At 35.1% G+C, this 72089-nt stretch overlaps 1 long non-coding RNA gene and 1 pseudogene across 2 annotated transcripts in view; both read left to right on the top strand.

The window, feature by feature from the left end:
- The first annotated feature begins 29786 nt into the window (after window positions 1-29786).
- Window positions 29787-34997, top strand: LOC149564303 (uncharacterized; annotated as a pseudogene). The gene is made up of 3 exons (XR_016364181.1): window positions 29787-30905; window positions 32158-33768; window positions 34499-34997. The product of XR_016364181.1 is annotated as an uncharacterized LOC149564303 (transcript).
- Window positions 34998-67670: 32673 nt separating this feature from the next.
- The window catches only part of LOC149564302 (uncharacterized), a 4945-nt gene continuing 526 nt past the window's right edge, over window positions 67671-72089 (top strand). Inside the window, exons 1-2 of the long non-coding RNA XR_016363597.1 lie at window positions 67671-67684; window positions 70009-70109. This is a non-coding gene — a long non-coding RNA (uncharacterized LOC149564302). The remainder of the gene's footprint in view (window positions 67685-70008; window positions 70110-72089) is intronic.

Raw genomic sequence — 72089 nt, 5'->3', positions numbered from 1 at the left:
GATAGAAAATGGAGTAAGATAATGTGGAGCCCATGTGTCCACCCACTCACTTGACTCACAGTGATCCCAATCACACTGAAAACAACTAGGACAAAAGCAAGCTAGTTGTCGTGTCCAAATAGTCCATGTATTAGAATCAGAGCTCCGTAATGAATGCATTTTTTATGAGTCTCTCACTGTAGCACAATTTGATCTATCAGCTATGGACCCTTCCTCAACCAACCAAAAGAACCTGCGTACCACTAAATCAAGAGTCCTCCCTTGTGATAATGCTAAACTACACCAATCAACAATGCTACGAGCATCAAGAAGCTCTGCTGCTAAAATCTTCAGTTGCTCCTTAACTAGAGCTCTCTTCACACATGTCCCTGCTCCATCATGTTCCCCTTTTCCATGGCCAGACTAAAAAAAACTCCAAATATGAGCTACCCCTCTCTCTACGTGCACCCTACACAACCAATAAAACATACAAGCATTCTTGAATTGACCTATACAATTATCTGACCAAATGATATGTCTATCCATAGCAATTGCATGCTCATGTAAGAAATCAAAATAATTCTCAAAACAATGTTGCACAAACTCGTGAGAGAGATCTATCATCACTCATATAAAAATGACACTCTCTAATAATATTTCAATTATCAAGGGCATGTCTATATGTTATGTGAACGAAAATAGCAATCTAAATGGAGTTGTAATACTGAGATTGTGCCTCATCTTGAGGTTGCAATGTGTAGTTCTCAGCAAAATCAACAATTGATATAATAGTGCCAATGGGAAAAGTCTCCGTACACATTCTAATTTGTTGATCCAACCACTGAGACCTGTGACTATGTCTTGCATACTTGTAAAAAAGATTTACCTTGAAATTTGAAATAAAACTAGCCACATTGATATCTTTTCCAACCAATTCACATTTAGAGCTCTCACCCCCACTCTTCAATGTGTATTTCACCATTTCATATACCTTTTTTTTCACTATTGTCTTTCCAAGATCTTGTTAACACGCCTCATGAAAACATGTGTCAAACTTGGATAAGCCACCACATTTTGAACACTTCTCATTTAAGCAAGCATTTCTATAAAAGAAACAACCATCAACTCTACGACATAAAAGTTGATCTAGCAAGTCTCTTGATGATTTTGGAAGCCCACTAGCACCATAATCCTCCAACATTTTTTTTCTATGCAAAGTAGAACGGATGGAGTGTAATAGTTCATGGTGCATAGAAAACTCAACATGATATTTGAAACAACATGTATTTCAAATTTTGAGTGGCAAATAATAAAATGGCTTCAAAGATTCAAAAGCCCTTTGTGATATATGAAGACTTGGATGACTCTCTCTAAATTGTTTGAACAACATAGTTTGACTTACTTCCAAATAGTATTTAGGATGTGGCATGCGGTCTCTGATGCTAATTCTCAACTTTAATACATCTTTAGCATTGGGTGATACTCGTGAGCTAGAGTGCCAAAATTGTGTAATTTCTTCCTTCACATCATCAGATAGCTTCTTATCAAAACGTGGAAGTCTGCTACCAAATGCCCATGTTTCATTTTGAAGAGGATCATCAATTTTCTCTCGTCGACTAAGTGCTCTTCTCAAGGTAGTACAATTTAGATTCAAATCAATACAAGTTTGTCTCATATATCTACCCTTTCTCAAATGATGATTTGCCAAAGAGGTTGTAATAACCCTTCCAACAGCTTTGTTATCCTTCTCCTTACTATTTTTTCCAATGCTATTGAGAGCACTGAAAAGATTCTTCACAATAATGGCATTTCTTTCCAACTTTTTATTAACACGAATCTTCAATTTAGAAAGCATAGGTCTCATCTTTTGCATCTTTAATAAGTGCATGAAAAGCTGACATTGCTCTACCACTGTCTTGTTGCTGAAAAACATCTTGTATAGTCTTGAAGCCCATAACCGAATGGTTCTTTCTGATTTTTTCCCTTCCAAACTGGAAATAATCGTTTCATCAATTTCAATTATCCATTTTGGTGTTTTAGAACCTTCATGTCGATTATAATTAGGAGATATGTAAGGTTCTTGTGCATTAGGTTCATGTGCATTGTAATGTTTGACATGGTCAATTATGCAATTTTCATTATGACCTGGTAGCAGTTCGTCCTCAAAATTTTCATTCTTTAAATTTTCAATTCTGGCATTACCATTTTCAATAGGTATATTTTCATTCCCCAACTGTACATATTCATTATCTAACTCTATGATTTCACCTTCGACTAATTCATCGTCAACTTGACTGATATTTAACATACCTTGTATTTTTCTTCGGTGTTCCATTTTGTCCCTTTCCTTATATGCCGCAATGTCTTCATTGGATACTTTCCTTTTGCATTTAGCCTTTCGACGACTGTTGCTCCCCATTCAAATGACAATATCAGACGCCTAGGGTTATATTTTCAAACTTTTTTCGATTGGTTGGGCCCCAAAACATGACTTTTTGTAAAACCCGTGAAAAAATAAATCAAAAAGTGATGTTGTCGGGTCTGCAGGGACAGGCAATATGTTGGAAAATGATGCTAGTAATATCGGATATCCAATTTGAAATCAGATATCCGATATGCTCACAAAAATATTTTGAAGGGAAACTCGAATATGTGAGTTATAGTTTGTGACTTTTCAATTATTTGAGTTAAATTATTATGTAAAGATATATTATAATATATTATATATATAATAATAACGTAACGTAAAGATATAACATATAATCTATTAATATATAATAATATATTATGTTTATTATAATCTATAAATATAATATTTATTATTATTATTTTTCCTATATTTTTATTAAATATAATAACATTATATGTGTGTGTGTGTGTGTGTGTGTGTGTGATATTAATATATATTATTATTATTATGACCTATGTTATTAATATATCATAATATATTATGTTATTAGTATTATTATATATATATATATATATATATATATATATATATATATATATATATATATATATATATATATATATATATATATATATATGTCGAAGGGGGTCATGGGGTGACCTATGACCCACTTCAACCCATTACATGACGACATATGTCCCTAGAGGTCCTAGGACCCTTAGGGACATATTAGAATCATTCGTATAGGTCGAAGGGGGTCATAGGACCCCCTTCGACCCATTACATGATGACATATGTCTCGAGAGGTCCAAGGACCACTAGGGACATATTAGAATGTTTCTTATGGGTCGAAAGGGATCATAAGGTGACCTATGACCTTCTTCAACCCATTACATGACGACATATGTCCCTAGGGGTCCTAGGACCCCTAGGGACATATTATAATGCTTCCTATGGGTCGAAGGGGGTCATAGGGTGACCTATGACCCCCTTCGACCCATTACATGATGACATATGTCCCTAGGGGTCCTAGGACCCCTAGGGACATATTAGAATGCTTTGTATGGGTCGAAGGGGGTCATAGGTTGACATATGACCCCCTTCGACCCATTACATGAGGACATATGTCCCTAGGGGTCCTAGGACCCCTAGGGACATATTAGAATGCTTCCTATGGGTCGAAGGGGGTCATAGGGTGACCTATAACCCCCTTCGACCCATTACATGACGACATATGTCCCCAGGGGTCCTAGGACCCCTAGGGACATATTAGAATGCTTCCTATGGGTCGAAGGGGACCTATGACCCCCTTCGACCCATTACATGATGACATATGTCCCTAGGGGTCTTAGGACCCCTAAGGACATATTAAAATGCTTCCTATGGGTTGAAGGCAACCCATTACATGACAACATATGTGGTCCTAGGACCCCTAGGGACATATTAGAATCCTTCCTATGGGTCGAAAGGGGTCATGGGGTGACCTATGACCCCCTTCGACCCATTACATGATGACATATGTCCCTAGGGGTCCTAGGACCCCTAGGGACATATTAGAATCCTTCCTATGGGTCAAAGGGGATCATAGGTTAACCTATGACCCACTTCGACCCATTACATGACAACATATTAGAATCCTTCCTATGGGTCAAAGGGGGTCATAGGTCCCTTCGACCCATTACATGATGACATATGGGACATATTAGAATGCTTCATATGGGTCGAAGGGGGTCATAGGTCATAGGTTGACCTATGACCCCTTTCAACCCATTGCATGATGACATATGTCCCTAGGGGTCCTAGGACCCCTAGGGACATATTAGAATGCTACTTATGGGTCGAAGGGGGTCATAGAGCATAGGGTGACCTATGACCCCCTTCGACCCATTACATGATGACATATGTTACAATCCTTCGTATTGGTCGAAGGGGGTAATAGGTTGACCTATAACCCACTTCGACCCATTAAATGATGACATATGTCCCTAGGGGTCCTAGGACACCTAGGGACATGATAGAATCCTTCATATGGGTCGAAGGGGGTCATGGGGTGATCTATGACCCCCTTCAACACATTACATGACGACTAATGTCCCTAGGGGTCCTAGGACCCCTAGCGACATGTTAGAATCCTTCATATGGGTCGAAGGGGGTTATGGAGTGACCGATGACCCCCTTCGACCTATTACATGATGACATATGTCCTTGGGACCCCTAAGGACATATTAGAATCTTTCGTATGGGTCGAAGGGGGTCATAAATTGACCTATGACCCACTTTGACCCATTAAATGTTGACATATGTCTCTAGGGGTCCTAAGACCCCTAGGGATATGTTAGAATCCTTCATATGGGTCGAAGGGGGTCATTGGATGACCTATGACCCCCTTTGACCCATTACATGACGACATATGTCCCTAGGACCCCTAGGGACATATTAGAATGCTTCTTATGGGTCAAAGGGGGTTATAAGGTGACCTATGACCCCTTTCGACCCATTACATGATGACATATGTCCCTAGGGGTCCTAAGACCCCTAAAGACATATCAGAATCCTTCGTATGAGTCGAAGGGGGTCATAGGTTGACTTATGACCCCCTTCGACCCACTACATGATGACATATGTCCCTAAGGGTCCTAAGACCCCTAGGGACATATTAGAATCCTTCATATGGGTCGAAGGGACAATATTATATTTAATAATTATATTATATTGTATATTTTAATATAATAATAATATATTATTAGATTATATAACAATAATAATCATATATGTTACTAGATTATAGATTTAATAATAATAATAACAATATATATTATTATATAGAATAATTTTGTTATATAATACTATTATATATATTTAATAATAATAATATATATCATATATATCACTATATTATATTTAGAACTATATTATATTTAATAATAATAATAATATATATTACTATAATATTAATGTTCACACATTCACGAAATATTTTTTTAAAAAAAATTGTCTAAAGTTATTGTCTTAAGTTTATTTCCCTTTAATTTTGTCTCCCTCCAAATTTAAAATTAAAAAAAACTTCCCTTTTAAAATTTCCCTCCAAAAATGGGTGGGAACTTACCGGACCATATCGAATATCCGATTGGCCTAGTATTTACCAAGCCTACCCGATCAACCCAAAAAACGTGTTTAAGGAGGTTTTCAGTGACACTCAGACTTCGGGTAGCCATCTAACAATGTTATTTTGATCGAAATTGAATGAAACAAAAAGGGTTTTTTAATATCACTCTCGAGATTCCATCGATATAATTGCTATCAAATTCTAAGTTCGATAAGTATTTATTAGTTAATTTTCAATGAAGATTATTGTAAAGTACTGATTGACATACTGATTGAAAAATAGCTATAACTTTCAAACGGTATAACATTTTTTAAATCTAAAAGTTGTGTCACATTCTATGTTTCGCCTAGTATAAGAAAGTAAAATAATAATTAAATTTGGTAAAAAAATTTATTAGTTAAGGTGGTTAGACACTGGAGGTTTTTTTTTCTAAAAAAGTTTTGGTAGAAAATTCATATTTAATTATTTATTTGGAATAAAAATATCGAAAAATATGCTTCACATCCAGGCATGAGTCTACTTTTTATATCTATAATTATATTAAAAAAATATTATCATTTGATTTTGATTACAGTGGTCAGACATACACCTACTTTTTATTTTCACCTTGAAATTTTTGTAGTACTGCATTAAAATCCAAACTTTTGACTAATCAATTATTTTTTTCTCCTGATAAGGCCTAGTAGTTTAGAAACTACATTCAATTTCCTACAAATTATTTTCTTACAACTTTTTGATATAAAGTGCATACCGACTTTAAAATTATGTGTCAAGTTGACATAACCCTGATTTGTTGATTTTTCACTACCACTTAAGGCCATAGTTTGGTACACCATGATTCTGCACATACCCTATATAATGATATCAAATCTTAAATCTCCAAACATACAATGTCATAAAATCACAATGCTACCATAGTCAATATGTACCATAAACTATTCAGATTAATATATCACCAAATAAACCATGCCAAACTTGCACCAAATCTGAACCAATGTGTAGAGCTTTCCGTTGACTACTCGAAGTCCAAAATTTAACTTCGTATGCCCAAGTTATGCCCTAATATTTGCTCAAAATAAATAACATCTAAATTTCAAGCTCTTAAAACCTAACAAAATGTCAAAATCACAAAACCAAACCTACACCAAGTTGTACTGCTCTGAATTAGCTTTCAAAAGCCTATAAAAATTTTGAAATCTGATATCCTGAGAGAAAGTTATGGTCATTTTACTAAGACAATCTTTTTACCATTTTTACTGCACTTTTTTTTTGCGACGAAAATTTTGATGAGATTAAATTTGACGGTCATCATGGGCTGAAACTAAAAAACTCTTTCATTTCCTCTAAACATGGCCAAACTAGGGCATATTATATATCAAAATTTATGGAAACATTGACTCGGATCCAATGGTGAGATTTGTCTTTACCCAGGAGGTCATTTCTGCAAGCTCCCCCTAAAACCCTCATTTAAATGAAACATTCAAAAAACCCTTTTGTCCAACAATTTCACATGCCCAAAATCTACCAACATCTCGTCGCAAAAGAAAACCCAAAACTCTCAGATCTGCAATAAACAACTCATATATCTTGCCCTTTCTCTTATCCTCTCATGCATTCCCATGGATTCAATCTAGGGTTACAACAATAAAACCATAGCTCTGATACCACTTGTAAAAAAATTTGCAACAAAGGATATAACTGTTTCCACGTAAGCCATAATATATCTAAAATAAATAAGCAATTAAAATCCACATGCAAGAGAATAGGCAGCATACCCACAAAAATTGTGACATGAGATACACCTTGGGAAACCCTCATTGAGGGAAAAATCCAGCCTCCAAAAGCATCCATCACCATGTATTATTCAGAAAAAAACCATTGCAATACAACCATAGAAGTCTTCAAAGCCATAGCCACAAGCAAGCAATCCATGTGAATAAGCATGAATCCACACATCCCATGTCATGCTTCCAACCTTCACAAATGTTCCCTTGGCTAACCTATCAAGCCTTGTCCTGCTCGACTCTTTCTCTTTTTCCCTTCTATTTTCTCACACCAACAACTACCCTTGTGGCTACTTATATAGTAGCAAGTCCCACAAAATCACTAAGTGGTATTACATAACCATGTGCTACCTAACCCATTGAGCCCACATTTAATATGAAAATTTTAATTCTTTTCTCCAATATTAAATAATTACATAAAATATTATCACAATGTTACAATACAACTCATCAAGTATATCTCGTGGGAATACTTACATGTTGCACATCCTTCTAGATGCTCCTAGATAAAATATTACATAATAAAATAAAATAATACAATATAACAATATTATGTAATGTGTGTAACACCCATTATCTCCACAAATATTTCTCTCTCACTATCTCTTACTAATTCTTAACCTCTCCAATTCCTCTAATAACTCCTAACCCTCTCTCTATCTCTCTCTCATCTCTCAATTAAATTCTAATATTTCTCTCTCACTATCTCTTACTAATTCTTAACCTCTCCAATTCTCCTAATAACTCTTAACCCCCTCTTTATCTCTCTCTTTGAGAGAGAGAGAGAGAGAGAGAGGGGGGGGGGTATTAGTCTGTGAGAGACTAGGTGTTAGTAAGAGATAGAGCCAAGGAGTGTGTGTGTGTGTGTGTGTGTGTGTGTGTGTGAGAGAGAGAGAGAGAGAGAGTTGGTGAGGGGAGGAGGGGGGGTTAGGGGTTAATGTGAGAGGGGGGGGGGGAGTGTTAGGGGAGAGAGAGAGAGAGAGAGAGAGGTTATTGTAACTTTGGTAGGATTCAATAAAAAAAAGATATGGATTCTACCAAGTGTGCCGTAAATATGTAGAATAATTTTAAGTGTACAAGACAACATCGAACAATATAATCTATTCAACCCAAAACACACACAAGCCTTAGATAAGACATAAGAAGTTCACAAACATTAATGAAAATAAATAAAGTTCTCACCAACACCAGCCCTAGTTGACCAAGACATATTGGTTGTGCTTGATGGTGATAGGTTAAGTAGTATGTGTGAGTGTCTTCATCAATAGAATAAGGTTGCATTTAATGCGGTCTTGTTAAAAAGTGTTTGGATGAGACTAATTTATAGATTTGTCATTATAGGATTGGATGACTACAATTAGAAGTAAAAATCAAATGCTCAAATAGGTTGAAGGCCTTGGAACAATAAGAGAAGGACAAGTGTCCTCAAACGATAAGTGGAGGTGGAGGGTAGATGGGTTGAGAGATGATTAATAGTGAAGGTTACAACTAATGACATGAAAAATGAGTATTTTGGAGTACCCTTAAGGGAGGGGCAAGTCCTTTGACCCATGTGACATGGTACAAAAGTGAATGTCAAGACCATGCCTCATGTACAAATGCCTAGTACTAAGCCAATGTCACATGTACAAAGGATTTATGCCTTGTGTATAGAAGCCATACCTTTGGACACATGTAGTTGTTGTCTAATTATTTATGAGGGGACTCAATCAAAGTTTGTGTAAGTTATGGATTAGTGTGTCAATTACTTTTAATAGAGTGGTTTTGGCATCGATTGTGTGTATTTTTTACATCAAAATTTTGGATCACACTTTGTGATTCATCATCAAGATGTGAGAGAATGTAGAAATTATAAAAATACAAGATAAAAAATAATTAAATATAGTTATTTTTAAAAAAAATTATCAAAAAAAAATAGAACAATTAGATTCATAAATATTATTAGATTTATTTGTGTAAAATAAACATTTAAAATGCATGATTAAATGATCTTATTGATTAAACAACAAAATAAAAATAAAATAAAATAAATTACATAAATATAAATTCATTCAATCAATTATAGAAAATAATAGGAAAAATGGTCCGATCAAGAATTAAATGACATCATTAGAGACCAAATATCAATTATAGTAATAAAACTATAATCAATCATAAAAACAATTTAATACAAGACATTAAAAACTTGTAAAAAATGCTAAGAATTTTTTATATATCAAGAACTCCTGATACGCTTGATTTGTTTTATCAAATCTATGCACTTGGAAAGTATTATATCTGTAACATTGAAAGTTGTGTACCGAATTTCTTATTTTACTATTTGCACGGCATTTTACGTTTTTGTATACATTATAAAACACACTGACCAAAACACAATAATTTTTGGGGGCGGCAATTAAACATTGACAGTTTGGCAGAGTTATGATTCATTGCTTGAAAGGGGATCAATTTTTTCGTGCAATAGAAAGTGTTTTCAATTGTCAACGATGCACAAATATTGATGAATAGAAGGTGGTGTACGCTATGGGGCTCTGGATTTACCCGCAGGGAATGACGAGGGCAACTTTGGTAAAAGAAGAGGGGAAAATTACCCAATCAAGCATCCTCCTCTAAAACATGTCCCCACAAACTATTGATTTGTCCTCTTAAATTTAGTGTACCTAGTAAAATGATGGAGGACTTTCAAGGGCCTTGAAACGAAACTATCTAAGTCAGCTTTTGCAATTGTCTAAACAAAAACATTGACCCAGACTTTACTATAATACCAAAAATGTATATGTAATGTTACTTTTTCCTTGAAATTTGTTCGATAATAATGGTTTAGGGCTTGTTTGGTGAGCGGAATAGGAATACGCATTCCAAAAATTGTGAATTCTTTGTTTGGATGCACCAAAACGGGATTGGAATACGAAGCAAAAATGGAATACGTATTCCATTTTTGGCCCAAAAATGGGGTTTTGCAATTCCACCAAAATAGGTGGTATTGGAATACGTATTCCTATTCCATTTTTTTTAATTTTAGAAAACATAAATTTTCGAGTCTGCGAATTCCCATCAAATATTCGCTGAACCAAACGAAGAACAGGAATACGTTCTATTCCAAAATACGTATTCCAGAATACGTATTCCTATTCCACTCACCAAACGGGCCCTTAGGGAGTTGGGATTAGTATTAGGAATTTGGGTTATTTAAGATGCTAGTGGATCATGCATTAGTTTTTCATAATACGAAATACATTTGTTAGTCCCTGCTTGCGGCACGATAAATAAACATATTAGTTTGACCAATCACAGTTATGAATTTTTTGAGATCTTAACTTTTTTATAAAGTTTCATTTTTTCCTGTATTTATTAAATTAAGAAAAAAATAATTTATCCGCATTGTTATTGGTTCTCTTCAATAATAGTGTTACCCAAACATTTTACAGGGAGGTTTAATTATATTAATTAATCGGAAAGAGAGAGATTAGTCCTCAAGTAAAACCAAACTTTCTCTCTCTCCCCGTACTTTTCTCTCTCCACGTACTCAAACTTGTAGAGAGAAGTTTGGGTTTTGAGTTTGAGTTTTATTCCCCTCATTCACATTTTCTCTCTCCACGTACTTTTCTCTCTCCACGTACTCAAACTTTTAGAGAGAAGTACGGGTTTGAGTTTGGGTTTGAGTTTCACTCTCTCTCTCTTCAAGATTTTCTCTCTCCCCCTACTTTTCTCTCTCCACATACTAAAAATTTTAGAGAGAAGTACGGGTTTGGATTTGAGTTTTCTCCCTCAATTTTTCTCTCTCCACGTACTAAAGTACTCTCTCTTGCCATACTCAAACTTTTTAACCTAATCCTAACCCGAACCTCCTAACCCAAACTTCAACTTGAAAACAATTGCTGGCTGAATTTTTGTGCAAATAAAGCATATTATCCTCAATATCTTGGTCAGTTGCATGAAATAATTTATTCTCCTTCACTGGCAGCATGGAATGAAAATGTGGTTCTCATACATGGTCACAACATTGCTCAAATAGAACCAATAACGAATGAGAAAAAGGATAAAGAATATCATGTGTGCATTTGAAAATAGGAGGAGGTGCCCAGCGATTTGAAATACCACCTCAAGAATACTTGCTACTCAGCCATCCCATGCAAGTTAAGGCATGTGATCTATTTGGCAAAGTCATCACTCATTTCTTCAACCCACGAAATTTGATGAAAGTTAGCATAGCATGTGAACTATTTGATGGAATACCCCAACTGAACTGCAGCTCAATACCATCCAGCTCACATTTATGAAGAATGAGTATCCCATTGCAAGGAAAAAGATATGAACGAATGTTTCAGAGCTCCCAAACTACCGCACGTTGAAAGAAGCAATAGAAAATAATGCAAGACAGGTGTGTTGTTTCATTGAAGGTTGGTCTTAAGCAACCTGTGGCATTTAAAATGTTGGTTGACCACAGAGAAGGTGAATTACTTGCTTGGTATATTGTATCTCCACCTCTCCAACCATGGTACTTCATCGAATCATAAACAAAGCGCATGCATTGTTTAACAAAAACCATAGGCAGGATTCTCCAAGGCACATGACACTGTCAATGGTGGTGTCAAATGTTATTTTCAAAAAGCTCTATTAAATATGTATGTTGGCATCCATGCAAGCTAACTGTGTTATCAACTTGTCAAAGCAAGCTAACAGTGTTATCAACCTTTCAACCATATCAATGGTGGTATTTGGAGTTGAAAACCTCACAATGGATTCGAATATCAAATCTAGAATCGTATATGGAAATATCAAGGTATTTGATGGAGTGCACTTCATTATTGATTAGGAATTCTATGGTTGATTAAGCACTCACTTTCCATATCAACTACAAAATAGAGCATGCATAGTTAATGTTTTACAAAATGTTCATCGAGATCAAATACAAAGTATGGAAACTCAAACAATATTAATCAAGTGTTAGGTAGAATATCAACAGCATCTATGACATTACGGTTGTGATGAACATCAATGTGCACATGCTCATTGCCAATCGAAACATAGAAGAGAGAAGATTGGAGAATCAATGCTCTTAAGGGGAAAATGTGAAGTAATCTACAACTTGCAAAAGTTCAATGGAAATATTGAAGTGCATGAAAACTGTTTGACGAAATGCCAAGTCCAAAGTGCACTTACATTGTTTGACAAAATACCTCTGTTGCATAGGAGACATGTGCAATATCTAGAAAAAGTGAACCAAATGGTACTGGTAAGGGATTGAAAAATGTCTCGTGAATACTCTAGGTGAATTTTGGATTCTTTGAGTGAAGTAGAAATTTTAATAGAGTTTCACAGAACACCGAGTTTGATACAAAGTAAAGTGATTATTGACTCCGCATTCCAGCCAGGACAATACTTGATAGGTGATACTATGAGGTATAAGTTTCAAGGTAAAGAGCCTCCTGAGATACTAAAAAACACACTTCTTGAAATATCTAGCACAAAGATGGGGCATACAGAAGTTGTAGACTTCTGGAAAATGATGAGCAGAGAAGATAAATCACCCCTGGCACATCGAATGCTGGAAAGTGGCCTAGTCCATGCAGGAGGACATTCTCTCGTAGTTCAATGTGTGGAATTGGTTTTAGAATGTATCAAGGCATATGATCAGAATTCCAAAGATATCAAGACTGCAGGAGGTAATGTTGTTGCGAGGCTAGATCTAGTATCTATATCCATCACGTTCAGATTGCCAGTAAGAGAGGAATTCACAGAAATTTCTAAAGAAGGTGCCCAAGGTTATTTCCATCAAAATAAGAAAACATGTCTCAATGCCATTGCTAGAAGTTGGCTTGATCAACCCAGATGAGGACAGTCATAGTTGCCAAGAATGTTGTGCAAGAATATCTTTAATGAAGACATTTCTGATATGATAATTCTTCTTAATAGAGTGGTGGGAAATCAGATAGTTGAAGATTTTCAAGATTGGATGCTTTTGTATATTAATACCATCACCACTGGAAAACAATTTATAGACTGGGGAGAAATGATTAGCGATGCCCTCCATCATCAATTAACAGGCTTCAATGCAACTCAAGAGTTTTACATGTCTTTGTACCTAATGTATGCAATTGCTAGTATGAAATCATGGCCTGGTCTAAATCCTTATGGGGAGTATAGCTTAACCACACAAATTTACAATTATAACCCCCAATTGCAATTAAAACAGAGCAATGCACACTTCTGCAGGGCGAATGATGCTTTTTCTATGCTCACTGCCAGGGAGCTACAAGGAGATATAGGACTTCGAATTTCTCCTGAAGCAGCCAGCCTCATTAGTATTTATGGTAACTTCTTCATACAATACCCCCAATTCACTTACATTCGTATCGGAGGTTTTCAAGATTGTCCTCTCATGTTGCCTCACTTCGTAGATGACAGGTTGGTACTTTCAAAAGTTTGTAGGCAAATTGGTCAGGTAAACAAAAAGTGTAGGAACAAAAGATCAATCCCTTTCCCAATTGTCATTGGACATTACAGTTTTCTATCTTCTTCGGATGCTCAAAACATTGAGAGATCCATGGTGAACATAACTTTACACTCTTTCTACGGTTGCTTTCCATTTGATTGCAGCGGGTATGTTAAAAATAACTTGGCACTTGGACCCGGCTATTTTCATTTCCCTACAATGGAAGATTATTGGGAAAATTGTGAGAATGATTTCGAAGTAAGAAAAAGGGATTGGATGAGATTTACAGTACAACAAATTATTGATTACAAAATGGGATGGGAAGTGACAGGCATAACAGAAGATGGCTCAGGCTTGATTGATCCTTACTTCTTTGAGCGGATACAATTATTAGAATTGCCATATATTAATTGGTCTTTGCCAGAATTGAAAGACCTCAAGGAAAGGACTTTCTTTGTGATTCAACGAACTGAAACTTGGTTAAAGAATAAAGTCAAAGAAGTCACAACTACTAAATCAATAGGAAGAAGCAGTGTAACTAATAATATTTCTCAAGAAGGAACATCAATTTCAGCCATTCTGTCTTCTATCCCTACATCCTTAGGCTCTTTACATAGCATGCAAGGGGGAGATGATGGTGAAGATCCAGATAAACGAGTTGATCTAGTTTCAACATGTGAACTCAATGCGGTCACTAGGAAGAAGAGATCAAAACCCTAGGAGAAGACTTTAAAGCCAATTCAACAAATGATAGATGAAGCTCCTAAGATGAATACTTTACCATCATAGATGAGATGATTCAATCCATAGCATCTCCTGCACGCTCATTGTCTCTTGGAAGCATAAAAGCAATCCAAGAGGAGCCAATTGTAGAAAATGCGCATAACTTGAACTTATGATCTATAGTCTTATAGGTTCCTTTAGTAATCAACCCATCTGCTAGTATTTCGACATCTTGGTTACAACAAAGTTTAGAGAGAAAGAAGAAAAGGATGATTCAATTGGAAGCACCCAATCTAGATGTTGTAGCTGACTTAATGCATAGAGGTACAAAGATAAAGAAGACTAAAATGGATTCCAGACTAGCAGTGAACCCTACTTTAGGTAATTTATCTATTGGAATTGCACAACCAGTCACAGAGAAGGACATAAATGAGGCAAATAAATATGATTTTAGCATCATTAAAGTGGATCTAGGCCGGACTACCCGTGAAGGGAAAGAACACAATTTTCAAGTTTCAGCTACTATCCTAATAGAACAATCAAGGAGAGATAAGCAAGTTAAGAATCAACTCAAGTGTCAAGTCCGAGCCCTTTCTTCATGCATCCGATTGATGGTTGGTGACTCCTTTCCATATCCTAGTTCATCCATAGAAAGTACAAAAGATTTAAAGAAGATGTTTGATGAAGAAACCATTCAAACCATAGGAGAATGCCAAACTTATGGCAAGATGGTGAAAGCGTGGATAAAAAGCATGAAAGAACAGGCATCATGCTTATTTCAAGATGTTTAAGTTACATTTACCAAAGTGGATCATATACAACAAAGCATTCAAAAAGAACTGACAACTCTCAAGGAACAACAAACATTTTGGAGAGAAATTGATGCCAATTTAGTAGAGATTAAAGGCATGGACAACAATATAGTTAAATCACTAAAGTTAATCAGCACTGGAGAAGAAGAAAAAATTGATATATGGCTGGAAAACATCAGATGGAAGAATGATAGTATGAGTGAACAATTGAGTGAAGGAGAACAATTCTTGAGCTCATGCAAGTTACTGAAAAAGAAGGTCTTGGGGGATATACTGATGATCATAGAAGGTATTCCTATTAGTGAACACACTCAAAATTTGGACATATCTTCCATTTGGGAATGCATAGAGACAAAAATCAGCACCGAACTTGGGGGTAAACAAAGTTCAAATGCTAGTGTTATGACGAGATTGAGCAGTCCCTCAGTAGCATTGAACTCTTGTACTCAAAACTTGCTAGGTTGTGTCATAGAATTGGATGAAATTAGAAAGAGACATGAGCTATGTAAGTTGAAGATGCAGAGTTTAATCATCATTAAAAATAAAAGTTTGGTTCAAGTCATCAAATCATTTAGAGCGTACAAGGAAAACTTAACTCAGTTGCTGAGAACACCTACAGAGCAAAGGACGAGTTCAGGGAATATCAGTGGTCACAGTTAAAAGTTAGAAGTATATTTGTCTAAAGTTGCCTTAGAATTTTATTTATGTATTTTGTAAAAAGGTCAACTTTAGAGTTAACTCTGGTTTTGGTTTTTCTAACTGTAGTTAAGCTTTAAAGGTTAGAGTTGGTTATGAATCATCTTCAAGTAGTCCAAACTCTAACTTCTTGAGTAGTTATGAACTCAAAAAAGTTGGTTAATCTAGATTGGGTATAAATTCTTGAAAATCAATATAATAAGGAGCTTTTTTTTGGATTTGGAGAGAGGGAACACTTATGCTCTGAAAATAAAGCAATTTTTGGAAAGTGTGTACAATTGTTGTTTTTGTAATCAGTTATTTCTTACTTTCTTAGTGCAAAGAAATAAAGGAAGCACATTTGGCGTTCTCTTTGGAAGGAATCTGAATTGTTGAGGTGTTGATTCATTTATGAGTAGTTTCATGGTATGGTGTGAGTATTCGTGAATAATTGAATTAGCATTGTGTTGGTGAAAGTTCTCAAGCGTAGTCCTTGATTGCTCTCATTAATAATTTACATCATTTTTATGAAAACGTTGAAGGCACGTGGTGCATTCGCTATCAATGGTTTTCCTTTCTATTTTCTAAGTTCTACTTATCTCTATTGAAAAATCACATATTTTATCTTACGAGGGAGCTGCCCCTCTAAACGCAGAGGAAGGCTGGATATCAAGGGCCTATCCAACTGTTGGAGACATCGATTTGCCACATACTCCATTGGGCCAAATCGTATATTTTCAAGTGACAAATCTATTTATGAACAAATAGTAAGGAGGAAAAATCAAAATTTCAAAATAAAATATCAAAATTTTAAAAAATCCAATCATCAGTGGCCACTTTTGACAACTTGCATGTAGACAAAAATTTAAAGTCACTTTTCTTGGCCGCAGAGCTATTTTTCTACTGCTTTTTCATAGCATGTGACTGAATTTTATATTTGATTTTTTTTTGGTTATTTCACTAGATATTATTTTGTAATTTTTTATCCATGTTTGATTTAATTTATAAGAAAATTATTTTAAATATATTTATTCTATGTAACTATTGTTTTTAAATTTTAAAACTTATAAGGTTCAATCATTTTCTACATCTAAATATATATTTTTGTAACATATTTTAATAGATGTTATTACTTTTCTTTTTAAAATATATATATATTTTTATCTTAATTTAATTTTTAAGTTAAATATGAAATACTTATTGTAGACGATTTAAAATAAGTTAAACTTTTTTATACAAAATATGGTTATGAAATAATATATTTATTATGAAATATATTTTTGTTATATCTAAAATTAAAAATGTTATATTATTGATTTTTTTTTAGTTTTTAAGAAATAGGTCATGTTAGCTTTTTTCTACTTATTTTATTTTGTATTATAAGAATTAAAAATCCTTAACTTGTGGCAAGTTGAAATTTGTGTTATTGTATGTAACACTTTAAGAACTATATTTTTTAGATTAAAATTATGAAACATTTTAGAAAATTAAAAAATGCGTATTCAATAGAAATTTTTAAATATAAGATTATCAATGATAATTACTTAATAAAATTTTAAAAAAATCAAAAAATCTAGTTAAACAACTAACGTGCCAAGTTGTGCAATCATAATTTTTAAGTTGCCCTCAATAATAAGGAAAGAAATGCAATTCACAATATTCATCATTTTCTCATACAAACTTGTGGTTGAAACATTGTTCAGATATGTCTTGCTATTATTATTCTATGACATAATTCGTCCCCTCTTCCTTTAAGACACATTTTCATTTTATCAAATCTTACTCCTAAAAACACTATACAATAGGCATGAACTTTGACATTGGCATCTCTTTTTTCCATAATTTGAAATATTCATGTTAAAATTTATACAATCAAAAGTTTAAATAATGTTTAATTAATATTTGAGATAATTGAGTTTGGGATACAAAATATATTATATAATTAAAAAGTGATGGACGTACGATTACATTATATTATGAAGTATATAGTATATAATTATAAATGTATCATGTATAAAGATTGGTTTTCTATTGGTTCTATTTGTCTCATTATAAAAGGTGGATTCTAAGTTGTGAGTCTTGGTCTTTAATTGATGTTTCTAGTGTGGTTGCTCATAAAGAGCTCGTATTTGTCCTAGTTTTTTGAGTGAATAAACTTGTAAGTTTCATATTGGTGCTCGAATGAGCACAACGTTTAAAAGTGATCTATAATAGTAATAACAGATAATTAAGATTGAACAATCTAAAAATCTTACTGAAGGAGACTAAATTCAATAAAGCTACAAACATTTCCATAAATTTGTTATAGAAATTCTAACATCAAAAACTAATTAAGAAATTTGTGGGGTTTTGAGATTCTTGTGTTTTAGTGTTGTTTTTCTTGTGTTTTTGAAATATAAACCAACCAAAACTAGGGGGTCGGCCCTTACAAACAAAATCCTGGCAACCAACACACTACTAGCAAAAACAAGTTGGAGGCAACATTGCAACAGAGAACTACACTAACAACCAAGAAACAACCAACTAGCAGAGAATTAACCAAACCAAATTAACAACTATAGTACTAACCATACTATGATTGTTCAAAGTATAAACTATTGGCATAAGCAAACCAACCCATCCCAGAAACAACACACTACCATTTACATCCATCAAAGTAACATCTATTCTAGTGTCGAAACCTATATTACTTATCATACTATTAAAGTGCAGAATATGAAACTATTGACATAAATAAAACTATTGACATAAACAAGCCAACCCAAGTCTGAGTAACAACTGTAAACTAGCAAACCAGATAGCAACTGAAAACAAAAAAAACAACTAGGGTCATAATACCCTTAAAGGCTACCATATTATTTTTCATCCTTTTCCTTTCCTTTCCCAACTAGAAGCACCCTAGCCCAGTCCTCAGCTAGAAACTTATAGAGGAGCTTGTTATCCTCCATGTCCAACCCTATTTCATCCTTCTCTTGTGCCAACAATTGGAGGGTGGTAGCAGTAGCATGAATAACCTTCAGTGCAAATTTAGAGAAGAAGTAGAACCCCTCCTCTAAAGATTTGACCCTTTTTTTCTAGTTGTGCCTTCTTCTCATTTTTTCCCTCGTCTCTCTCCTTGTTTTCTTTTTCATCATTTTTATACAACTCTTTAGTCTTTGTCAAGGGTTGGTTCTCATCCTGCAAAACCTGAGGGTTAGTAAAAACATTGATTTTTTCCTTTACCGAGGAGGAGATGGTGATAGGGAGGTGTCCACTTTGTTGTTGTCCTCACAGAAGGTAATAGGCTATAGGGTAAAGCTCACTGACATATGTGTGGTCTCAGTGGTATTGACATTACTAGCAGACACCTGGGTAGTACCAGTAGACACCTGGGTATTATCAACAGAGTTTTCACTTTTTTCTTTCTCCTCATTCCCCTTTTCTCTCTTGGAGTCAGAATGCTTCATCTCCTCCAATTCTCTTTCATTATGTTCTGAACTCTCCTTCTCTGCCTTGTCAACCCTATATCTATTAGCCTTTTGTTTATACTTTGCCTGTGTTTTTGCAAGCCTTCCCGACCTTCTCCTACCCTTTCCACCTCCTTCCTCTTTTGACTCCTCAATTTCCACCTCCACTAGTTTTTCAGTTTTGATTTTTAGTACCCTTATGTTCAATGACCAATTTTGGGTTTTTCTTTTTTCTTATTTTCTCTACTAGAGGAAGGGCGCGGAGTGTGGATTCTGGTGCCAGTGCTGGTACTCGGTGAGGAATTCTAGTGATGGCATTGATTTTCAACCACAACAACCCTAGGGGTGTAGAGGGCAAGATGGAACTGGTAAAGTCTAAAAATTAGTTGTTTTTCTTATGTTATTGCATCCAATCTCTTATAATATTTTATCTTATAGATGACACAAGAATATCTTAGAATACATTACCTTATAAATGACACACAAATCATTTATTTATTCTTTACTAACATGTATATCTTTAAATTGTAATTAAACCTAAAAGTAAAGGGAAGAAAAGCATTGTTGAGTTAAATTTTGATGAGGAAACAAAGAGTGACATTAGAAGGAGATCTCTAGTAATATTGACTCCCCATCCTATGTTTTTGAGAGTTCAAAGAATGAAACCCCTACCCTAGAGTCAAATGTTGGCATTTTGACTCTCCCCTCCCCTCATCCTACTAATAATAATAATTATTAAGGAGGTTTGTGTTGAAGAGATCCTCAGATCCTCTAAAGATTTTGATGGGCTGATTGGTATACTTAAAAATGATATTATAGGTCTTAATGAGAACCTGCAAATTTTGGAGAATGAGGTTGCAGGTGAGGTTGTGGGTTTGTACAAAAGATTTCGGGACATAAGTTGCTTTACCATAAAAGCCATGCATATCTTGCCAACGACTCTTTATCGATTGCAGGAGCACATGAAATGTGGAAAGATTGTGCAAGAAGATGAATACAAGGAAAATTTTAACTTCCTAATTGAAGAGTGGGCTAGAGTCCTATTGTCCAAGCCCCCCTTTGAAGATTTTATGATGTTGGTGGGTGATTTAGTGGTTTTTGGGTTCTCATTTGGCACAATTTCTATTATAGTTTTTATTCTTTGACAAAATTATGGTTGGAAAGCCCTGCATGGCTGTGTTCAAAAAGTTTTATTTCATCTATAACTTTAATGGTTTAGGTAGCACTCCTGATAACTTTAATGGTTTTATTTTGTAGAAGTTGGTATGTTTTTTTATAGAGGCAAGTGTAGGATGTTGTCCCTTTAGTTTTTTTGCTTGTTGTTAATGGTAATTTATTGTTAATCATGTTGGATAGTTGTAAAATGGGGCAATACCCTTGTTTTGTTGTTGCCAATAAAAAAAAAAATGTATATCTTTGAAATATTCGTACATCTAATGAGTATATTTGAAAGTTTTCAAAACCATATTTTGGACCATGATAATATTTCAAAAGAAAATAATTTATTTGAAAGATGTCAAAACCATATATTTGTGATATGATGATATTTGAAAAGTGAAGGATTTGAGCAATACAAATCCACAAAGCCCGAAGAATACCTGCATGTAAAACCTTGTCACAGAGAAGAAAAAGATAAGAAGAGGCAAGGGTTTGCTCTCAATATATGCAAATTGTATTCTCAAAAATGAAAAAGATAAGAGATAACTAAAAAAAATAAATCCTTATAGAAGGAGATTGAAACCCAAAAAATGGTAACCTAAAAGGTAAAAGACATTTAATAATTACTAATTAATTATTAAATGTGAATGTAAGGTGCATGAAATGAAATCTTAAGAAGAGAGAAAAGGTAATTTAATAAATGAAATGAAATTAACCTTTTTCTCTAACAACCCCCCTTTAAGATGAGCAACAATGCAGAAAGAGCAAGGAAACTACAATGCAATGCTGAAAGAAAACTTGTGTCTCGACAACAAGGCCTGATGAGGTACCCAATCACAATCAAATCTCTATGAAATAGAGAAATCCTAGTGGGAAAAACCCTACTCCAAAAAGAGAGAGAAAAGGATGCACAAATGAAACATCTCAAGAGAATCTCTCAAGAGCATAAGTATAATGAAAGCCTCCATGATAGAAGCTTGAGACTCCATAGCCACCCTGAATGGAAAAATTCTTGTGTCGATGAACATACCAATGTGGCTCCAATTGAAGGAAATAAAGTTAGTGGACAAGGATGATAAACCCCATGTATGTAAGGTGCAACTAGAAGTCCTAGTTGATGCTCAAAGGAGAAAGCATGAGAATCCTAAAATAGAATCTTCAATGGAGGTGGGATAATAGGTGTGTTGAAGTTGATAAAAAATCAACCCACAGCTCCCAAGAATCACCTGCATGCAAACACCTATCATAGAAAGAGAGAAGCAAAAGGCTATGGAGGTTAGAATTCCCAGATCCACAAATGAGATAGTCTTGATGAGCAATAAGACAAATTGCTTATAAAGTTTATATACTATGAACCTGATACATTGCCAAATGAAATTAGAAGTCAGAAGACTTGACCTCCCGAGTTCCCAAAATCTCCAAAAGCTACCGAGTTGCAACTAGTGCAACCCAAGTCACAGTCTGAAGGATCCAAGGTGCAGTTAGAAGCTATCGAGCTATTTCCAGAGCAAACCGAGTCTAATGGACCCAAGTCACAGATAGTGGGGCCTGAGCTTGATATAAAAGATCATGGCGAGGTTAGTGGAACAAATTCTAAATCCAATGTACCTATGTTAGCAAGATATGTCAAAAGACACCATACACCTAATTAGATCATTGGAGACAAGTCAGATGGAACAATGACAAGAAACAAATTGAAAGGTACATGTTTGTTTGTTGAATTTGAACCTACATCAGTGCAAGATGCTTTAGATAATGAAAGCTGGATTGAAGTTATGAATGAAGAAATAGAACAGATAGAGAGAAATAAGACTTGGACTCTTGTTCCTACACCCAAGGATAAAAATGTAATTGACACAAAGTGGGTTTTTTGAAATAAGTTGAATGAAGATGGAGAAGTTTCTAGAAACAAAAAAAATGTTAGTATGCAAAGTTTAGTCTCAAGAAGAAGGTATTGATTATGGTGAAAATTTTGCTCCTTTTGCTATATTAGAAGGTGTTAGAACTTTACTTGCTTATGCTTCACATAAAGGTTTTAAAGTTTATCAAATGGATGTAAAATTTTTATTCTTGAGCATAATTCTTGAAGAGGAAGTTTACATAGAATAACCTGAAGGTTTTGTGGATCCTAGCAAAAAGTATATGGTCTGTAAATTACACAAAGCATTGTATGGTCTCAAGCAAGCTCCCAGAGCTTGGTACAAAAGACTTCATAACTACTTGATAAAGATTGGTTTTCAAATAACAAATGATAACAATAGCCTGTATATCAAAGAAGGACCAGACAAGAAAATTGTATTGGCTGAAATCTTTGTGGATGACACCTTATTTACAGGAAATGATGATTATGCAAGGCATTTTTGGAAGAGATGAGTAAATAATTTGAGATGTCCATGTTTGGAGAGATAAAATTCTTTGTTGGGTTGCAGATCCAACAGAGGAAAGATGGTATCTATACTACTCAATCCAAATATATCAAGAAGATACTAAAGAAGTTTGGAATGGAAGATTCAAGACCGGTTGTAACACCTATGTCTACTGGACATAAGCTTTCCAAAAATGATGATTCAAAAGAGGTAGATCAAACCACATATAACTCAATGATTGGAAAATTGCAATATGTAGTACACACAAGGCTTGATATTGCATTAGCAGTTGGTATGGTGGCAAGATTCACAACAAATCCCAAAGAAAATTGCATGATGGAAATCACGAGAATAATGAGGCATCTGATGGGTATTGAAGAATATGGATTATGGTACAAGAAAGGAGGCAATTTGGATTTGAAAGCCTTCATAGATGCTAATTGGGCAGGAAGTGTTGATGACGGGAAGAGCACCAATGGTGGAGCATTCTTTCTTGGTAAAAGACTAGTGTCTTGGACAAGCAAGAAGTAGAATTATATTTCTTAGTCTACATCAGAGGCATAATATGTGACAACAATAGTTAATTGTTCCAATGTTGTTTGGTTCAAGCAACTGTTGGCAGGTATGAAGATAGAAATCAAGGATCTAGTGGTTATATTCTGTGATAACATTAGTACAATTAATATATCAAAGAATTCTAGGATGCATACCAAAACCAAGCACATTGCTATAGAATATTATTTTTTGAGAGAATTGGTACAAAATAAAGAGGAAAGATTGGAATATGTGAATACTAAAGAACAACTTACAAACATATTCACTAAACCATTACCTAAGGATGCATTTTTGTATCTAATAGGTAAGTTAGGGGTCATTCCCCCATCTGAAGCTCACTAAATAAAGTTTAGTAATACATCAACCAAAGCATGTTGAAGATCAATCAGTTGATGCAATATTGAAAAAGACACATTGCATATGAATTAGTACATGAGGTGCACTGATATTCTCTAAATATTGTCTTTGGCATGAGATGTCAAATTGGGAGAGTTTGTTGTCATATCACATAAATTTTATAAAGAGGGAGAGTACACATTTCACAGAAATTTTGCTTGAAGATGTCTGATAAAGAAGATGAACTTGGTTTGATATCAAAGAAGGAGAGTTTGCTATCAGAAGAAGATGTTGAAGACAAAGTTTTTCTGACAGAGGGAGAAATTGAAGGCTGAGGAAGAGGGATATTGTTGAAAATAATTGGTTAATTGTGTATTGTCTTTGATGTTGCACAAAATGTCATATCATTTTGAGTCAGTGTATGTTGAGCTCACTTAGGCGATGAAGATAACTTCTTGTGTCTACCGAGCGTTACAAAGTTTGCCAGGTTCAAAAGATAGTGTCTACTGAGCTCACTTAGGAGATAAAGGGTAGATCACATAAATTGAGTGGTAACCAAGCTCACTCGATTAATGAAGGAAAAGTTAGATGGAACCAGTGTTAACTGAGCTTACTTGGTTACCAAAGGAACTTTGTGAATATGCAATGTTGACTGAGTTCTCTTGGTTAACACATGAAAATCATTTTTGTATTAGTATCTACGAAGTAGGGTCAACTAATAAAATATTTTCTTGTTTTGGCATATTGAGTTCAATTGATTTGTTTGTTGGTTCTAGCCGATTGGAGAGATGAATATTAAGTATCCTAAGTAGTATTCAAGTCGACTTGACAATGTGTAAGATATAAATATAAGGTCAAGTTGAGGATTGAAAATGTGAAAGTAATAGAAGATTTGAAGATGTTTCAAGGAAACGAATTAGAAGGATAAGAAGAATATCCTAGTTGAGATGCAAAGATATGCTCGATCAGAAAGGATCGAGTATACAAGCTAGAATTGAGATTTGTAATCAACAATTCAGTTACATCAGAAATTAGGTCATCTCATTGTTACTCTCTAACCATTGTAGAAGTGATCTAAATCTCTTAACAGAGTTGGCTTAACAACTATTTGTAAATCCTCTAACAAGGCCACTCCTAATAGGGTGATTAAATCCTCTAACACGGTCACACCTAATAGTGTGTTTTTAAACCTTTAATAGGGTTGGCTCCTAACAGACCTCATTTTAGAAGAGTGAAAATCAGTAACTAGTTGCAATTAGTGGTTTTTCCCAAATTAGGTTTCCATGTTAAATCTTGGTGTCACTTGTGTTCATGCTATTTCTTTTATGTGTATGCAACTAAGTTAAGTAAGGCTAATCATAGATAATATCTTAAGATTTCTACTTACCGAGTTACTATTGCTATTTCAGTGTTTTTCGAGTTACAATATTTACTAGTGTAAACTGAGTGCCTGTGTATTAATTGAGCATTAATATTTTCAGTGAAGTTTATGTTATGTACTGACATCTAAGGGATCTGGGATTTATTTTAGTGGTAACTGATTTACCCCTCCCCTCTCAGTTACTCCTCTTATATTTCCAATAGGTTTGTCCAGCCCCAAAATGATACATATGTAACAACTAGCTACCAAAAAAGGGTCGACTTTCACTAGATACTGGACATAACTATTTTTGATTAGTATCTATGCTTTTGAACTCTAAGTAAGATTTTTTATGATGAGGATTATAATATTCTGCTAGTTTTATGATTGGAGCTTTTTCAGATTTCTGTTTAAACTGTGATTTATTTTCTTTTGAAAACGGGTTACATGTGAAATTGCTCTTTACTTATGGTGAATAAGATCTTATTTTGAAGAAAGAAGAAACTGAGAGAAGAAAGTGAAAGTCACATTTAGATTTCATTTTAATAATTAGTCATGTGGATGATTGTTGTTATTGAATTTGAATGGTTTTTCAAACTATACATTCTCTTCATATTGATGAATTGATTGTTATAACCTTTTAAATATTTTCTAGTAAAAATACTCATGGGAAGGTATTCTCTCATAAAGAGAAATTAACGGATATCTTTCATATGCTAGCTGCACCTAATAATATTGGAAAACAATACTAAGCAAGGAGTCCCATATTGTCTCGTGGGAACTCAAATAGTTGGTGTTCATATGGTATTTTCTCTATAAAGTTTAACTCCCATATTTCAGGGAAAACTGTTCACTAACACCATGCATGCTTGTTTTGCTTTGGATGCTTTACATAAGGTTGTGCTTTTCTTCAACTTTCTGTGGGCTCTTGTTGCTAGAAAATATTATTTCAATTATACAACATCAGATAGATCACGACAAGAACTACATGGGTTGACAATTCCATGCCTTGATGAACATTGGCTTTTAAGAGTGAGACTCTTGAACCCTGATTCTAATGCTCAGTCATTCAATTCCAAAAATGTATTAATGATATTTTCAAATTTTGATAATAGTCTTTTTCTATGTCACTAGAGTTGGTTTCACGAAATGCCCACTAACTCCAAAGGCTTGTAGACGTGACCAATGCCCTCCATTGCACCTTTCACTTGCAAAAATGAGGCATATGCCAACTTCCCTCTTCCAAGGACCATCTTCTCGACTCTATCACACTAAGCCACTTGGTTTGCCACACCCAAGTACCAAATATTTACCTTCTCATAGGGTATTATTTAATGAGGATGAGTTGTACCAAGCAATTTCCCAGAATACCCTCTGTTGAGGAGATCAACATTGCACATGCAACTATGTTGACTTTTCCTTTCTAGTTTTTTCTTTCAGTGCTGAACTCTTTCTTTCTTTCTTTTTTTTTTTTGAGAATTCTCACTTCTCATGAGATGTCATGTATACTTAAAAATATTTTTATTCTAAGTAAATCTACTTCAAGTTGCAACAAAGTTTCTTTATCTGCTTCCAAATAGGTAAATATATAAGGAGTTGCCTAAACAAACATAAGTTCATATCATAGGTTGAGGGTCAGATTTTGTTATACTGTAGTTGCAAAGGCTGGCTACAAGAATAATGAGACTAGTAGCATTCTATATTCTATAATTTTGGAGTGCATGAGGGGGATGTCTAGGTTTTTAATGTAAAAAATGAATTGAATAGTCTTGACATAATTATGATACCATGAGAGAAATGACATGGATTTTGTTGTTAAAGCTTTTGAATTTTTAATTTCTGTATCCTTGAAAGGTTTTGAAATCGTTGATGGTTAATTTGTATAAACTTATCTAGTAATGTTCAATTGCGTACACTGCAATAGATTTGGGGCTTTTGCAAAATTTTGAAGGCATCTTTAATTTTGTTTTGGCCTAGGTTCATGAGGAGCTTTAAAAAAATTTAAAGCATGTTCCAACAAAACTTTTTTATTTGAAAATATGGAGTAGTGTTAGAATTTATGCAGTAAAAAATTTCAAAATTGAAAACTGGTAAGAATAAAGATTCACTTGGTTATCACCATTTCATATACATGAAAATTCAAATGAGGAGTTGTAAATTCAATAAAAAAGAAAATAGTTACTAAAATGCTAACAATCCACCACAAGCCCATTTATAGTTAAATGTTCCATGTTGCATATAGTCAATTTCTATTTATTCGATTTACTTAGCATTGAATTATAGAAGTACGATTTATTTGGTTACAACCATATTATTTCTTTGGTTGCAACAATACTAAGGCCTTGATGATGGCCACAATTATCTCTACCAAATTTCCATATTCTCTTACAATGCTTCTTAGGAGAGTGCTCATCTCTCAATGTAATATCCTCTTTCAATGCTTCTTTTGCTTCATACTCCTCTCTCCACAAGATAGGAACTCAAGCTCTACAAAGTCCTTGTTAAATTATTATTATTTTATCAATCTATTCAACTTTATCATTTTATGTACACATTTTATTACTAAACTAACATAGGTTAAGCTAAGAATATGCTATCTTACTTTCTAAGACATATAATATTTTTTTAACAGAATCAAGTTCAAATATACTAAAAAAAAAAAAATATTAATAAAAAAGATTCAACAAAATGTAAAAAGACATTACATCACAACTATAGTATAATCTAACAACTAACATATCGACTCAATACACACAATAAAAAAATAAGTAGATTTTAAAACTTAATTAGCTTCTTACACTTCAATATCTTAATTCCACTAAAATTAAATTTTCCTTGCTCATGATATTCAACACTCCAAGAAGAGCAGTTCATGTTGATGATGAACCAAAACTTAAAATATTAATTTTTGTTATATTTAAAACTTTCAACCTCTATGTACTAAAGACCTCCATAGTCCATAATTTTCAACACTTTAACAGAAACAAATAATGTCATGATCGACCGAAAGTTCAATAATTTTAAAATTTCAACTCCCACTTATTGTAGTGGGAATTATTTAGCCAACTAAAAGAAATGGAGGACACCTAATTGAGGGCCAGGGACGGTGGAGATTTACTCCAAGAAGTTTGGAACCAAAGCATATGTTGATCCAAGCAAGTGGCCAACCAGTAGAAGACAGATGTCCTGCAGAAACCCTCCTCCTGCACATCCCACCCGATAAACAAGCAGAGGCCAAGAAAAGAAAATAAATTTGTCCGTGGGTTGAAAATTATATCAACATAGGACCAAAAGATTCTGCACACACATGAAGAGAAGAAAGACTGGAAAGATACCTGAGGACACATTAAATGCACACTTTGTCTCCCTCTGAGCCTGCAAAAGAAAAGGTTTTCTACCCACCAAAAAGATACAGCCACGGCTATTAATTGTAGTCTCTCTCTACGGATCTGTCAAATGTAGAGAGAGAGTCTCTATCTCTGTCTATAATAATATAATATAATATAATATAATATAATACTATTTACGTATGTTATCAGTCCCGAGACTCTTCACGGGCTGTTTTGGCTGCCACCTTTTGGACGTACGCAGCGAAGTGCGCGCCCATGCAAAGATTCAGACTTTTTAAGACCTCCCTCTTTAATTTTGACTCCGCTAAAGTCCAAAACGAGGGGCTTTTAAAGCGACTGCGGCGAGCAGGACGACGAGAACACACCAAAAAGTCTTTATCAGAGTCCAAATGAGGATATATACACAGTAGTGGTACGAGTATATATACAACGCGGGGAGGATATATACACAGTGGGTTTGGGTGTGGGAGGATATATACACAGTACGAGCATGCTTGCTTCTGTCCTGTGGATTTACTCGAGTGTCTTGGGAGGAATTGGTTGGTGACTTTGAGCTGTTTGATGCAATTGCATGATCGAGTGTTTGACGTACGACGGCACTGCGCACTAAGTTACTGTGCCCGGTGACTTTTTGCTCAGATCTTTTTGTGCTTGGCGGATGCTGTTTTCCAATGCGCTGAAGATTTGTTTCTTTTTAGGGCCAATGATGTTGTGTTCTGCCTCGTTCGTCTGTAGCTTCTAGTGTTTCTTGTTCTTCTGAAGGGGGGGCAGTTTTGTTCGTCTTTAGCTGTTGTGGTTATAGTCACTTTGAAGGCCCATTTTCTCTTTGAAGGTCATTTTTCTTCGTCTGTAGCTCCTGTATCTTGATCTTTTTTTAAGGTCTTTTTTCTTCGTCTGTAGCATTTGTATGGAGTTGTTGCTCTGAAAGCCCTAAATGTTCGTCTGTAGCATCTGTATCTTGCTATTTTGATTTTTCTTCGTCTGCAGCAGCTGTATCTGGCCGTTTTGATTGGAAGTGGCCATTTTTCGTAGTCTGTATCATCTGAATCTAGCTGTTTTGCTTTGAAGTGGCCATCTTTCTTCGTCTGCAACATCTGGATTTAGTCCGTTTGAAGGCGATTTTCCTTCGTCTGTAGCATCTGTATCTTGCTGTTTTTGATGCAAGGCCCCATTTTCTTCGTCTGTTGTATCTGTATCTGGCTATTTTGATTTGAAGTGCTCGTTTTTCTTCGTCTGTAGCTTCTGTATCTGTCTATTTTGATTAGAAGTAGCCTTGTTTCTTCGTCAATAGCATCTGTATCTGGGTATTTTGATTTGAGGTGGCCGTTTTTCCTTGTCTGTAGCATCTGTATGTCTATCTTCAAGATGGTTGTGAAGATTTAGAAAAGGTTTGAAAGAAGAAATTTTGAAGATTTCGATAAGTAATGGGGGAAAACGGCGTTGGAGGCGTTGTATTTGCTGTGGTATTGCTGTTTTCGTTGGGGTTTTATGACGCGGCAAAGAGTGAGGTGGAAAGCCTGATGGATTTCAGGCAGTATATAGGCGACCCGGGCGGTTTCCTGGCGTCGTGGAAGTCGTCGGACGGGAGTCCTTGTTCGTGGAAGGGCATCAAATGCACAGTCGACGGCGCCGTGAGCGCGGTCGATTTGGTGGGCATGAATTTGACGGGCAGTTTCTCGGCGGATGTCTGTGATTTGTTGAACCTGACGGAGCTCAACCTTGGGGAAAACAATTTTAACCAGACGATGCCGCTGGAAATAAGCCGGTGCCGGAGTCTGACGGCGCTTAATCTGAGCGGTAACTATATCTGGGGTACGGTGCCGGAACAGATTTCAGAGCTGGAATCGCTGCAGGTTTTGGACCTCGGCGGGTTGTATTTGGAAGGCCGGATACCGCCTGCGCTGCTGGGGCTGAGAGGGCTTAGGGTTTTGATTCTTGCCGATAACTGGTTTACCGGTCCTGTACCGTCGGAACTCGGGAATCTGACGGAGCTTCGGGTTTTGGATCTGTCGGGGAACGAACGGCTCGGCCCTGGTTCGATTCCCGTTGAGATCGGATGGCTTGCGAAATTAGAGGAACTGCATTTATCCATGGCGGCGTTCACGGGTCGAATCCCCAGCGAGCTCGGAATGTTGAAGTCGCTGAAGGTACTGGATCTGTCGCAGAATAATTTAAGTGGCACCATTCCGAGCGAGGTCATGGGGCTTCAGCGTCTGCTTTATTTGCGTCTGGATCATAACGCAATCAGTGGGGAGATACCGGATTCCATTTCGAATCTGAGCGCACTCAGGCTGCTGGATTTGGGGAAAAATGAGCTGAGCGGCCATATTCCTCCTGGCATTTCAGAGCTCTACGACCTCGAGGTTCTGGCCCTCTACATGAACCAGCTCACGGGCCCTCTACCGCCAGGTACTTCTAAGTTTTTCTGTTACTGTGTATTTTTGCCTTTTTCAAGCATGTCCCACTGTGTTGGTAGTTATTCCTCTCCGTCCAGGGATTTGATCTCAGTCTCCCCTTTTTTCTGCTAGTCATATCCTAATAATTCCAAAATTCCTTAAATCTGTGTGAAAATATTTGAGGTCTTCTTAGAAGGTTCCATTAATCAACAAATTGTTTTTGTATGTCAAGATCACTAAGATTTGTGTCTGTCCAGTGACCCTTGCTTCGTTGGTAAAATTGAATGGTTTAGAGGGTCTACAAAAAATGACGTCTTCTACAGTTGTTCTAATACGATGAAGATGGCCAATACCTTTGTGTTTTCAAGGCTTATAATATATTTTACTATTCAAGTCAACGCTTACATGATTCTTACTATTCAAGAGAATACTGTAGGAATCTGATCATATTTTTATGGTAGCACCAATTCGTTGATCTCTGTATAAATAGATTGACTTATTTCTCCAATGTATATAACTATACAAACTTTTAATTTTATGAACACCAGGAGTGGGATACAGATCTCTGTGATCTGTCATGGATCTTGTTTATTTCTGTTACATTGCTTTTTAACAATCCAGGACATTCGAGGAATATGAATTTTTTATTTTAGCACTATCTTAAGCACAAACTCCTAAGGCTCTTTTAGCCAGTGTATCGAGGACACTTGCATCTTAGGATTCTTGATGATGAGAAGCAGCACACATGCAAAGGCCTTTGTGAGTTGCTATCTTGCATACTTGTATTGTAAAGGCCCATTATTTTCTCAAAAGGAGGACAACTTATATCCTAGAAATTTTAGAAATTATTTTGTTGGGTCTAACTAGCTATTGAAAACCCATCATGGGAAAAACTTCTGAACTTTTTATGGGAAACTAATGGAAGTTATATGGATGGGTTGTAATTCAGTTGAGAACAATTGTACGTTTCCTGATTATGTCATAATCCAAAGTACAAGACAGACTGAATCTCTCCTGCTTGTATAAGCATAGCTAAAATAAAATTTCTGGCCTAGATGTATGCCCCCTCGTAACGATCTAGTTTGCCATATAAAGGTAGAGATACTCTGATATCTATGTAAGTTTAGAAATACTGATATTCATTTAATCCAGTTGTTTAAAAAAAAGGTTTATGTTTCCTATTCTCTTTGGAATTTTGATTTTGATTTTGGTAATGTACTTGATTTTTATTTTAACTTACAGCTAACAGAACTCTATAAATGCAGGTATTGTGAATCTTAAAAAACTCTTGGTACTGTTGATTCACACGAATATGCTGACAGGCACACTTCCTCCAGAGCTTGGGCTTAACGCTAGCTTCACATCTTTTGAAATCTCGCTTAACAATATCCGTGGTCCAATTCCCCCAAATCTCTGTCATGGAGGTCAGCTACAGAACTTGAGTCTTCACACCAACCATTTTTCAGGGCCAATTCCCCGGTCATTCAGCCAATGCCACAGCCTTGTCAGGCTCACTCTGCAGAATAATGAACTTTCTGGGGACTTCCCAAATGGTCTCTGGTCAGCTCCCAATATGACCATCATTAGACTGGAAAACAACAGGATCTCAGGCACCATTGCTCCTGAAATTCGCCAGGCTTTGCAGCTAGCTCAGATTCAGATTGATAACAATCAATTTAGAGGCACCTTCCCTCCTGAATTAAGTCAGCTCCAGAGCTTGTACAAGCTCTCGGCTTCCCAGAACCTTTTCACAGGCAACTTCCCTCCAACAATATGCAATTGCCCTGTTTTGAGCATCATCAACGTTTCACAGAATTTATTGTCAGGCAAACTTGCAGAATTCAGTAGTTGCAAGAAGTTGGTGTCAATTTCTTTTGCAGAGAATAGCCTTGAGGGTGAAATACCACCTTCTCTAGGGACCCTTCCCGTGCTCACATACCTCGATTTATCAACCAACAAGCTCACAGGCAATATCCCCTCCCAGCTGGCAAATCTCAAGCTTGTATTGCTCAATCTCTCATTCAATAGGCTATCAGGAAGGGTCCCTGCCTCGCTGATTTCAAGTTTACCTGCATCGTACTTAGAAGGAAACCCCGGCCTCTGTGGAACAGGACTGTCCAAGCCATGTAACTCAAAGTACTTAGATCAATCTGGGCACAATCACAAGCACCCTGTCATTCTGATATGGACCCTTATCACTGTATTTCTTGCTGCTGGAATCATATTTGTCCTGGGTTTGATTCTAATACACAGATCCTGGAATAGACTTGGGTACAATCCTGAAAAGTCAACATGGAATACTGCATCATTTTGCCACCTGGGATGTGATGAAGACGAGATTGTCTCAAAGCTAGATGAGAAGAATGTTGTGGGTAGTGGAGGTTCTGGCAAGGTATACAAGGTTATATTGCCTGGGGGTGAGCCAGTGGCTGTAAAGAGGCTATGGAAAGCAGGCAAGGTACGGGGAGGAAGGCAGGCTGGTATCCTCAAGACTGAGATTGAGACACTGGGCAAGGTTTGCCATGGGAACATTGTGAAATTGCTTTGTTGCAGCTCCAGTGAAGAAACAAGTATTCTGGTGTATGAATTTGTACCAAATGGTAGCTTGGCTGATGTTCTGCATTCTTCTTCAGATTTTGTTTTGGATTGGCCGTGTCGATTTAGAATTGCCATGGGAACAGCCCGGGGTTTGGCCTACCTGCATCATGATTATGAGCCACAGGTCCTTCACAGGGACATCAAGTCAAAAAATATACTTTTGGATTCCAACTATGAACCCAAGCTTGCTGACTTTGGCCTTGGAAAGATATTGGGAGAGACTACACATCTTCATTCCATGTCTTCAGTTGTGGGGTCTTATGGATACATTGCTCCTGGTATGCTGCTATACGTAACATGAAAATACTTTTTTCTTTTTTAAAATTTAAATGCTTTATTAAAATTGCTCTCGTTTTAATGTATTTGCCTTGCAAAAAGTTTGTTCTTTGAAATTTTTAGTGTTGCTTCAGAATCCTATATTTTGAAATCTTTAAAACCCTTATGAAAAGTTTGTTCTTTGAAATTTTAGTGTCGCTTCAGAATCCTATATTTTGAAATCTTTAAAACTGATTGGTCTTAAAGCATGAAATCTACAAGCTTTAGAACACTGTCACTACTCTTTGTAATTGGTTGAGTAGCGTTAACTCTTCTAACATAATCCAACTGTGTAGAGCTTGTTCACTTTTTTCCCAAACTCTACATATATGCAGTATCTCCATTCTTCGTGGACATCAAACATGCAAAACCACATTTAGAAGATGATAGTCTTATCACCATCATGTTGAAAATGCTCGTTCGATCACAACGGAGTTTGCCGAAGATGTGCATTTATGTTTGCTGTCATGTCTAATGTGTAGTTTTCGTCTTTTAATATCCATTTTTTTTGTCAAATTGAGTTCTTCAATCTGTCTTTCCTTGAGAAGCTTCAAGCAGTATTCTTGTCTCTCAATTTCTGTGCCTTGCATGTTTCAATATACTATAGGAAAAGCAGTCTTGAAGATTTGCAATGATCATTATGTTTTCCTAACTCATTTCCTTTTCCTCCGTTTTCTTTTTATGTAATTGCAGAGTACACCTATTCTGCTAAAGTAGATGAGAAAAGTGACGTGTACAGCTTTGGAGTGGTGTTACTGGAGCTCATAACAGGAAAGAAGGCAGTGGAGGTGGATCACGGTGATTTGATTGATGTAGTGAAGTGGGTCCGAGGGAAAGTCAATACCAAAGATGGGATCTGGAAAGTTCTGGATGCAAGAATTAGAGAAAGTTCAGAGCATGAGATGATGGCTGCACTGAGAATCGCTCTCCTTTGCACCAGTGTACTTCCTCAGCGGCGGCCTTCAATGCAAGAGGTTGTTGAAATGCTCCAGCTTGTGAAGTCTGCTGGATCATCAAACCCTGCAGTTAAATAGCAGAAAATATTTCTGATTCTTCCTCGCTTTCTTGAAATTTGTCTAGAGATCTCCCTTATTTTCTCTTTCATTCATAATGACCGAGGACTGTAAAATGGATGACCAAGTAGAGCCTTTTTACTTTAAATTTAAATCATATAGGATCCTTTATCTTGAAATCCATATTTCTTATGGCTACTGATCCCATCCCCTTGATGCTGTGTGTTCCACTGGATGGAATGCATCGGCTTGTGTATAAGTTTGAGATTCTCGTTGAAGATGTAATTCAACAGATGAGGCATTTGATTGTATGTGTATTTCATTGTATTTTCATTTTTGTTTACGAATATTTTTTTGTATTGAAAAATTAGAAATCATGGTATTACTTGCATGCTACTACGCTGTTCTCTTTTCAGGCCCGCGTTGTCGGATCTTAGACCAATGGAATCGAATTTTATTTGAGAAGGGAAGAAGCTTGACTCTTATGCAGAGTAGAGATTGAGTTTGAAGACTAGAAAATGTTATGCTGTTAAAGGGCAGTGTTCAAGTCAATAAAGATATTTTAGAAGAGAACCTTCACAATTAAAAGACGATCCTATGTTATAAACTTGGAAAGTAGAGCAGGATGCCTGAAAGGCAGTGAGCTAAGTTGCAAACATACTCATTGATGGACATATCAGAAGAAACAATTCCAATTCATGGCCATGTCTTCTTACTCTTAGATTAGGGTCTGTTTGGTTTGTGGAAGATGACAGGAATTGGCTTTTCATCTGGATTTTAATTTTTTTGGGTGTGTTAAAATTGGCCAAAAAAGAATTAGAAGACCGTAGTTCTACTTTTGTCTCAAAACTAGGTTTTCCCACCTCCTACTAGCAAGTAGGAATCGCGACTTTGCCTTTTCCTAGTTTGAGGGTAAGTGAATTAGAGTGTTTTTTTGAACTCGTTCACTGTTGACTGCTAAGCAAAGTAATGAGACTCGGACTCAGCTCGGACTCGGAAATTACTTGGCGGTGACTTGGCAAAGTGAGAAAATTTTGAATTTTTGAGATTTTTAAGGAGTTAAACAACATTTCATGCACCCATTATTGAATAAAGCGTAAAGACACGATAACATCATTAAATAGAAGATAATTTGATCATAATGCACATTGCCACATACTTAAAGTTAAAACTTAAAACTTAAAAGTCAAACATACATTGATTACATAAGTACAATACTACAAAGGTAAATTGCTAAATACTATATTACTAGTAATTAAAGTTTAAAGTTTAAACAGTAGTTGAATCTTGAAGAAAATATTATAAAAGTAAAATATAGAATCATATATAAAATGGTAGATCCATGCAACCCATCAAAATGTATATGTAATATGTATTATGAAATTCAACACATCAAGATTTAATGAATCAATAGTCATCATCAAATGTTTCAAATTATGATCATATATTAAGTTAAACAAAAAGTTAAAACAAGACTATAAGTCTATAGCTATGGCTCCTAAGCGTCATCGTCATCGTCATCGTTATCGTCATACTTCAGCCTTAGTATAATCTATAAAATGCCTCTTAGTAAGGCGTCTAAAGTAGGTCTTGGATGTCTGAGTAGCCATAGGATCAGCGTGTGAGGTGCCTCTAGGATCAATTGTAGTCTCTACCTTTGGCTTTGCCAATGCCTATGAGGTGCCATTAGGAACAATTGTAGCTCTCTGGTCCTTTGTTGCCACAACTTCAGCCTGGCCCTCTCTATCTGCTTGGTCAAGCCATTGTAGGTCCTCATCATCAAAAATAGGATCAATAGTCTCAATGATCCATTCAAACTCAGGATCAACTTTCTCTAGAGTAATCAGAGAGGTGTCACTTTCCAAAATCTCTTTGATCCTAATGCGCAAGTTGTAATGCACAAAGACTAGCCTATTTATTTGCTGCATAGACAACATGTTATGCCTCTGCAAGTGGATGTGCTCGGGCTACTTAGCTGGCTCAAAATGCAGATGGCGATTTGTTGAAGGTTTTTGGTTGAAGGCCCAAATATTTGCCACCATCTATTTGAATTTTGAAAAAAGGAAAACAAAAAAATATTAGTTTCATTTCAAAATTTGAACTTTAAAGTTTAAAGCTAGAAATTTACAAACTAGATTGTATAAGGCTTAGGTTGCAAAGTTGCAATTTTGTATGACCTTTGGAAATTTGACTGGAAAAAATGGCCCTTGATGCATTATTATAGGCATCTATCTCAAGCAATATATTTTTGCGATTAGGGGACATCTTCGATATCACTGTGTATGGGCCACTAAGAACCCCCTCATCTACTTTGAAATCATCACGGAAGCGGTATGTCGGATTGAGGTAATAGGTTGCTGCATGGATGGGCTTATGAAACTGATTTTGTTATCTCCTATCAATTATGTCCCAAATAGGGCCATAGTTTTCCTCAACTCTTACATATTTGGCCTTAATAGCCTCCTTGACCCTATCCATGCCCTCATAAATGTAGCCCATAGAGGGTTTCTCGCTATTAGCAACTCGTAGGAGGGCTACAAGGGGCTCAGTGTTCTACAAAACAATTAAACATAAAAACAATTTAGTGAATGATGAAACTTTGCAAAGTTGCACAATGAAAATAAAACAAAAATATGTATGAGATAAATTAATTTATAAAATTTTAAGACTTAAGCTTTTAAAATTTAAAATTTAAATTACCTCCACAATCATCGAACATGGCTCTCAAAAACCTTCATCATCATAAATGCATTTTGTTGCATCTATCCCTGCAGGGCTGGTGGCAAAGGAGGAGGAACTCCATTCTGGACTAACAAACATGCACCTCAACTCTAACCTTGAAGTCAGCAAGGATTTTAGTGTGATAAAATTAGAGGCAAATCTTGTGATACCAGGACGAGCCAACACCTTTCCCTTCGTGTATTTCTTCATAGTGCTGAGGACCAAAGCATGATTATAGATGAACTTATAAAGATTTTTGGTCTTGGTAACACATGATTTCACCCATATAAGCTTGCCAATATCCTCTAACATAAGGTCGATGCAATGGGCCGCACATGGAGTCCAAAAGATTTTTGGGTGTCTCTCCATCAAAAGTTTTCCTACAACAATTTTAAATTAGTTAGTAAACGATGAAATTTTTTGATGTATTAAAAAACTTTTAATTTTTAAAATTTAATAAAAAACTAAAACAAATTTTTTAGAAGTAGAACTTAGAAAGTTAGAAGTTAAACTTTTACCTGCAACAACATAATTATCTGCATTATCAGTCACCACTTGGATAACATTCTCTTCCCCCACCTCCCTTATGACCTCCTCAATAGTCTCACATAAGAATTTTGCATTTTTCACATGTGAGGAAGCATCTATAGACCTCAAAAACATGGTGGATCTTAAAAGTGAAAATTAAACAAAATAATTATCATTCAAGAATCAATAGTCAATAAGACAAAATTTTTGTTATTCAATAATAGTATACATTAAATTTTAGACTTCAAGAAGTAGAGGATGATGAATTACCTCTGCTAGAAACAAGAAAATTTAGGAGGGTCCTATTCCTCCTATCTGTCCATCCATCCGTCATGATGGTACACCCCTTTTGGCTCCAAATCTTTTTATGATCCTCCAACTCAAGTTTCATCTCCTCAACCATATCTAGTAAGAGAGGGCCACTCAACTCATCTTCAGTGGGGGCTTTGAACCCCACACCACAGATGGAAATTGCATCAATCATCCCTTGCCAATAAGAAGTCCTGTTATATTTATAAAAATATTTTAATTAACATATTTCAAATTTTCAACATTAAGTTAAAAGTATAAAATTGAATTTAAATTCTAAAACTTAAAATGTAAAACAATCAAATATAAATGAAGTTGAAATACCTAGCTGCTATAAATGAAATGTTGTAGAAAAACCAAAACTTGCAAATTGCTCTCACTCCAGCTTCATGTATCTCCCTATTTCAGCCCAAGCTCTCAAGTGAGGGTTGTGCACCAGGAGTGGAATACGGTACAAAAAATTGTCCAACTTACTAGATTTTCTGACTATAGGACGAAAGGTAAAGCCAGTACTACTAGAAGTGGTAGCAGCCGCAACACCACTAGCACTAGCAGTGCAAGGAATATATGTAGAAGAAGAACGAGCAATAGAAGCACTAGGACGATAGGGGGGAAGGGAAGAACCTTCTCCAACACAACCTATTGATTCAAAAACATTTTTGGATGAGCATGTAAGGGAACTAGAACCAAGCTGAGCTAACTCTTCTAATTGTTTTTTTTTTTAAATTCTTTTTCTTTTTCATATCTTTCCAAGGCTACATAACAAAAATGTTGAGCCTCAACAGTTGTAGCTCCACAAAACTCAGTATCATGACCACGTATTCCAGCAATATGGTATTTCAATCTATTTATCCCCCCACTATTAATGGTTTTGCAAAATGGGCATTTTGTTTGAGTTCTAGTTCTACTCGGAAAGTCTATGGTGAACTTCCAACACTCATCTTTTTTATTGCCTTTAGAGAGCTTGGGTTTTTTTACCTCTAGGAGTCATTATGAGTAAGGAAAAATGTAAAGGTTGCTGCAATAAGACATTTTAGACCAAATATTACCATTTAAGCATTGTATTTTATGAAGATCTAAAGTAAAAAAAACTCATAAACAAACAAAAAAAATTCATGCAAAAAACCCATAAGCATAGAGAAAAAATTTATCAAAATCTAAACAATCAACTCTTACCTCTTTCAAATGCTTTGGGAAGTGTTGAGAAAAGCTCCTATGAATTCCTTGATGATCTAAATGCAAGCTCCAATGTCACAAATGCAAGCTTTTCTCCTCTTCCTCTTAGCTGGTTGCCAAACAAGAAAACTCTATTTCTCTTCTACCTCTCTCTCTTTCTTTCTTCTTTTCATTATAGAGTGTTATGGGAGCCCTTTTAGGGTTATAAGAGTGAGGAAGAACAAAAAATAATATTTTAAACCCCTGAATTTTTCCTTGCTGTGGCCAGGTCAAGCTATGCTGAGTCAGGCAAGTCACCTCATGACTCGTGAATCGCACGAGTCATGCCACATGACTCACCGCTCATGAGTCACGGGTCATTATGACTCGGTGGGGTTATTGTGGCTCGCTGACTCGCGTGACTTGTGTGACTCGCCGTGAGTCACATTACCCTGTTGCTAAGTAAGATATAAATATTATTGTTTAAATTTAAAATTTACAAGAATTAATTTATATTTCTGAATTAGAGATTCTATTAATCAAATCTCCAAGTCATATATATTCATTTTATAATAATTCAAACATGATTATTTAAATATTATGACATTATAGAGTTAGATATTTATGTTAAAATAATTAAACTATTAGGAATTAAAATTAACATTCTATTCTTTAATTTTAATTCAAGATTAATTTAGTTTTTAAATTTATATTAATATGTTTTTAACATTTTAAAATATTTAATATAAGACTTCTATTTTAAATATATTTTCTAAATTTCTAGTAGAAATTCATCTTTCTTTTTGAATATTTTTGTTGAGATTAAATTGTATTAACACATAGTTTTAATAAAAAAATCATTTGATAAATAATAAGATGACATCTAATTTTTTTATCCAATAAATTTGAACACTTCAACTAAAAATTTATTAATTTAATACTTAATATTTAAATGCTTAAATAATCTTCATATATTTGCAATTGAATCTTAATGATTTCTTTTCACAGTTTATGTTCACGACAAAAAAAATATTGGTAAGGGAAGAAAACAAATATAGAGTTCAATGAAATTTCACAACAAAATTAGAAACAACCATTTACAATCAAAACGAGAATTTGAATGAATGTGTGCAATTTTTTATATATTAATCGAAATCTCTAACAACCTTGACAAAAGCATCTCTTTTAAAATGAAAATAACATAGCGTCATTTAAGACAAATAGTTGACCTATCTTCCTTCAAGGGAATTTGTAGAAACGTAAATAACAAGAAACAAGTGGTTCATAAACTAAGTTTTGAGAAAATATAAATGATGAAAAGTAAATCTTACATAATTGAATTGAAAAATTAATAATGTTAGTTTTACCAGTATATACTGGAATACATTCTTCTTGGAAAGCCCATTGCCAATATTTTCTTTAAGGTGTATGGGTACATGAGTATGAGGCAGGCAATTGTATTCTTGTCAGACTTTAAGTTTTGGCATTATATGGAAACCCCACCTCTCTTCATGTTTCTTGTGCAGGTACACTCTATCATACACTCTTTTTCAGTTTGAAATCTTATATTCATCAAGGAAGCTCCAACATAAGAACAAGAACTGCATCACTTGCTCATATACTTCAATATATAAAATAGAATAGCATTCTCACGACCCATCCCATACAAACATTTGTTTGAACATCTGATAACATTCACTTTCTAGAGTATGGATATAACAATGCTAAAGCCATACTCCAATCCCCATAGCTTTTTGTCCATAATACTCTTGCCATGTTGATCTCTTGTGCTGATGAAATTCCTATGATAGCAAGAGGGAAGAGCACCCTTTATCATTTATGTTTCAATTGTCTATTCAGTAGAAGTATTAGTTAAAAGTTATCTAGTAGATTAATAGTTGATTATTTTCTTTAGAAAATAAAATAAAAATTAGATCAACTATAAAATATAAATAATTTACAATAATAAGAATTAAGTTCCATTCAAAATCATAACTTGGTTTTCACGAAAACCATTGTACATGTGCTGTGAGAGAAATGACTGAACCAAACAAAAATATAAACAATGGAAACTATGTCAATCTAGAACAAACTACGAACAACTCCAATTCATGGGGCAAGTTAACGGTCCATGATTTCATCACATATATGTATTCCAATTTCTATGACCAATCAATGGACATATGAATTCAAGCTTAATACAAAAGCAGGCATTATAAATGCACACTTATATGGAATCTTATATCCTTTGAATAGGAATAGAAACCTGTTAAAAAATAAAATTAGAAATGATGTAGGAGCATCCTAGGTGTGAGGACAATCTTGCATCACACAAAAATAATTTCTTTTCAGTCTTTTCTATTTTAATAAGGACTAGTAGGTAAGTTTGTCATACGAGCTCAAAATGTTCTCATTTTCTTCATGAAGGTTCACTTTAGAATTATAAGTTTACCATAAAAATCTCTTTGCTCCAGCTTAAGTATCAGAGAAGTTATTGCAGATTTTCGGTGGAAAACTTAGGAGAAAAATCTTCAGGCTCAGCATTGGAGGCCTTAGAGTGCCTAGATGAGGTTTGAAAAATCAAAGGAAGGGCATTTGTGCCATTCCAAGCCTCTAGATCAAGAGCTGACATTTTCAAAAAGTGGTTATAATAGCCAATCAGAGCAACAGTTCGAGAGTTATGGCCTTCTAAAGTTGGGCTACCCGAAATTTCTAAAATAATTGTCAAAAATGTATTTGGCCGACTCTATATGTATTGTTAGGGTCTGTTGGCCCTAAGTATTAAGTCTGAATTTCTAGGACCTTCTCGAGTGGCATAAAATTGCCTTTTTAAGAAAGACTCGAACATTGTCTAAGACAACTCTGGGTGGTAGTTTGCATCTTAGTCTTATAGATTACTATAATGAAGGCGCCCATGTGGGTTAGCATATTGTACTTGTCAATTCTGTAATTTCGCATTTGCGAAAAATTCTTAAAGAATTAGATTACACATCGTTAAGATTTGGTTTCATGTAATAGAATTTGGTACAATTTCACAGGTTTTTGGTCTGTCACAAATTTTTGGTCCTTCATAGATTTAAGATTCTTTATGTGACTGAAGAGCCTCTTGACTAATAAACAAAAATATAAAATTAGAGAAAAATTAAAATTATTACCGTGTTATGAAAAAATATAATTCAAATATTGTAGAAAAGAAAGTAAAATAATAGTATAAAGAAGCCAAAAACTATATATTATCAACATTTCAAATAGTTACCTGCATCTGCCTCCAAGGTTACCTGCACTCCTCCAGTGCCCTTTGTGCTGTCTGCCCCGACGTCCTTGTTGGGGAAGGGCTCTTCTCTGAGAATGGTTATTGTGTCTGCTCTTTAGCGTGATGCCATGGCTGGGGCTCTTTCCCCATCCGCGGCCTTTGGGCCTGGCTCTGGCATTTCATTTATACACCTGGTGGGTTGTCTTCTCCGTCGTGTGGTGGTGTGGGGTCGGTTGAGGCTCGTGTTCCTGCCCCATCTTATGTGGATGTAGTTGCCTACGAGGCCAACTTAGGTGGTCTGAATGCATGTTCAGGCTCCCAGGGCAACTTCAAGGGTTCAAAAAAGCATTTGGGGTCCAGGGTTTTTGAATCAGTTGCTGTTGGCGACTCGTTGATCCTAAAGCTTGATCTGCTGTTGTTGAGGATGTTAATGAATAGTTGGTTGATTTCTCATCTACTATAGCTATTTTTTGCTTCAAGGGTTTCTGGCCCTCCTTGCTGGACTTGCATGCTTGGATTGGCCGTGTTTGGGAACCCTTTTTGTCAGGCACTGCCTAGATTTACCCTTTTGCTAGGGGTTTTTTCATTGTGAATTTCAATTCATCTAAGGATAGAAATGCTATCCTTCATCGAGGTTTCTCTTGGGATGAGAAATTTCCCTTGATGGCTAAACCCTAGTTCAAGGATTTTGACCCGTCTACGAAATCTTTTAACAAGGTGCCTCTGTGGGTCAGATTGCCATATCTTCCCCTTCACCTTTGGGTGGATTCGGTTTTGGAGGCCGTGGGGGAGGCCATCGGGGATTTATTGCTTGTGGATAATGCTTCCTCCAATGTGTTTCGCACCACTTATGCTTGGATCTTAGTTGAGGTTGACATCTCCAAGGGTCTCCCAGTGAAGATTTGTTTGGCTTCTCCGATTGGTGCTTGGATCCAGAATCTCAATTATGAAGGTATCCCCTTCCGTTGCCGGAAGTGCCACTTGACTAGTCACCTTGCTGCTCGTTGCTCCTCTGATAAATCCAAACCAAAAAAGTCTCCTTCTTGGTGGAAGAATGTTTCAGATGATCATTACATTGTTCTCAAAGCCCCTCCCATTGGGGATGGTGACTCTTCTTTGGACTCTTAGGTGGTTGCCACGCTAGCCATCCAGGTTGGCTTATTTGCTTCTTCAGAGCCCCCCTCTGCTCCTCCCTTTCCTGTGGATGTTTCCTCTGTTGATGGTTCTTTGCCGGAGTTGGAGTTTGTCCCTGGTCCCTCTCCTCCTGGTCCTATTGGGGGTCAGGACCCTGTTCCCCCTCCTGCCCCTGCCCTTGTTCTAGACTTTCCTCCTAGTCCTGGGGGTGGCTAGCTAGCTTCGGCCTCTTTTCGGGAGTCTGCAGTTTTTTCGGCTTCCCTTGGTCATTCTGTTTTCTTAGGGGATTGGACTGCTGAGGTAGCAAAGGTGGAGGATGGTTGGACAGCTGTTAAAGGAAATAAAACTAGGCCATCTGCTCCCCCTTTAGAAATGAATCTTTGATCATGAAGGGAAGGCTCTAAATCAAAGGGCAAATCGTGATGTATCTGGCCCCGCCTCCTTGCTGGATCTTTTATTTTGGCCGGTGATAGGCTTTTTTGTCACCGTGGTTACCCTTTGTTTGTGGGGTTACCAATTTTGCACTTGTTTGCACCTTTGGTAAATGCGCTCATTGAAAATCTTTAGTCTTGTATAGGGTTTCAGTCTCCCTTCAAAAACTGTTTTACTTAATCAAAAACAGTTCAAATAGTTTTTTATTGTTTATAATTATTTTGAAAAAGAAATACTAAAATATTTTTATAATTATTTTGAACACAAACATCTTACTTGGTCTAATAAGATCATATTAGATTCAATCTAAGCTTGATCATATATTGAGAATTTTAATTTTACACTTTTCTAAATAGACGATAATTGAGCAAGTTCATTTTTGTATTAGATTTAATGTGAAATGACTTTTTTGAAACAACAACAAGAAGAAGATGGTGTTGGCTAGAAGTAGAAACAACACACACATTAACAAAAGTGACAAAAATAAGAAACAATGTAACAAGCATCATAAATGCCTAATAATAAATATAAATGTTAGATGATAGTTATTAGATTTAAGAATAGTTAATTTAAATATGTGAAATTTATATTGGAAAGTTTAATAAGAAATAATTAGTTTACAATTTCTTTACATTTTAATAAACTAAGAAACAATAAGATTATAAACCCCAAAAAACTTATTGATTTAATAATTTTTTTTAGATTGACAAATATATTTTTAGACTCTAAATATTAACATACATATTAAATAGTCATAATAATATCTTTAAACATTCTACACACACACACACACACACACACACACACACACACACACACACACACACACACACACACACACACACACACACACACACACACACACACACACACACACACACACACACACACACACACACACACACACACACACACACACACACACACACACACACACACACACACACACACACACACACACACACACACACACACACACACACACACACACACACACAATAGATTTTTCAATTAATGTTATTATTTTCTTTATTTATTGGATATAATAATTTTTTATTATAAAAAATTAATAAAAGATTGCACATTAGATTTTTAAAATTTAAGATTAGATAGCCTTTTAAGATTAAAAGAAATTCTTTTTATTTGGTCCCAAAGATGGTATATCCAACTTATAAATTATTCTTATCTAACCTCAAAGATGTGTTTTTTAGTGAGGAAAATACATTTAAACCCCAAAAAAAAATTCATAGACCAATCCGACTTCATATATCGTAATTGATTTTTAAAATCAAACTTTATAAAGCTCCAATTTTCTTTTGTAGAAATTAATGCCACCCCAGGCTAGTGGGAACACTAGTTCACAGGGACAAAAAATTATCATAAATTTAATCTATTTATATATTTATTAAAATAATTATTATAAGTATGTTGGTAAACATATTTCTCACTTAGAAAATACGTGATTTAGCCCAATGGAATATGTGGCAAATTAATTTCTCTAACAGTTGGATAGGCCCTTGATATCCGACCTTCCTTTGCGTCTAGAGGGACAACTTCCTCGTAAGATATAATTTTTGATTTTCAAATAAAGACGATTACAACTTAGAAGATCAAAAGAAAACTATTGATGACAAATGCACCACACAACTTGCACCACACGACTTCAATGCTTCCCTAAAACAACCTAAATCGCTAATAAGACCAATCAAGAACTACGCTTTAAGGCTAGCATTAGCTCAGTGACGATTCAATGATTCACTAACATCTACACCATATTGTGAAAACATTAATTACAACAAGAATCAACACCCAAACAATTCATACTTGTAGAAAAGTGAACACAAAATGCACTTCCTTTTATTTTTTAGCACCAAGAACATAAGAAAATTGCCGATTATAAGAACAAGAATTGTACACACTTTCCAAAATTGCCTTGCTATCAAAACATAAGTGTCCCTTGTCTCTGTTACCCATGAATGGTCCACATTTATTTATATATAATCTTAGTAATAGTTGATATATATTGTAAAAGAGTGGTCTCTTATTGATGTCCCATGGTCAATCTTAACTCTTTTAGCGTTCCTTGTTTTTAAGTCTATCGATTGTATAAATCTGTGAACTTGAAAATTGAACCCTTTGTTCAAGGTTTAAGGTTCATTGGACATATTGGTTGAGTTAGGAAATTCAGTCATGTTCAGATACTAATGCTCATCATTGAAGATGAACATGAACTTTGAACACTTTGTTGAAAGTTCAAAGTTCACGGGTCTATTTTCATTTTCGGTCTAATCATGAGCATAGTCTCCAATATATTGCGAATATTGAACTTGAACATTGAAATATTTTATAGTTCAATCATTCATGTTCGCTTGGTCATAAAGATTGATGGCTCCTGTGCCACGTGTCCTGGTGGACAACTTAGCAACAACACAATATTGCTAAATCTATGAAAAGGATTTGCATTAATGAAGAGTTAAGGGTAATAATGAAAAAGCATGTTGAGGCATGTGCTAAACTCGAGTGAGTTGTTAATGATCGTAACTCCTGTCTTGTCATCCATCTGCACGCTTTAACTCTTGGTCTTATGTTTTAAATGGACCCTGCCTTGTTTTCATCCCCTTGCTATTTCCGCTTTTGGTAAAACTGTTTTGTCTCATCTGGATGTATGCTGTGGTAGCTTAAGCTTTATGTTCCTTCAAGTTTGCATCCGCTTAGCCTAGTGAGTCTCTAGCCCTCCTTTTTCAAGGTGTCTTTTCCTTTTTGCATTTCTTTAAGGTTGCACGTTCAATTTGTATCATTCTATTCTGTTTAATTCTTGTCATTTTCCATCCAAAACTACTTGACAAGGTTAGAGAGTTAGTTATAAGTAGCATCCTACCTAACATGGAAGACACTTTCCTTGCTAAAGAAGACATGAATAGATTATTGGCTAGATTTTCAAACCCGAAACCTGACTCCATTTCCCAGAAGGTAGCAGATAGTGCTTTGCTACAAGTGTTTGCCTTCCCAAAAGCTTTCCCTTATCCTAAGTTAGTCTTAGCATGTAGGGATAGATATGATGTTGCCAAGAAATGTATTTGTGCTTTCAATGGCGAAGTCCTAGTATATGTGAGCAGAGTTACCATTATGGGTGCTTTGAGGATTTCCCTCCATGAAGTTTATGAAGATTGGACCATCAGTTCTTCCTATGCCCAATTTTCCATACATGTCACATTATTGAACAACAACATTGCTAAAAGTTGGCTTTCAAGTCCAAGAGAGGGGGTTCTCGGCTCACACGTCCATTGACTAGGGAGCACATGATCCCTGAAATTAAGGATGTAATTACACCGTTAAATAGAGTGAAGGGAAACACACACATTTTATTGGGATAATTGGATGTACTATTTCATTCAAACTATTCTAAGGGAAGATAAGTTCATTGACTGGGCTGACATAATAGCCACTAGATTGTAGGAAGAGCTCTCTCATGCTTCGAGAACTTCTAGTTTTTACATGACCTCTTACCTATTTTATATCCTAGCCTATGGCCGAGAATGGAAAGGCTTACCACATTTAGACTGGAACCTAGACATGCCTACCTATGAGTATTATCCTCTCTTGCAGAAGAGTAAAAGCCTTGATGGTTTTAAGATTATCCAGGACACTTTCCTGGCCAAAATGGTGTTTGAATTGCAAGGAAAAGAGAATATGAGATTGATAGAAGAGGCCACCTAGTTAATTGACATTTACAGTAATCTGGAGGATATTTTCACTAAAAATTGAAGTATCTCCAAAACTTCAATAATCGGTACCATGTCAAAGTTCTCAAAATTTTGAATCCAGCGCAACTTGAATAGATGAAAATAGAGTCTGTATGCTCAAGTTATGGCTAGTCAAAGGTTGGTCAAACCTTGGGTCAAAGGACATCAAAAAGCCAAAATTTTGAACTCTCCAAAATTGGTCAAAGTTGGCACCAAAAAAAGGTCTCATCAAGAGCTTTTCGATTACATTCATTTCATTAAAAATGGGGCCCAGACGCAAAAATTATGCTTGATCAAAGTTGGTTGATGATGTGGCATGTTTGTATGGATGACATCATCATGATGTCAACTGACCAATAATATAAAGACATGTGGCATGATAGGTGGTCGAGGGCGATGCGACAGTGCTTAGTCATCAGTGACATGGCAGAGGCAAAAAAATTGGGTGTCCATGTGGTGGCATCAAGGAAGTCCATGTGGCACGAAGTTGGTGTACATGTCAACAAAGTTGACGTGGCAGCAAGCCGACAAGCGGTGGTCGTTGGGGTTTGACCCTCTGACCATCGGCCCTTAAGACACGGTCGGTGACCGTTACATCAACGACGACAATTTGTAAATATTTTAACAAACAAGCTATTTAAATACTACGTGGCCCCCAAAGAAGGGAAGGTGGGTGTTGATGGGGTTGGAACCCCCAATTGATAATATAAAGACACGTGGCATGACAGGTGGTCGAGGGCGATATTGTAGTGCTCATTCATCTATGACATGGCAGAGGCAAAAAATTGGGTGTTATGTGGCAACATCAAGGAAGTCCACATGGCATGAAGTTGGTGTACACATTAGCAAAAAAATGATGTCGACAGAGTCGACGTGGTGGCAAGCCAACAAGTGATGGTCTGTGGGGTTTGAATCTCCAACCACCGGCCCCCAAGACACGGTCAGTGGCTGTTACACCAGTGGTGGAAATTTCTAAATATTTTAACAAACAAGCTATTTAAAGACTACATGGCCACCAAAGAAGGGAAGGTGGATGCTGGTGGGGTTGGAACCCCTGACCGATCATTCACTAAAATTAGTGGGCACCGCTGCGGTATTAACAACATTTGACATATATATGGTGCGTATATTATTTCAACCATAACAAACAAATCACCCACTATTCAAATAAGTTTTTTTTGTTTTTTTTTTCTATATTTTAACCCCCAAAATTTGATGTAAAGCCAAAATTATTAAATGGCTAAGGGTTCTTTCGAAGTGTTAATTTGTTAAATGCCCTAATAATGTAATATTGCTTTGGCCTATTTTAGGAAAATTTGATATATAAAAGGGGAGGTAGGAGGCCTTTTCAAGGCATAGGAATTGATGAAAAATTATTTAGATTGTTCAAATTTTTGAGAGGAACCAGAAGGACGACTAAGTGCTGAGAAGGAGAGAGAAAATTTTGGAGGACATTTTTCAGTCCTGAATATCGGAGCAGTGTAATGTTGATGTTCTAGAAGGGGGTGATTCGTAACACTTTATAAATTTTTTATGGAGTTAATCAGATCAGTCCATTGGTTGGAGCAGGTCCCGGAGACGTAGTCCTAACAGGGCGAACTCCGAGATCAAATTGTGTTGTGCCTCTTATCTCTCATTTCTTTTCTGTCAGTTGATTATGTGTTGTTCTTTTTTGCATTTCAATTACGTTAATTTTCTTCAGTAAAAGCATTAAATTAAATTTACACAATTGATTAAAATTCCTCTGTATCAATCATAATTTCTTCTTCTCTATAATTTCAACGGTTTTTAAAAATACACAGCCACACGTTTACTACATGGATCAGGAAATTATATCAGATTGTTAGGATGAAGTCATAATCTTATAGATCATAAATCAGATCATATGGGAGTTTCTATACCCAATTTCCCAAATTCACATACCTCAGGATCAGAGGATACGAGGGTGAATTGCTAAGACTACCTTGACATTGCCTAGATTGTTATGTATTGATCAAGATATACAGGCAACTGTCAGAGGTTGAAAATAATTGTAGAACAAGAAAGGGTTCAAGTTATACTTTCCCCATTGAGCTTGGACATTATAAATGCAAAACCATTTAGGATGCTCTCAAGCTCAAAGCTAAGATCAAATCCATGAGCTTATTGACTTACTCTGCTAGACCCAAATTTGATAGTCAAGAGTTCATCTTGAAATACATTGAACTAGGCTCCTCTGCTCTCCACATTCCCCATTTAGAAGATTTATGGGCCGATTGTCAAAATGATTTCAAAGTTAGAAAGAAGCTATGGTCTAGATTGACATTAGCACATATAAGAGAGTTCAATCTCCCTTTAGACACCTTAGGGGTAACTGTAGAAGAGTATGAAGAAACAGTTGACCCTGCTTATGTCAAATTATTTGAAGCCTATCCATTGCCAAAGATTGATTGGAACATGCCAGAGGAGGATAACTTGCATACAAGAACCCTAACTTTCTTAATCTGGATAGAGCAATGGCTCATAAGCAAAAGGTGTTCAAGATTGGGGGTTGGTAGTGTTCAAAGGTTTCAAGCTAGTTTAAGTTCATCTTTGATTGTTCTTAGTTCTAATAAAGTTGTTACTTCTCCTGCTGCAAGAAAGCCAAAGTCAAGTATTGAACCTGAACACCCCATTCAAGGTTTAGTTCATCTCCCTACATCTTTCAAGTGGACTTGCTCTCGTAGCAAGAGGAAGCAAGAACAATCGAAGGAATTGAATGTGTCTTGTGACAAACCTACAATGATAGAGCTCGACATAATTGAAGAGAGAAGGAATATGAGAATCCCTCATTGGCGAGATGGAAAAAGGATGTCAACAAACTATAGAAGGTGCCACTACTTTGAGTGCGATTTATTATAAGTAATTATATTGTTCTTAAGTAGAAAGTTAGTATTGTTGTATCTTAAAATGTTTTAGATTAGTAAAGATTGAGTAAAATAAAAAGAAAAATTTGGTGTGTTTTTGCCCCGTTATTTTGGGCATGACATTTTGATATTAGAGCCCAGTTTTGTAACACTTGGGCAACAATGGGTCCATGTAAAGTGTGGATGTTTAAAATTTATGTTACAAAGTAGGGATCTCTCTTTGTAGTATATAAGGAGCTAATGTTATTCTTTCTAAATGATGATATTGATGAGTAAACATAAGCAAAACTTGGAGTTAGTATTAACAATTGTATATGGACAACCATAAACAGATGACCTCCTCTTAATGACTGTAAACGACTGATTAGATACAAGGATGTTATATTCATATTAAACTATATTATGATCTCTTTGAGAATCCAAAATTATATTAAACACGATCACCCTGAAGTAAATTGAGTTAAGGATCCTAAGACATCTTTCAATCATATGAGCAGAAATGATTAAATAACTTAGAAACCAAAGAAAAAAGTGTTTCTCATCATTGTAGAAGTCAGATTTTGTCTAACCCGATCACACGTAGAAGAATTGTAGTCTATATCTAGTATGGAGGTGATCGAGTAAACTGGTATTAATTTTAGACTTTTCAAAACACAAGTAAAGGAAATCTATGATCATCATAACGTAATTTTGTACCTTTCGATTAAAATATTGAATCGATAAAATGAATGGTGAATAAATAAGAAGGTAACACTTGAAAAGTACACCACGTTACCAAATTTTTGGGATACCTCTAACCTATTAAGGATTAATTATGCATTGTGCTAGTAATCCTCGGAAAGCAAACAAGAGCCAGTTTGGAATCTGCAAGTAACATTTGAGAACCTCGAATAATAGGATTACTATTGCGAATAGCTATTCAACAAGAAAGAGTTAGTAGGGAATGTAAAAAAAGAAAAGAAGAAGAGAGTATCTCAAACCATTATGAGGGATAGAACCCTAATCGGGGAATGAATATATCTTAATATGGTGCTAAGAATGAAATTAATGGTGATAAGTATGTAGCATATAGTATGGAATTAGTAAGATGGGAAGATGTAAACTTAAAAGTTAGGGTTATGTGAGTCTATTATGTTGGCAGACTTATTCTATAAGCATGAGTAATACTAAATTCTAAACTATCAAGTGAGTGTTCGCGGACTCTGTTAATGAAAACTATTGGATCAATTATAACCCTACAATTTAGAGAAAGTAAAGTCAGGATGAGATCAACCTAGTATGAACTAAAGGTTTAGGTATCCGAGTTAAGTAATAAGTAGACCTTAAGCCACAAGGCATGTTAAGGATGATGATGATGACCTATATCGACAGCAAGGAGATAGTTGTAAGAGTGAATAAGTAAACATTGCCAACATCCTAATAATAGTTTTATACCTAAGTAATTGCAAACCTTCAACCCAAGGAAGTATTCTTAAGTCACTTATGACTGGGGAAACCATGAAATATGGGACTATTGATAAGAAATAGTAGCGTTCGGTGTAATTCTCAGATGATAATTAGAACTTGTGTAAACAATGAAATAAACAGAATAGTGAAATATATATGTATAGAGGATCATACCAATTTGGTGAAAATGATAACAAAACTTTAACTGATATATTGTGGTGAATTTGACCTAAGAAAGATTATGGGTATGTGCCCTAATATGTAATGATAGAAAATTGAGGATAAGAGATTTGGTTTTGCAATTGCAACTCAAAGTATAAATCTACTAACACTAATGTCCCCTCATGTATAAATTTTATATATAAAAAAGGGGGCCAATATAACAACAAGAGGATTGATGGGGGACTCATTTTAATATCCTCGCATTTGCACTTTTGAGTGAGTTCTGATCAAGTCAAACACCCTTTATCTAGTAAACCCTAATTGCAGGGTGATGTCGATGAAGATAAGTATGTAGTTAGTATGTGGGCTCAATCAAAGTTTGAGCGACATGGTTATTAGACCACCATCTAAAAAAATCCAAGATCCCTGCAATGTATTTGGAGGACCTAAGATCCCTCATGTTCCTTAGTGAGTATGGCCGCATTTTGTCAGTAATGTAAATTTTGTAAGTAATTTGATTTATGTCCTTATTTGGCTGATTTTAGATTTTGGCACTCTTCATGCTCTTCCTTTTTTCCATTAGTGTGATGTGGGGCTATTTAGCCAACTGTATTATTGATGATTCTATTTTGCCTCTTGATTATGTCTTTATTTCTTGATTAAATTATTATTGTACTGGTGTGTTTCTGGATTCGATTGTGTTAAGATTTTTACCATCAACGTTTCGAATCACACTACGTGATCCATCATCAGGATGAAGAGCAAGAGAAGCACAAAAAATATAGTATATTGCAGATAATGGGTGACTCAAGAAAGATATAAAGGGAATAGGTCAAGAAAGATAGCACACACTCCGAGGTTGAAGAAAGACAATAAATAAAATATAAATATAAATAAAAGAAACATTAAAAAAGGGGGGGGGGGGGGGGGGAACGGACAGAAGGACAAGGGGGCCAATAAGGGAACACTCCCGAGGACAGATTAGAAGATAAATAAAGGCGACAAAAGAATAAAGGGAAGAATGATGAGAAAAGACACGGGAAGAAATAAGAATATAGAGGAACCACAAAAAATGAAATGACTAAGAGCTTGCCTCAAAATTTTTACTAGGACTCAATATGACGAGAATAAAAAGAAGAGAACAATCAGAAATACATAAGCAAGAGACAAGCAAAGGTCGAGGAAGAAATTACGCTCTAGCTAATAACTATGCAACAAAATGTATACCAGAGAGGCCAAACCAATAGCAGTGTGTAAAATTTTTTATGTGCCAATGTGTGTGTTTAAATATTGAAAGGGTCGAATATATATATATATATATATATATATATATATGTATAGTATGTAATTATATTAATATTCAATTACATCCATATACATATATATATTAGAATACATGCATATTTATACATTAATATATTTAAATGCACATATATTCATATATATATAAACAATGCATTATTATATAACTATGAGTTATATTCATATTTATACACTCATAGTTATATAATAATGCATTGTTTATATATATATGAATATATGTGCATTTAAATATATTAATGTATAAATATGCATGTATTCTAATATATATATGTATATGGATGTAATTGAATATTAATATAATTACATACTATACATACATACATATATATATATATATATATATATATATATATATATATATATATATATATATATATATATATATATATATATATATATATATATATATATATATATATATATATATATATATATATATATATATATATATATTCGACCCTTTCAATATTTAAACACACACATTGGCACATAAAAAATTTTACACACTCCTATTGGTTTGGCCTCTCTGGTATACATTTTGTTGCATAGTTATTAGCTAGAGCGTAATTTCTTCCTCGACCTTTGCTTGTCTCTTGCTTATGTATTTCTGATTGTTCTCTTCTTTTTATTCTCGTCATATTGAGTCCTAGTAAAAATTTCGAGGCACGCTCTTAGTCATTTCATTTTTTGTGGTTCCTCTATATTCTTATTTCTTCCCGTGTCTTTTCTCATCATTCTTCCCTTTATTCTTTTGTCGCCTTTATTTATCTTCTAATTTGTCCTCGGGAGTGTTCCCTTATTGGCCCCCTTGTCCTTCTGTCCATTCCCCCCCCCCCCCCTTTTTTTAATGTTTCTTTTATTTATATTTATATTTTATTTATTGTCTTTCTTCAACCTCGGATTGTGTGCTATCTTTCTTGACCTATTCCCTTTATATCTTTCTTGAGTCACCCATTATCTGCAATATACTATATTTTTTGTGCTTCTCTTGCTCTTCATCTTGATGATGGATCACGTAGTGTGATTCGAAACGTTGATGGTAAAAATCTTAACACAATCGAATCCAGAAACACACCAGTACAATATAATGGATTGTGGAAATTTGTTCTCCTTAAATAAATTATTATTATTATTATTATTATTTTCTGTAAGTGGCCACTCTTTATTTCCTTGATTTCTAACTTTTGCATTGGATGTTTCATCCTTTAATGTCGAATTTAAATTTGAGGTACTTCATTTTAAAAAAATTTGTTGGCAAGTGACATATGATGGGCCTACGAAAATGGGATTTTTGACAATTAAGTGAATGTTTAACATTTGGGTTTAGGGGTTACTAGTGAGAATATTTGTGCCCCACCCCCCTCCCAGGACTTTAAGAATAGGATCAATGTTATCCATTGACTGTTATGAGTAGTGAATTTTACCCCAACACAATTTGGTTAAGGTTGTGGGTTTATTAAAAGGACTTCTAGATGGAAAGGTGCATGTGTAGTGATGAACTCGTTGAGTACCCTATCAAGATTCAGAGCATCGTGGAAACTCTAAGGGAGAGTATTTAACTTGGAATAAGGGACAAGTTTCTTAATATGAAACCTCATTTGAGAGAGTGAATATATGGAATTTGGAATACCTTATGATATTTTTATGGCTAGAGACTTTATACGTATGTTATAGTAGACTTGGATGTTTTTTTTTAATGTATGACCAATAGGCTTTAAGGAGTAATTGACCCTAAAAAATGTAACCATATCAAAATTTTGGATTGAACTTTTCTTTTAGTAATGGTAATCAAGAAAATATGTTATCTCCCCTAAGTAGATATGAGGACTATTAATCATTCTTCTTATAAGAGTAAATATTGGAACAATCTAGATAAGGTCTAGCATAAGATGAACATTTTAGTTGTGCAACTTCCAGGAGGAAGTCAAAGGCTAGTGGGGGAGGATGTAAGGACCCTCCTCATATGAAATTACCAAATATGAATTCTCTGTTAAAATCATTATAGGAGATTGAAATGGATATAAAGTAATGCTTATGGTGTGAATGTCCTATAAGAAACTAAGATTAGCTAATTCATTCATGTTATTAGATACTTAGTGGTTCAAGAACTACTACATCACCCCGACTGTTTAAAACATTAATTTTTACTAACGATTGTACGAAGTTTTTCCACCTGATAACGAGGATGTTGATTTTGATACCACGATGATTAAGTTATATGCAATTTAGATGGTACAGTGTGCCCTATTGGTGATGTTATGATGTTTAGGTATATGCATGCCTAATGATGGTTATTTTGGTATGTTAATCTAAATTAACAAATAAGTTATGCTATATTGACTATGTGATTTCTAATGAGTAAATGCGAGTAGAAATGGATTAAACAGTTGATTATATGAAAGATTCATGTAACTATATAGATAAGTTTTGAATGTATGTATGTATGTGATTTTCTTGAGCTACTGATGTGTGCAATGAGTGTGTAGGATACTTTAGCCAGGTGATCTAACAGAGGAACAAAACTGAACCCTATGTATCAATTGTGGAAACCAGGGTTAAATATGATGAAATATGCAAACCCCATTTTTTGTATTTTATTTGTGTTGCGGATTGAATAAATGTATCATTTGGTAATCAGTAAATGCTAATGTTTCGTAATAGTATTTTTTTTAGTGTCGCTTGACACTTGAGAATTTTATATGCATTCCAGCATGATAGTTAGAAGTAACCAAGTAACCTAAAGATCTAAGTTGGATTAGATTAGTGACCTCCTTGCTAATCAGTTAGTATTGAGATTAATTACCCCTAATTAGGATTAGTGAGTTATCTACTTTTGAAGGTTGCTAGTAAATCCTAAAATATTCCTACCTTTTGATAAGTCTTTGGTTAATCCTAAAGGCTTAAAAATATTAAATTTAAGTACCCTAGGGGTAAGGGTATGGGTTGGGAGTGCTTTCCACCCCCTTAGCCTCTTTGGTTGACTTTTAGAGTCACTCAAAAACCCTACTTTAGGTTGATTGCAAAAATTGATTTGTCTCCTTCATGAGTTGGTGATTCAAACTCCACCTTGGGGTTACCTAAAGTCGAGTTGAGTTAGGATCATATTTAGTTGCATTTTGGAGAAGTTTTGGGGTGGTTACCCAATCTCTAGTTTTGGAGAGAGAAGTTGGAAGATTCAAGAAAAAAGGGAAGGAAAAGCTCTTCTCAACTTGTCATTTTACCATAACTTTTATGAAGGTAGGGTTCTTCACTCTTTTGACCATGTTTCTTCTTATTGTTCATGCTTGATTCATGCATAAGGCATTGTGATGTTCTTTGTATTGCTTGTATGTGTGTTGAGGGTGTTTGGGAGGGATCTTAACTTGTTCTTGGATGTCATTCTTATGCTTTGGTTTGAAATTTTGAGAGGATTTCATGGGGATTTTTTTTGCATTACTGTTAGATTATGGTGATTGATTAGGAAAGTACTGTACATACTTCATAAATAGTGGGGTTTGGGGCATCGCCTCGAATTTTTTTTTTGGGCCGTGGCCGACATGGTAGCTGACATATTATGGCCGACATATGGCCAACATATTGTAACCCTAAAATGAATAAAATACTTGTATAAAAGGGTTTAGGGTTAGGTTTTTTTTCATTATGTTGTGATGCGAAATTGGTTCTTGCGGCGGTATTGAGTTGTAAGGGATTACGGATTGTAATCAGGTTGTAATCACTGGATTGTAATAAGATTGGACTTGCTGTTTGGTGGACATAGCCCAGGGATTGGGTGAACCACGTTAAATCTTGGTGCCTTGTGTTCATTTCTGTGTGATCTATTATTTTTTGTTATTGGTTATATTTGCATGTAGTTTTTATTTCTGTCTGTGGTTTATCCTAACAAGTGCTATTAGAGTGAGGTTGTCTTTCAGTTATCCTCTGTAGGAAAGTCTCACGGTTGAGTGGGAGCGATGGCAGATGAGGGTAAGCTGAGGGTTGACAGGTTTAATGGGCAGAACTTCTAGTTATGGAAGATGCAAATGGAAGACTATTTATATTAGAAGGATTTATTGAAGCCGTTGGAAGGAAAATCCAAGAATCAGGGAACTATGTCAGAGGCTAAATGGGATCTTTTGGATAGAAAGGCACTCGGAAGCATTCGGTTATGCTTGGCACCATCGGTGGCATTTAATATTACAAAAGCAAAGACGACAGAAGATTTGATAAAAAACCTAGCGACACTGTATGAAAAGCCCTCCACTTCAAACAAAGTTTTTCTCATGAAGCATTTATTTAATATGAAAATGACAGAAGGTGGATCTATTGCAGATCATTTAAATGAGTTTAATACTATTACTAGTCAGTTATCTTCTGTGGGTATCAATTTTGATGAAAAAATTAGGGCTCTCTTGATTTTGTGTTCTTTGCCTGAAAGCTGGAATGGCTTGGTAATGGCGGTGAGTATTTCTGTTCCCGGATCTAGTACCCTAAAATATGATGATGTGATTGGTGTTATTTTAAGTGAGGAAACTCGTAAAAAATCCTCAGGTGGATCTACATCTAGAAGTGCTTTGAATGCACAAAGTAGGGGCATAACAACTGAGAGAGGAAATAACTCTGGAAATCATGGGAAATCAAGAGGAAATTCAAAGGGGAAGAGGTCTCAATTGAGAGGACCGAACGATTGTTGGTACTGTGGAAAACTAGGTCATAAAAAGAAAGATTGCTAGAATCGAAAGAAAAATGAAGGAGATAAATCAGATGGAGACAAGGAGGTAAATGTGGTAAGTAACAAATCTGAAGAGGATGCTTTGCTTCTGTCTTTAGAAAGTGTTGATGATTCATGGGTTTTAGATTCTGGTGCTTCATTTCATGCTACACCTCATAGAGGTTATTTCATTGATTATGTCCAAAGGGATTTTGGGTTTGTTTATTTGGGGGATAATGAACCTTGTCAAATTGTTAGAAAGGGAAAATTAAGATTAAGTTGCAGAATGGGAATCATTGGCTACTACATGAGGTAAGACATGTGCCAAAACTAAGTAGGAATTCAATTTCAGCAGGGCAACTCGGTGATGAGGGTTGTGTAGTTATTTTTAATGATAAAAATTGGAAGGTTTCAAAAGGTTCCCTTGTAGTAGAAAAAGGTGTGAAAGTAGGCACCTTATATCTTTGTACAGGTCATATTGTTCCTTCTACTTTGATTGTTTCAGAGAAAAATGAATGTTCAGGAACAATTGCTGCAGTTGAGCAGGGAGAACAAATAGCTACTGTAGATTCTGATACAACACTATGGCACAATAGAATTGGGCACATGAGTGAGAAAGGTACAAAAGTACTTCATTCAAAGAAAGTTTTACTAGGTCTGAAATGTGTGAATATGGATTTTTGTGAAAGTTGTGTGTATGGAAAACAAAAGAGAGTGAGTTTTGTAAAGACTGGGAAGGAAAACAAAAAGGAGAAATTAGAGCTTGTGCATATAGATGTATGGGGACCAGCTCAGGTATCTTTTCTTGGTGGCTCTCATTATTATGTTACATTTATTGATGATGCAACTAGAAAAGTATGGGTTTATTTTCTTAGACAGAAATCTGATGTATTTCAAACTTTTGAGAAATGGAAATGCTTGGTTGAAAATGAGACTAGTAAGAAATTAAAATGTCTTAGATCTGATAATGGTGGTGAGTATTGCAGTCATGAATTTGAAGATTATTGCTCCACTAATGGTATTCATAGACATAAAACTGTTCCAAGGACTCCATAGGAAAATGGAGTGGCTGAACGCATGAACAGGACTATAATGGAGCCCGCAAGGAGCATGAGGTTGCATGCTGGGTTTCCCTTACACATGTGGGCAGAGGCTGTCAATACTACAATATATTTGATTAATAGAGGTCCCTCTACTCCTTTGGGCTGTGGTATTCCAGAGGAAGCATGGACTGGTAAGAAGGTGAGTTATTCTTTTCTCAAGACCTTCGGTTGTGAAGCTTTTGCTCATATAGACTTTGAAAATAGAACCAAGCTAGAAGCTAAATCAAAGAAATGTGTCTTTGTTGGATATGGAATTAATGAATTTGGTTATAAGCTTTGGGATTTTGAAAATCTTAAAATTGTTAGAAGTCGGGATGTCATATTCAATGAGAAAGTGTTGTACAAAGATCTGTTGCAACAACATGAGAAGAAAGAAGATGATTATGTAGTGCTGGATGATACTCCAAAAGCTGATGTTCCAGCCATTCCTCATGATGTGCAACAACTGCAACAACAAATGCCACACACACCAGTAAATGTTAGATGGTCAACGAGGCAAATTAGACCTCCACAAAGGCTTTCTCCCTCTTTGTATTCTATTTTACTTACTGATGCTGGTGAACCTGAAAGTTATGATGAAGCTGTGCAGGTGGATACTAAGATTCAGTGGGAGTCTGCAATGAAAGATTAAATGGAATCTTTGCTGAAAAATAAGACATGGGATTTGTGCAAGTTGCCTATAGGTAAAAAGGCTTTACAGAATAAGTGGGTTTACAGGTTGAAAGAAGAGGAAGGAGGTAAGGAAAGATTTAAGGCTAGGTTAGTTGTAAAAGGATTTGCATAGAAAAAGGGAATTGATTTTGATGAGATATTTTCTCTTGTTGTTAAAATGACTTCTATCCGTACTGTTTTAAGTCTTGTGGCTACTGAAGATTTGCATTTAGAGTAGTTGGATGTTAAAACAACCTTTCTTCATGGTGATTTGGATGAAGAAAAATATATGGCCCAACCACGGGGATTTGAGGTCAAAGGTAAGGAGAACTTAGTATGCAAATTGAAGAAAAATTTATATGGCTTGAAGCAAGCACCTCGACAATGGTATCTGAAATTTGACAGGTTTATGCATGAGCATGGCTATAACAAGTGTCATTCAGATTATTGTGTTTATTTTAAGAGGTTGAATGATGATAGCTACATTATTTTATGTTTATATGTTGATGATATGCTTGTAGTTGGGTCTAACATGGATCATATTAAGGGGCTGAAATGCCAGTTAGCACATGCATTTGCTATGAAGGATTTTGGGGCAGCAAAACAAATCCTTGGTATGAAGATTTGCAGAGATAGGAAGAACAGAACATTGACGCTATCTCAAGCTGATTACGTTGAGAAGGTGTTGCAACATTTCTCTATGGAGAATGCTAAAGTTGTCAGCACACCTTTACTTGGTCATTTGAAATTGACTAAGGAGATATGTCCCAAGACGCAGGAAGAGGAGGATAAGATGTCCAAGGTACCCTATGCTTTAGCTGTAGGAAACTTGATGTATGCTATGGTATGCACTAGGCCAGATATTGCACATGCAGTGAGAGTCGTTAGCAGGTATATGAGTCATCCAGGATTTGAGCATTGGAATACTGTTAAGTGGATTCTCATATATTTGAGAGGAACATCCAATAAGTGTTTACACTTTGGGGGCTCTACTATTGATTTACAGGGCTATGTTGACTCAGATTTGGCAGGGGATATTGATACCAGGCGAAGTACTACAAGTTATGTCTTTACTATTGGTGGGGCAGCTGTGAGCTGGGTTTCTAGGTTACAAAAGATTAATGCTCTATCCACTACAGAGGCAGAGTATGTTGCTACTATAGAGGCAACCAAGGAGATGATATGGCTTCAATTCTTCTTGGAAGAATTGGGACATCCTCAAAAGGATAATTATTTGTTCACAGATAGTTAGAGTGCCATTCATCTTGCTAAGAATTCAGCTCTGCATTCTAAGACCAAACACATACAGTTGCGGTACCATTTCATTCGATCAATTTTGGAGGATGGACAATTAAAGCTGGAGAAGATACATACAAATGACAATCCAACAGATATGTTGACAAAGGTTGTAACAAGGGAGAAGCTGAACTCCTCTTCAGCTTCGGTTGGTCTTTTAGACTGAACATGAATAAAAGAACAACAGAGTCCAGGGTGGTTTGATCCAGTGCGAGCCCCATGTGGTCGTGGTATTGGTACAAGATCAGTCTCCAAGTGGGAGATTGTTAGATTATGGTGACTGATCAGGAAAGTACTGTACATACTTCATAAATAGTGGGTTTTGGGGCATCGCCTTGAAATTTTTTTTTGGGCTGTGGCCGACATGGTAGCCGACATATTATGGCCGACATATGGCCGACATGTTGTAACCCTAAAATGAATAAAATACTTGTATAAAAGGGTTTAGGGTTAGGTTTTTTTCATTATGTTATGATGTAAAATTGGTTCTTGCGGTGGTATTGAGTTATAAGGGATTATGGATTGTAATCAGGTTGTAATCACTGGATTGTAATAAGATCGAACTTGCTGTTTGGTGGACGTAGCCCAGGGATTGGGTGAACCACGTTAAATCTTGGTGCCTTGTGTTCATTTCTGTGTGATCTATTATTTTCTGTTATTGGTTATATTTGCATGTAGTTTTATTTCTGTCCGTGGTTTATCCTAACAATTATTCACCCTTGGATAGGGAAGAAGTGGCCAACTACGGGGGAAGGGCCTTAGTTGGACCTCAATAGTGTAGAGTCTCCTCTCATGGTGAGAAGAGGGAAAGAGGGTAGGGTGTATGGGCCCCTACTTATCATCACATACCTTGTATGAAAGTTTGAATTCTTGAAGAAGGGAAGGAATGAAAACCCTTGTTATATTGGCCTCGAAAGGGCATTTGTAAAAGAACAGAAGTTCTTGAGTTTTAGCCCTGAAAGGGCTATGTTATGGTATGGTGATTGACATCTCCTATTGAGAAAATCCACCTCCCCCCTAATTTGGTTCAATGTTGAACCTATTGTGCAAAAATGGGTTGGGAATGCATGCTTGAATTGTTCATCATAATATGTTGTTTTACCTCTGGGTCAGTTTTTGTCTTTCCCATGTTTCCCTTGATATATTGAAGTTATTTGAAAAGACCTCTTGTGAAAGACCTAGAAGAGGAATCAATTGAATTGTAACATTATTTAAAAATGTATTTAAATTTTGATGTATTTGGCAAGGATGTCGAGTTTTCTTACTGGTTCTTTCCCGATGGAGCCTTGAACCAGGTTGATTAATAAGAGAGAAAAGATTGAACAACTTTCTTGCATTGTTTACTTATGTTATTTAAGTTTATGAATGTGTGTAACGTGAAATGGATAACGTGGGATGTGTTTGATTATGCAATGTTCAAGTCTAATTATGTTAAAGAAGAAATTCGTTATGTTGAATTCTCAATCGAATTTCATATATATAAGGAGATGCAACAAATCTCCCATTATTGATAAAATGAACTATTCAACCACCTTGCAAACTATGCGAATGATAAGTTCTATTAGAAAATATATGTATACACACCCCTTGTTGAAATTTTAAACTTGAAAAAAAAAGAGACAAAAGAAAAATAATGGCTTGGAAGAAAGGAATGTGCACTTCCAGGAGCTAAAAAGCTCTTTGGATTTTGTATGGGCAAAAGAATTTATGCCCATGTTGTGACAGAGAATATTCTTTGTGAATTCTTATTATAAATTTTAAATTCTAACAAAAAAGGTATATATATTCATATATATTTGTATAAACAAATATCCTAAAATACCAACTACTTTACTTTATATCATAACTTCCATTGTATCTTCCTAAATCCCAAGGCTAACCACTTGCTTTAAATCATTACTACCCAAAGAGCAGGCATTGGAAACTTGGAGGAGGTTTGAGTATGTTTTAACAAAAAAAAGAAAAAGAAAGTATAACTCTGAGGTTAGCACACTTATTACCAAGATCAACTTGGCATCCCATGATTTTGACAAGTTCTTAAAACTCCTTTCAAGCTCCTTTTTTTTAAAGGTGAATTGATAGCTTTGTGGGCTAACTTAAGGTACTTCACATGCACCAAGGTAAGGACTATCATGTCATTGGTAATAGGGGGCAAATTTTGCTATGAGCAGGTTAGTTTATAGTTTTAACCTTTTTCTCCTCCCTTGCTAGGTGTGCATCCTTGTAACATCTCTCTTGAGCTGCATTTTAACCTTGACTTGCGTGTGTAGACATGGGAGTGCCATGTCAGTCTTGACTTGACATGGAAATTATGCTTTTATGGAGCTGGTCCTTAGTTTTTTTGAAATTTATTAAGGAATTTGAATCATTCCCTTCCTATCCTGCATTGTAGCCAACGCACTTTCTGACCTTGGAAAGAGTGGGGGTAGCTTGGGAAACACATGGCCTAGGGAGTAGGAGTTGACATATGTCAAGTGGCCAAGGGTTGGGCTAGGGAAGTATAAGGTTAGGCGGTGATAAGCAATTATCATAGTTTTAGGATAGCTTGATAGATGATCAATATTACTACTATTTAAGTTTAGTTTGCTTAATGGGGTTTTAGGATGAGGGTTAGATGGTTGTAACTAAAGTTTAATTAGTGGAATTCAATGATAAATAAAGTGTTTTGATATAGATCAGAATGTTATAGATGTTATTGTTTTATGTGCAGGTAGTATTAAATTAGAATGTTAGAGTGGTCAAGTTAGTAATGGGGTTAGGTTAGTTTTTAATATAGTTAAGTTTATGTGTTAGTAATGTATAGTTCATGTTGTTTGAAATACTAGCTATTTAGTATTCTAATGATTATAAATTTTAATTGGTTATTTAGATTTTAGTTGTTTTCTATTGTTACAGTTTTAAAGTTAATTAGTTTGTGATTATATGTTTAATGTTCTAAATATTAGTAATTGTAGATAGATAAGTTTAGAGAAGTTAAAATACGTTGTTAAGTTATTTTATTAATAGGAATATTCTATTATTAGTTTTAATTAAATTTAGTTGTAAGTGTAGTGTTAGCTTTTAATTAAGTGGTAGATAGTATAAATTGTTATTGGAAATTATTTTAGAATGTTAGTTAGGATAGTATTTGTCTTATAATTGTTACTTTAATGATTGATTAATTTAGTGTCAGAAATGATTTAATATTGGATCGTAATTAGAAAAGTTAGTAGTCTATTATTGGTATAGCATGTTGTTTAAGTTAAGTTAGTTGGTTTATTTAATTTGTTTAAAGAAATATTTTAGAACCATTATGTTAGCAATTAGTATTTGGTAAGTTGAATTTTAATATTAATTAAAGTTAATTGGTTGATAAGTGTTAAGATAGTATTATATTTTGCTTTCTGATTTAGTTTGTATTAAAGTTGTTCATAGGTTTAAAGTGTTACGATTATAAGAATTCAATTATATTGTTTATTAATATGTTGATTTGTTAACGTTATAGTGGACAATAATAAATGTTTTAAATCTATTGAGTGGACCTCACACTTTGATTTTAAGTTTGTGGAGAAAGGTTATAAAGCTAATTTAGTATTTAATAAAGATCTATGTTTTAGAAAAGTTAGTATCATTATTGGTTTATACGTTATCTAAGATAGTCAACTAGCATATTTAACCCGTCTTGAAATTAATTGAGATTTATTATAAGTAATTATATTGTTCTTAAGTAGAAAGTTAGTATTGTTGTATCTTAAAATGTTTTAGATTAGTAAAAATTGAGTTAAAAAAAAATAAAAATTTGGTGTGTTTTTTCCCCGTTATTTTGAGCATGACATTGGAGATGAGATTCACATTTGTGAAAGTTCTGAAAGTTTCTGGTACACCACATTCCCTTGATCACCACCAACGAGATGACTTCCACAAAATCATTATGACGAACAATTCACCTTCTTATTCGATGCTTTCGCATTGTATTTGAACATTTCTCTTTTCTCCATTCTATTTCAATTGATATCTGTCCATTAAGCATTTTACACTGGAATACTTCTGAACCTCCCTGTGTAGGACACCATGTGTGTAAGACCTCTGCGATCAAACCATTGTCACACATAATGGCATTCATCCATGCATTCACTAGTTAGGCAATTCAGACTTCAATTCAAACATTTTTTCAAACAACTTGGTGCCTTTTCGGAGACCATTCTTCGTGGATTCAAAGAATGAATAAGGTATGTTGACGAAAAATTTGGTGCTCATGTCTTTGTTTGAGCTATACATACATTCCCAATGATATCATGCCAAATGAATTTCATGCATCATCCATGACTTTGTATTTTGTATTGGGCGAGATTTCATCAAGCAATTACCATTTCCATTGACAATCGGCTTTTGGAATTAAAATAAACCAACTCGCGTGCCTTACCTATGCTTTGATTGAATCGTGAGGACACAAACACTTTACACATGTCAGTTGTGGTTGCATTTTCTTGAAGACATAATGCCAAATAGTTCATTTGCCTGCTTACGTTTGGAATATGAGGCATCACCCCCAACAAGGTATTTGGTCAAACATATTGGGAAACAACTTCTATACTAGATGCTCGCGGATTGCAAGTACGAAGGTACTCATTCAAACTGTGCACACATCTTGTCTATGCATGTTTTAAATTGAGTCTGGTGGGATTTATCTTTTCACCAGCTGCCTGGATTTGCATTGAAAATTGCAGTTAAACAGTTGATGTGCCTGGTCTAAGCTTCATATCATAGCTTCTGAAATTCTCATCACATATTTCGCTTGCAAAATGCAGTACTCTTCATGGATCAAGGATTATATGTGCAACCAACACTCCCTAGTTTTGGTTTGGTTGAATGATTGTCTTCGTGTCCTCCATACTTGATGCCCATGAGATGGCCAATGCCTTGAAATATTCGGTCAAACAATTGGAACATTGTCTATGTTTCCCAGTTTTGCATATGTCTATTGTGGTATTTTATCAAACCTGTCATAAACATTCTAAACACCATCTCAACGAACATGTTTTCTGCATGTCGCACCACTACTGCATTTTATGACATCTCATGACAAGTTTCCTTGACTCGACTTGAAGTGGAAAGAGTGTTTGATTCAAAATGGCTATCTGCCACTATGAACACAACTTTCACATTTGGCATTTCAAAGATAGATATACAACTTTGAAGTTCGGGTTTAGATTAGGGAAGAAAATTTTAAATGTGGTTTGGATCCAAAATCAAACCTCTTCACTTTAACCTTTAAAAAAGTTTTAGTGCGTAGAAAGAGAGTATTTTTAGTACGTAGAGAGAGAAAGTGAAGCTAAGCGACAGTTTGAGTACATAGTAAGAGAGAGGGGCTCTTATTATGTAGAGAGAGAAAAGTATGTGGAGAGAGAATAGTACGTAGTGAGAGAGGGGTTTGAGTATGTAGTGAGAGAGAAAAACTCATTTCACACTTTGTTCTCGCTTAGATTAAAACTTTGTTCTCAAGGTAACAAATTTTTTTTTTCATTTATCTTATTATTAAATTATGACAGGTCTTGATGAGCGAGGATAAGTTTTTTTGATTATAGGGACTATTTGAACGCATTCCAATGGTTGTGAATGAATGAAATATACTCTTAGTTATAAAAAATAATCAATGATGTGATGCCACAACAACTGTGCAAGTATGAGAACCCTTTTTGCATGACGATTGGTCTCACTTTTTATTTGGACTATTTTGGACAACTTAGAAAAATAACATGCTAATGTGGCATCATAATTGATGATCTGGACTTGAAACCTTAGTTTTAAGCAGATGACTTGCCAAGTATATCATTGTAAAAAATTAGGATTTTTAATTTTTTTTTAATAGAATTTTAATAAGATGAAATTAAGATGCTTAAGTAGTGAGTACTCTCCCCTATAGGAGATGTATTTACAATTGAGGTCTTTGGAAAAATAGCAGTGGCCAAAAAATTCTATAATTTAGCCGATACCTAGGCCCGTCACATCGTCCCTATGACCAGTCCGATGGAGGAGCTCCGACCCATGAACTACTTGAGGTAGGGTTTTATTTTACAATACTCACATTTACATTTACAAGAGCATGGCGATTTACAGGGAAGGAACTGTCTAACTATTCCATTGTCATTGGTTTTCCAATTTGTCCTTGGTGAATCTAATAGCTTGAGCGCATTAAGATAAAAGACAGTAGGAATGTAGGTGTGTTTCTTTCCTCGAAACTTGCATGCTTCTCTTTGTATTTACATTCTGTGTATTTGGATTTTTCCTCTGTTTATTATGTTGTTATTCATCAAATCAGTTCAATTTGTTTCAGAGCATCGTATTTTTATGTGGGTATTTTTCACTTATACGATTTGAGGTACGATTTTGCGGATTCTATGTTTGGAAGATTTGGCAAGGAGAATTTTGTGCACAAATTTGGAAAGACTTTATTATTGTTGCAAAATTATGGTGTAAGCAATTGATCTATGCCTTTTAACTTTTATTTGGTCAAAGATTCAGAAATATTATGTGATTTTTTACTGAAAATTTAACCGCATCCTTTTGTCTGAGATCTTTTTCTGTAAAAATATGAAATCTTTAATGATTTTTGGTCCTTAGGGCTCTTTTTATGCTTTAATGTATGGTGAGTTAGATATACTATTTGTAGTGAGAGGGTTACAAAAGACTAGTGGTGGTTCTTGAGAATCTGAGATATTAAAATGTCTTGCCTGGCCCTAATTTTGGCCATGCTGTTCGGATCTCCTTATACCCACCACTGTTTCATGGTTAACTTCGAGTTTTATGTAACCATATATCTGTATATTTTGTTATCTTTACTGGATCTATTTTTCCCATTTTCTTTTTGCCCTTCAATTTGACAAAAACTTGCGATCAACTAAAATATGGGGGATTAAACATACCATCAAGCTTAAACTCGGAAGTTGAATTTTTCAAAGTAGGGGCATTCTCAGCAGGGCTTGAAATTGTGCTGCTTTACACGGTCCAATGGTACCGATAGATTCTATAACACGCTGATTAAAAGGTTCCAAGTCAATGTATAATTTAGTGATTAAGTTGTATAACTGATGATAAAAACCTTTATATTTGATGACAATTAGAATTTGAAGGAATTGAGTAACACTTGGTTTTGTCTTTTCAATGAATTAGTAGATAAGCTTGCCTTTGTTTAACTTTTGAAAGCACGCATTATATATCTTATCTTTTTGCCTTTTTGATGTTTGAATCAACACTTTTTTGCTGGCCCAAACCAGTGGAAACCACTATTTGTGCACTACCTTCCTTCTATCGTGAACAATAGGAGTTAATTTTACTTAGATACTGACATTTAACTTTAATTAGATAGCCACATGGGGAATTTAAGGTGTACTTGGATATTTGAACATCATTATGAAATATTGGAAATATTGTTGAGTACATAAACAAAACTACTAATTGTATCTTTGTGTAGAACAAGTACACTGATAAGTTCAATATTTTGTAGTTCTGGTTTTTTCAACATGAGTATGAAATTGTCCATGTTTAAATGGCTGAAGCATATCATTTAATTTAAACATTTATCTTCTATGATGTAAGAGGATCTAGGTTAGTTCTAAACCTTTACATCATTTCCATTAATAGACATTGTAGCAGAAGATAAGTTTAGGGACATGCAACTATTTTGACTGAATATCAATAAAAACTATTTCATAGCTCTGAAAAATGTTGTTCAACAGTTAAAACATGGTACCAGTGGGGGTACTTGGAAGTGGAGGCAATTATTTCCCAAGCAAGAGCCTCAACAAAATATTGTCTTGATTTGCAAGGAAAACCAAATTGTTTAAATAAATTGACAAATTCTCTTGGAAACCTAAATCTTAGCATGTGGACAACACAGAGCCAAAATCTTAGCACGTGGACAACAGAGAATAGTGAAAGTAAATGTATTTATTAAAAAACGAAAGGAAATGTTTTGTTAAAAATAATGTTTATTATAGTAGCTGGGCATTTAATGCACAGTCCAGACCTTTCTACTTGCTTCTTGGAGCTTCTCTCTTTGTGCAAAATGTGAATTTAAAATTATGTAGAAATCTCTAGAGTGCTTCCTTTCTTGAAGCTTCTCAAGAACCCTCTAGAAATATGTATGAGCTCTATAAATAGAGCATTCCTCTCAGCTGTAATAACATGAAGAAACTTTATAGCTCTTTGATATATTTGAGTCTTGTTTTTTGCTGCTCTGTTTTTTAAGCTCTGTTTTCATTCTTTATGTTGCTGTTTTAATTCATCATGGTATCAGAGCATTTTCAGTTCTTTGGGCTGTGAATATATGATGCTTTTGGAATGAATATATGTGTTTTTCTTGTGTGAATCTTTACATTTGCAGGCTGTAACTAAGGAGTGAACAACAGTTTGGTTTGGGACAAAAAAACTACATCAAAGGAAGGATATTGCAGCAAAAGACAAGGTTTTTTCTTCAACAAATTGGTGAGATTTTTTCAGTTTCAAGCTTGGGTGTTCAAGTTTTTAAATATCTTTCATTCTCATCCAAAAAAGGAGAGAATTTAACAATGGAATCACTTGGTGTGACTTTGCCTACAGTTAAATTAAATGGAAAAAATTATTATGATTGGGTATCTCATGTTGAAATCACTCTAACCCTTCAAAATTGTTATGATATTGTGACTGGTAGTGAACAAAGGCCTACGAATCCAGGAAATGATCAAGATAATTGGGATAAAAGGGACAAGAGGGCAGCAACACTAATTAAGCTTACACTTTCAGAAGAAGTTTTTCCAGAAGTTCGTAATGAGAGAAGTGGAGTCAAAGTTTGGGAGATTTTGAAAGATTTATATCAAAATTCAGGTGACGTATGGATCTTATCTCTCACAACTGAATTATACAATTTGAAATTATCAAGCTCACAAGAGATAGTCCCACATTTAAGTAAGTTAAAGGAAAAGAAAAATGAGCTTGCTTCTCTTGGAAAAGATATAGATGATAAAGATTTTGTGCAAATTATATTACAAAGTCTTCCAGGATCTTATCAATCATTTATAAGGGGTTTAGATACTGCAGATAAATTAAAAAGTATTAAATCAGAAGAATTGTGTGGTAAGTTGGTTCAAGAAGAGAAAAGAAAAAATAAAGAAAAAGAATCGTTTGATGGTGAATCTCAAGCATTTGTAATGAAAGGAAAACAATATTATAAGAAGTCACAAGAAAATGAATCTAAAGAAAGAAATTGGAAGAATGAAAATAAGAGTATTTCATATATAGATCATAATAGAAGTAAATGGAAATGTCATTATTGTGGTAAAATGGGTCATAAGGCAAATGAATGTTTCAAGAAGAAAAGAGATGTAGAAAAGAAAGTAAATAATTATCCAAAATTAGGAGATTCTAAAAGAAATGCATTTTGTGTTGCACTTCAAGAAAATAATACTTTCAAAGAAGATTGAGTTATTGATTCTGGTGCTACACAACACATGTCTCATAATGAGAATCAATTTGAATCAATAAGTGAAAATAATATAGAGAAAATATATTTGGGGGATAATAGTGCTTTAGAAGTTAAAGGGACTGGTAATGTCAAAGTTGATAATGGTTTGTTCAAAAATGTGAAATTAGTCCCTGAATTAAAAACAAATATGCTTTCAGTATCTCAAATTGCAAGTCAAGGACATAAAATAGAATTCTACAATGATAAGTGCTTAATCAAGGATGTCAATGATAATTATAGAGTCATTGCAATTGGTAAAATGGAGAATGGATTATATAAATTTCAAGAATTTACTTCTAAATGTGGAGATAAACATATGTGTGCTATTGCCCAATATGATGATATGAGTAGGTTATGGCATGAGCATTTGGGGCACATCAATTTTCAAAGTCTCAAGCTTATGGAGAAATTACAAATGGTTCATGGGCTGCCAAAGATATCATTAAGCCCTAAGGTGTGTGAAGGATGTGCAATGGGAAAACAACATGTGGAAAGTTTCCCTCAAGGTAAATCATGGAGAGCTAAAACTCCTCTACATTTAGTCCATAGTGATGTAATGGGTCCTTTCAAAATATCATCAATTGGAGGATCAAGGTATGCCCTCACTTTTATAGATGATTATAGTAGAAGAATTTGGGTGTATTTTCTACAAAAGAAAGATGAAGTGTTTCAAAAGTTTAAAGAGTTTAAAGCTTTGACTGAAAAACAAAGTGGAAAGTACTTAAAGATACTAAGAACTGATAGAGGGACTAAATACATGAATAAAGCTCTTTTAGATTTTTGTAAAAAACATGGCATTAAAAAGGAATCAACTGTCTCTTATTCACCCCAAAAAAATGGTGTTGCTGAAAGGAAAAATAGAACTATAATAGAAATGGCTAGGTGTATGCTTCATTCTAGAAATCTAGAAGCTAAATTTTGGGCTGAAGCAGTTCATACTGCCGTATATATCTTGAATAGAACAC

Source organism: Cupressus sempervirens, chromosome 4 (genome assembly GCF_028749045.1).
Source record: "Cupressus sempervirens isolate cs-2001-9-10 chromosome 4, ASM2874904v1, whole genome shotgun sequence".
Lineage (NCBI taxonomy): Eukaryota > Viridiplantae > Streptophyta > Pinopsida > Cupressales > Cupressaceae > Cupressus > Cupressus sempervirens.
The sequence above is the reverse complement of the archived record's forward strand: the minus strand, read 5'-3'. Positions and strand labels throughout refer to the sequence as shown.